Source organism: Physella acuta, unplaced genomic scaffold, assembly GCF_028476545.2.
Source record: "Physella acuta isolate Inbredline_101_S28 unplaced genomic scaffold, ASM2847654v3 ptg000335l, whole genome shotgun sequence".
In the NCBI taxonomy this organism is placed as follows: domain Eukaryota; kingdom Metazoa; phylum Mollusca; class Gastropoda; family Physidae; genus Physella; species Physella acuta.
Genome location: NW_026731854.1, coordinates 740,272 through 812,360, shown reverse-complemented (window position 1 = coordinate 812,360; position 72,089 = coordinate 740,272). Strand labels below are relative to the sequence as shown.

At 33.9% G+C, this 72,089-nt stretch overlaps 5 protein-coding genes across 6 annotated transcripts; 2 read left to right on the top strand and 3 right to left on the bottom strand.

Moving 5' to 3' along the window:
- Positions 1-13,136: 13,136 nt before the first annotated feature.
- LOC131940891 (uncharacterized) lies at positions 13,137-14,204 on the bottom strand. Its single transcript, XM_059299795.1, has one exon. It carries the CDS (start codon positions 14,202-14,204, stop codon positions 13,137-13,139), a length of 1,068 nt encoding a protein of 355 aa, XP_059155778.1.
- Positions 14,205-15,635: 1,431 nt separating this feature from the next.
- Positions 15,636-43,872, bottom strand: LOC131940954 (uncharacterized). Its single transcript, XM_059299891.1, has 5 exons — positions 43,856-43,872; positions 17,456-17,731; positions 17,069-17,140; positions 16,040-16,129; positions 15,636-15,713 (listed from the first exon to the last, which is right to left on the bottom strand). Exons 2-5 carry the CDS (start codon positions 17,633-17,635, stop codon positions 15,660-15,662), a joined length of 396 nt encoding a protein of 131 aa, XP_059155874.1. The 5' UTR covers positions 17,636-17,731; positions 43,856-43,872; the 3' UTR covers positions 15,636-15,659.
- Positions 39,392-53,610, bottom strand: LOC131940953 (uncharacterized). Its single transcript, XM_059299890.1, has 7 exons — positions 53,090-53,610; positions 45,040-45,217; positions 44,505-44,684; positions 43,319-43,594; positions 41,790-41,861; positions 39,814-39,903; positions 39,392-39,524 (listed from the first exon to the last, which is right to left on the bottom strand). Exons 1-7 carry the CDS (start codon positions 53,584-53,586, stop codon positions 39,471-39,473), a joined length of 1,347 nt encoding a protein of 448 aa, XP_059155873.1. The 5' UTR covers positions 53,587-53,610; the 3' UTR covers positions 39,392-39,470.
- Positions 53,611-58,016: 4,406 nt separating this feature from the next.
- Positions 58,017-62,154, top strand: LOC131940948 (uncharacterized). 2 transcript variants are annotated; one of them, XM_059299882.1, is made up of 9 exons: positions 58,017-58,063; positions 58,244-58,515; positions 58,943-58,996; positions 59,424-59,498; positions 59,737-59,805; positions 60,260-60,319; positions 60,830-60,904; positions 61,269-61,376; positions 61,934-62,154. In XM_059299882.1, the coding sequence occupies exons 2-9, from the start codon at positions 58,423-58,425 to the stop codon at positions 62,027-62,029; spliced, it is 630 nt and encodes a 209-aa protein (XP_059155865.1). In that variant the 5' UTR covers positions 58,017-58,063; positions 58,244-58,422; the 3' UTR covers positions 62,030-62,154. The 2 variants fall into 2 exon arrangements, with proteins under 2 accessions (XP_059155865.1, XP_059155863.1); XM_059299880.1 differs by having other exon boundaries at positions 58,018-58,084.
- Positions 62,155-62,856: 702 nt separating this feature from the next.
- Positions 62,857-65,294, top strand: LOC131940955 (uncharacterized). Its single transcript, XM_059299892.1, has 4 exons — positions 62,857-62,917; positions 63,747-63,841; positions 64,281-64,413; positions 64,769-65,294. Exons 2-4 carry the CDS (start codon positions 63,802-63,804, stop codon positions 64,857-64,859), a joined length of 264 nt encoding a protein of 87 aa, XP_059155875.1. The 5' UTR covers positions 62,857-62,917; positions 63,747-63,801; the 3' UTR covers positions 64,860-65,294.
- Positions 65,295-72,089: the final 6,795 nt, after the last annotated feature.

Genomic DNA, 72,089 nt, shown 5'->3' with positions numbered 1-72,089 from the left:
GTGTTTGTGTTGACGTGATGATATGTTCATGTTTTAATATATACATTAAGAAACTAGTATTAAGATCTTTGTATATTAAATTGAACCGAACTTTCTATCCCCCTCCCCAGGCAGTTCTATAAACAATGGAGGGATGTGTTTAATGACCCGGAGACCCAAGAGCTGGGTCTGAAACCCGAGACGTGTCGTGTGCTGATGACGTTGATGTCTGCACTGTGCACGATCCTTCTGCTGGTCAACGTCTGCGGAGTGACGTCAGCTCTGTTGCTACACGATAGCGCGATTAAGGTATCATACAAGGCTATACACAGATTAATCTTAAACAAACGATACAACACTAGTTTACTCAAACCTGTTTGTAATTTGTAATGTAATTGAAACAAATACAGCACTGGGTTGAACGTGTACTTTCACGGGGTAGAGAAAACTATCTTCGTTTTGTTGTCTGTAGGCCCTACATATTACCAGCGAAATGGAAATGTAACACAACCGATGTGGATTAAAATAAATATCTCCCCATTCCAGCAGGCGGTAACCTCCCCCTTCCCATCGGAGCCAGTGTATATCGTGTTGGCCGTGGTGTTGCATGCCTGGAACCTTGCGGTGCAAATCGCGTCACTCATCTTTGTCGTCTACATCAACAGTTACATCTCAAGCACGTTTGGTGGCGTGTCATCTTCGCTGGATCTTCAGGTGAGATTATCACGTGATTGTGCTATCAGGTGACATGTTGTTGTTGGTCAGGTGATAGTATTGTCAGTAACTGAACGTGATATCAATTTAACAATCAACATTTTACTACCTTACAACAAACGATCATTTGAGATGTAATAATAAATGCATCGTGGATGATTAATAATCATTAAACACAAGGTATTAACATTCAAATGTCCTTGAATTTCTGTAATAATATATCAGAGAAGCCAACGTTAAAATAACTCTCTTTTTCAATGTATGTATCCAAAGATCAAACATAAAAATCCCTGGTTTTTTGCTAAAAGGTCAAACAAGCCAACGGTAAAATTCCTCTGTTTTTTTAAATGTCTGTATCAAAAGATCAAACAAGCCACTTGTAAAATCCCACTCGTGTATTTTTCTATATTAAAGATCAAACAAGCCAGCGGTAAAATCCCTCTGTTTTTTTAAATGTCTGTATCAAAAGATCAAACAAGCCACTTGTAAAATCCCACTCGTGTATTTTTCTATATTAAAGATCAAACAAGCCAACGGTAAAATCCCTCTGTTTTTTTAAATGTCTGTATGAAAAGATCAAACAATCCAACGGTAAAATCCCCACCAACCTGAAGATGATCCGTGTCTGCCACATGAAGCTGTGTGACGTCTTCTCCAGCTACAACAAGTTCCTCAACATTTACCTGGCCCTGGCCTACGTGGTGACCATAGGCGAGAGTTGCCTGACGCTGTTCTACCTCACCAAGTACACCGTGCCCCTGATCACGCTGGTGCTCAATGTACTGTGGCTGGTCTTTAACCTGAGTGTTGGCTGCATCATGTCCATCAGCTGTTCCAGGCTTCACGATAAGGTAACTTATAATAAGGTAATTTGTGATAAGGTAATTTATGAGAAGGTAACATGTTAAAGTAACTTGATAATGTAACTTATGATAATTTAACTTATGATAAGGTAACTTTAACGTAACGTATGATCAGGTAACATTATAAGGTAACTTATAATATGGTAATTTATGATAATGTAACTGATGATTAGGTGACTTATCAACTGTTCTATTCTTCACTGTAACGTAATTCTTGATAAAGTAACTCATGATAAGTTTAAACTCCGATAATTTTAGTTATGTTTTTTTTATGATTCCATTAGCTGCTAAATACTTCGAGATAAGATAACTCATGATGGATAAAACAATTAGCTTTTTTGTTTTTAATTTATTTTAAGTTGCTACACACATGAGCATATTTTGTTTCTATTCTAGGCACATTCTCCTTTAACTAAACTCCATCTAATCAGGGAAACAGAAGAGATTGGTACACCCCAAGCTGTACAGGTTGGTACAAAAATTATACCGTAACTAACAATGGTTTTTTTAAAAAATGTTAGACTAGTACGATACTGATCCAGTTTTTTTTTCTCCTGCAAGTCATACACATATTTTAAATAATAAAGTTTAAATGTGATATTCTAGCTGCAGCTTTTTATTTTATGTCGTATTCTAGCTGCAGCTGTTTATCTCAAAGTTGACCGACACGACGATTGGCGCCTCAGTCCTGGGAATATTTGTCATAACCAAACAAGCTCTTGTCACGGTCAGTTCTTCTTCTCCAGAAGAAAGAAGGCTTTCATCATGTTATCTGAAGGACACTGTTGGGGTTATGTCTTATATTTGCTGTATGATAAAACATTCGAGTATATCTGTATCTAAAAAAATACTTTGACTTAGGTTTTTGTTTAATTTCGTGCGTGTTACGCACAGTAACATTTATGTTAATTCGGCCTGAAAACGTAAACTTTGGGTTATATTAGTCTTAAAGTCACACGCATTAAGATTTATTTGTCTTTAAGATTTAAATTTTATATAAGCATTGATAACTAACGTATAAAATCCAACTGAATTTCGACTACTAGCGTTTTTCTACAGTTGAAAGATGTCTCTTCCACAGATAGTTGGAGCTTATCTGACGTACTTTCTCTTGCTGATACAGTTTGCAGTCTGACAGTCATCTGTCTATACAGCACAATTTCTGAAACAGTCGATATGTTAAGACTTCTGATGCAGTCGCCGTTCTGATATATTATAATTTCTGATGAACAGTGATGCAGTATCACTTAAATGTATCTTTTAGCCCAGATGTCGTTTCTAGATGAACATGAAATACGCTTTTTTTCCTACATGGTTTTTAGTTAACTGACCCAGTTGGCTATTTAATGTTAAAATAAAGTATGCTTTAAATATATACATTTCGTTATCACTTTTCTTTTTTAAAATATGCAATGCATGTTGTTTAATTTAATGCAATACATGTTTAAATGTGAAAAATATTTCCACATACAATCTGGTGATATCCACATATAGATCTACTTGCTTAAAACAAAACTTATTGCAAAGTTAACATGTATTTCTGAACAAAATAACTCGCCTTTAATTAAGTAGTATTAACTAACCGATCGTCAAACAATAGGCTTAGCTACATCGCTAATAATTAGTTAACGGTCAATCACAGAACGCCATAATATGGAAAATAACATCCACCGTTAAAAATGTCGCCAATGAAAAAAGACTAGATATTTCGTTTTAAATGGCGTATACTGATAATAGAGTCTTTGAAAACATTGAATATAACATGTCTCAACACTAAGACAAAAATGTCAAATTAAATTTTTTAGTTCAAAATGTTAGCAAAAATGTATTTAAAATATGTACGGCTTAAAAACACTCAATTATAGATTGTTTGTATTTTGTACAAATTAATTTTGATTTAGCCTATAATATAATCTTTCTCCGACGGCTCAAATTCTTTATGCTCTCGAATTAGAAAATATGTCAAGCTTATCTTAATGAAATTGATGGAACCTAAAATAAAAATAAATAAATTTATCATTCAAGCTATAGCTGTAAGATAATTATGTATTTTAACGCTTTTAACTTTTCAACCTTTTTAACCTTATGACTACACAAATGAGGGACAAAAGTGTACTCATAGTTCTTCGTTTGAATAATGAAACGTGTGTTTTTACAAATGAATATGTCATTAATGCTATTATTATTAATATGTGCATTGCATTGTCTCTTCTTAAGTTGGCCTTCCCATTTTTAGTGCAAATGTACTGATCACGCGATAAACAAACAAAATCGTTTTAAAAACTTATAAGCATTAGAAACTTTTAGTAGTATACTAAACTACATGTCATCCGTTGGATGACTGTGGTTTTCGGGGGTCATCCATAAAAAACATCACGTCTGTCACTCAGAGGCGTAGCGAACCTTCCCGTCGCCCGGGGACAAACTTTTCGATTTGCACCTCCCCTCACAAGATTTTGATTTGCACACCCCCCCCCCCCCCACCTCAAACTTTCGATGTGCACCCCCCTCAACCTTTCAATTTATTTTTCCAACCCATTTTGGCGCCCCCTAAGGTCGGTGCCCGGGGACATATGCCCCCGCCCCCCCCCCTCCTCGCTACGCTACTACAGTATTACTTATCGTAACAAAAAACCAGACCCCACATTCAAAAAGATGATTTTATCCTAATATATAAATCCCCACGTTCGCACATCTCTCTCTCTCTCTCTTTCTCTGTCCGCAAAAAATTTTCGCCGGACATCACGTCAGAATCGGCAGCGATATATGGAGAACTTTTTACGGACTTTTGTTGAAAATAATATGTTAGATGTTTTAAATGTATAACCACAATTTTACTTAAAGAAGAAAAATAAAAATTAAAGGCGTATTCGAATGTAGAGAAACAGTATTATTTATGCAACCGGAAAAGCATTAATACATGTGAAAAAGAACGCATAAAACCGTGACGTCGCTATTGCTTATACATTAACTAATGACGTCATCTGCTGTGTTTTGAATTAAAAGAAATGAACTATTTCATTCAAATTTGATTTAGATCTACGTACACTATGAAATGTATACAATACAATTTTTCCGGCCTAAACTCATAAAATTTATTTTATTTATTTGGATTCTAGATCTAGAGATTCTAGATCTAGACTAAATCTAAATCTAAATCTACGCAATAACTAGATCTAGACGTAGACGCTAAGATCTAGATTTAGACTCTAACTTCTCTAAAATCAATTCCAAAAATAAATTTCTATATTAGGACTAAACTATTTCAAGACTTATTTATTTTATACAAAATCTTTGTTATGAACTGGCTAATTTGGGATAAAAAATTAATTTGAAAGAATAGGCATATTCGCGTAAGTTAAGATTTTAAAATACGTGTTTCATTCTCCGTATTTTATAAGGTGCCTAAATAGCGGAGATGTTAGTGTACATTAAACCACGCAGGTGGTGCGGGTTCGAGACACAGCAAGTCAGCTTGGTTAATGTATTCTTTTTTATTATGCTCGGGCTAAACTTTAAAAAAAAATTCTTTTAGGAATCTAGCTCTAGATCTAGATTGTCGGGTGTCCGATAGGGCACTTCCCGGCGCCGCAGGCGCTTCAAATTTGGCATGATCTTGCCTTGGTGCGACAGAACACGGGGGCCGGTTGGCCGAAAAGTCTACGATGTGGGGGGTCAAAACTGACCTCGACTGACCGGTACCTTATATGAGCTATAAATCGAAAAAAAATGTCCACGGAGGAACCTCTTCATAACTCTTGAGGTCGTAGACCGACCTTCGGGCGAATTAATTAAGCATTCAAATTCTCAATGTTTTCGAAAGCCTAAGCGAAGCTGGGCAGCATGCCTAGTCTTTTAATAACACCGAAAACACCGATTTCGGACTATCCCTTCATATACTGACGTCACAGGCGACCTACTCAACTTTACTTCACCTGCCCAGTGTCCCGCCAAGTCTCAGACTACATGTTTTTATCGTTTAAAAAAAAAAACGATTCCAGCCGAGCATGTCTCTGACCACACTATCCCTTCATATGCTTAGGACAAAGAAACAGATTAACTCTACTTCACCTGCCCTGTTATTCACATAAAAAAAAATAAATAAAAAATTGAAAAAAAAAAATATCATTGATGTATTGGTCTAGAACCTGTGCCACCCGCATGCAAGCCAATTACACCAACAACTTAGCTATTTAACTCGCGACGTCACAGATATATTTTTATACTATACTTTAATACTTTGAGTCTCCTTATGCAACTTGATTTACGCGCATAGATCTAGATCTAAGTCTAGAAGTAGTAACTTTCATATTAAATTTTATCTTAAATTAGCCAAACAAAGATTTATATAAAATAATGAAGGTCTGAAATTATCTAGATCCAGATAGAATTATCTAGATTCTACGACTCGTTTCTTAAGTCTAGTATTTGCGTAACTCTTGCTAGATCTAGAAATTCTAGATCTAGAATCTAGATCTAATCATTAGACCTATTCTAGCTAGATAGATCTAGATCTAGATAGATAAATCACAAAGATTTATATCAAGTATTTAAGGACTAAAAAATGTATTATGATTATAAAATGGATTGTATTTTCATCTAATTAATCTTTGGTATGTATCTAATTAGTCTTTGGTTTGACCTAGATTCTAGATCTAGATCCACATGATATTTTTAGATCTATAAATAACTTTCCTGGACAGATTGTAAAACTAGAGAAATTTATTGTAAAACTAAATGAAAAAGACAGTTGAAAATTGCTTTTAAGTGTTGGAACGTAATGAATACAGCAAACGGACGTATTATTAAAGTTATAGCCGACAGAAAATTAGCTTTAGAACGCGTTAATCTTTGGAATGGGAACACAATCTTCTTCGATAGAAGCCGCCATGTTATTGTACTAAAAAGTAAACAAAATTTGTGACGTCACTATTCAGTCAAAGAAAACCATTGTTCTAAAACTTTAAAATTAATGTGGTTAATCTACCTATGAATAATACAATAAATTAATTAACGTCTTTAAATAAATTTGTGATTAACAGTCTGTCTGAAAACAAAAATTGTTCTATACCTACATACTATTTTACAGTTCTGCATATAGCGTAGATCTATTTACAATAGTCAATCAGACAATAAAAAAAACAACAAACAAATAAATATTTAAACATGTAAACAAACTTGAGTTTTAGTAGTATATAGATAGACATGTCATAAAATACATATTGTCAAAATGTTTTAATTGTCACGCATTTATTTTGGATATCGTAGTTCGTTAGCACTAGAATGAATATTAAGAAAGGAATAAACTCCTGATCTAGATAAAAAAAACAACAAAAAAAAATAAAGTTATTGATTTAAAAAGTGAATCCATTACTACCAGAGTCAATTTATGACGCATTTGGATAATATTTAATTGCGGACATAAATGAATGGGTGCGGTATATGTGAGAGCTACCCAAATGGGAGATAAATACACACCAAAGTGATGTCATAGTCGGCTAATGGATGCCAGTTCAAACCAAAAAAACGAGCAGACATTGTAGGATTATTTGGCATAGTTTTAAGGATAATGATGTTAGTTAAATAATGAAAAAAGTCCATTAGCTTCGTTTGACACCCACCGGTTTAAAAAAGTGTATACATTTAAAAACAAATTTAGAATTGACGAAGCCTCTCTACGGCGACTGAGTGCTACAGTCCTGTGCCAGTTAGATCTGGTTTTGAATTTCACCTGCTATTAATGGATCTACATTTAACGTCTTTAAATGTGAAGTTTGATATAGAAATAACAATTTATTGGATAAAGAAACAATATTTTCATACCAGATTGTGTGTGTGTTAAAGCAATTGACAAGTTTGTATAGAGGTAAAAAATTTATTTGCTTGGAATCAACACGGTGTAAACTGCGGAATCTTTTTTAGCTATCTATTATGTATGATACGTAACAATATATATTAATTAACATGTAATTATTTTGTGTTACTTAAAACATTACAGCACTGATTATCGGCGATGTCAGAAAAGGTGTCATTTAAGATGTCAACTGATAAAGATGTTTCTGACATAAGAAAGTCACTGTCTGCGCTGATCATCATTATGAAATGTCTGGGCTTGTATTTTGATGCTGAGGAAGATAAAACAGTCTCAGACAGGGACTCTGAGGTAGACACATGTATTAAATCAGGTAAGAGAGTTCTAACAAGCTGGAGAGTCAAGTACCAAAGCCCCAGTAAGAAGCGTTGTCTGTTCTTGGTCAATGGTGTCTACGTTGTAGTGGTGTTTCTGCTACTGCTGGCCAACGTTGCCAGACTGATTTATTCCATCGTCAAAAACAGAGAATTCCTGGCACTGCAGATCGCGTTTCTCGTCTGGTACCTTCATAACGTGGCCTGTGTCACGTGTCTGTTCTACGCTTGTGGCAGCAAGGGTCAGTTAAGGTAAGCCTGTTGTAATCATGCATCGGAAGATTCAAAACTCGGCATTTCTTGTTTAACTGTTGATTCGTTTGTAAAGAAATATTAATTCATCTGTTGTAAGTTCATTCATACATTCATTCATACATACAACACAATAAATATATTTTAATTTAAATGTTCACGTATTTAGAATTTTTGACTTTAGCAAATATCGAGCATCATAAAAAATAACTCATTATTGCTATTTTAGTTTATTTACCATAACCATATTAAAGTATAAAAGTGCAGATCTAAAAACTACTTTATTAGGAGTTTTCAAATTGTTGGTCCGTTAAAAACACTAAAATTAATGCCCCAACTATCCCTAAAATGTTATGTTTTCAGCTTCCCATTCTATTTTTTATGTTAGTTTGTTTAATGTCTAGGTAGATTTTTAATTGCATAGTAAAATCACTATATATATATGGCGCTCCTCCTAACCCCAAACCCTAGATATGTCTCTGGTTGATGCGTTGAGCTTTGCATTACAAATATATACATTCGAACATCCCTCTGCACAGGAAGTTCTATAAAAAATGGAGAGATTTCTTTAATGACCCGGAGACCCAAGAACTGGGTTTGAAACCCGGGACGTGTCGAGTCCTGATGACGTTGATGTCAGTACTATGCACCATCCTCCTGCTGTTTATGGTCTGTGGAGTGACGTCAGCTTTGTTTTTGAACGATATGGCCATAAAGGTATCGAACAATGGTTATAAACAGATTCTGGTTAAATAAAGGATAAAATCTAAATGTATACAATTATCAAGTTTCTTTTCAGTACTGGTATGTGATGAATCAAAATCACCCAGTTTTTGAGTCAAAAATGCAGTACAAAATAAAATGAGCTGTCTAGATTTTTAAAGTGTACTTCTCACATGAACTTCACAATAAAATACAGTTGAAGTAGATTATTTTCAAACAGTGTATTTTCTCCAGGGGGGCGCTGGATATTTTCGGGTGGGGGGCGGTCAACATTATTCGGGGGGGGGGGGGGGTATACTTTCATGGGGGGGGGGCGACGGTAAAGTCTCCCCCCACTAATAGATGCGGGAAAAAGCTCTGTTTTCAAATTATCTTTGTATCCCAATGTTGATTACAACAAAAATGAATGTCTGCCCATTGCAGCAGACGGTCATCTCCCCATTCCCTGTACGATCTGTATATATCATGATGGCCGTGGTACTGCATGCCTGGAATCTCGCGGTTCAAATTGTCTCCCTTATCTTCGTCGTCTACGTCAACAGTTACATCTCAAACACGTTTGGTGGTCTGTCACGTCTGCTTCATCTGCAGGTGAGATTTTTTTTAACGCGCTAGTGTTGATCATGTGATATTTGTCACGTGATTGTCTTAGCCTTGTGACATGTTTCACATGTTTGTGGTTGTTTGTTTCGTGATGGTGTTGGTCATATAATTTTCCCGTGCTTGAGTTAGTCATATAGTTTGTTCCGTTCTTATGATGGTCGTATCATTTGTCACGTGATTGTATTAGAGATAAATGTCTAAAGATTAAATAGAACTGTACATTTTTTACAAACAGGCAACAGGAAAAGAACAGCGTGGGTCGCTATAATATGTATTAAATACCTTAAATATAATTAAATAAGCGACACAAACGTTAGTTTTTTTTTACTTAAATATTAAATAATTATTACATATTTGAAGGACCTCATTTATTTTCTTCCTTTTAGTACATAATTATATAAAGCTTGTTACCAAAAGGTTTTTTTGTTATTAATTTTGTTGCATAAATTAAAATCACTCAAGCCAATAATAAAATCCCTGTTTTTTTTTGTATATATTTGAATTTCCTCAAAATAACAGTAAAATCGCTTTGTTTATTTCTGTCTATTTTAACATATGACTCAAGCCATTTGTTAAAACCAACTGGTGTATTTTTCTACATTAAAGATCAAACAAGCCAACGGTAAAATCCCCCTATATTTTCAATGTCTGTATTGAAAGATCAAACAAGCCAACGGTAAAATCCCCCTATATTTTCAATGTCTGTATGAAAAGATCAAACAAGCCAACGGTAAAATCCCCCTATATTTTAAATGTCTGTATGAAAAGATCAAACAAGCCAACGGTAAAATCCCCCTATATTTTCAATGTCTGTATTGAAAGATCAAACAAGCCAACGGTAAAATCCCTCTATATTTTAAATGTCTGTATGAAAAGATCAAACAAGCCAACGGTAAAATCCCTCTGTTTTTTAAATGTCTGTATGAAAAGATTAAACAAGCCAACGGTAAAATCCCCACCAACCTGAAGATGATCCGTGTCTGCCACATGAAGCTGTGTGACGTCTTCTCCAGCTACAACAAGTTCCTCAACATTTACCTGGCCCTGGCCTACGTGGTGACCATAGGCGAGAGTTGCCTGACCCTGTACTACCTGGTTATGTACACCGTGCCCCTCATTACTCTGGTGCTCAACATACTGTGGCTAATTTTTAGCCTTAGTGTTGGCTGCATCATGTCCATCAGCTGTTCCAGGCTTCATGATAAGGTAACTCATTATAAGGTTATCTAAATTAAGGTATTCCATCATAAGGTTACTTATCATAAGTTAACTTATCATAAGGTTACTTATCATATTGGCAACCCATCATAGGGTAATCTAAAATAAGGTATTCTATCGCAAAACTAATTATCATAAGGTAATCTAAAATAAGTTATTCCATCTTAAAGTAACATATCATAAGGTAACTCATGATAATGTAACTAGTGATAAGGTGAGACACTCTGGTAAACTGACTATTGGCTTCATCAAGTCCATTAGCTGTTCGTAGCTTCATTAGGAGATAACTAACCAATCGGTAACACTGGTAATTTTAGTGCTGATTTTATAATGCACATCAGGAGTTTGGGGATTCTAAGACATGCTAGCCTATTCTATATAACACTTTAGCTCAACAATTAGCACGATTGACTGTTTATATTCAAAAGTTTCAAAATTTGAATATTATTTACCATAAACTTTTTTCTATGAAAACCATCAAAATTTCCTCGTGACAAAAGTTTTATTGTTGCATGAGGAACAATTAAGGAAAATATGGTGGGCATTGTTTAATAAATAAAATGTTATTGGTTCTTTATAGTTAAAAAGTGCGAACTGAGAAAAAAAGCAAAAGTAACGGAAAGTAGGAAACGAAAATACAATATTTGTGTTATTTGTAAAGCCGATTGTAAGCTTTGGGTGTTTTCGAGATAATTGAAAATACGATTATCACATACATGAGAAATCCAGCTTTCCAGTGATGCCAAATACTATATTATGCTGGATATAAAACTTATCGTAGAGAGCTTGTAAGTTTGGAGAAACAACGTTAATTTTTTTAATCTATTGGGTCATAAAAAAAGTATTTTAAACACAAACCTTTTTTTCTCATTAAGTTGTTATTTTCTTAATACAAAAACGGACAAAATATAAAAAAAGTGCAAGAAAACCATTTTTGTGATTTTTGTTCATGCGCATATGGCCTGAAGATAATACAAGCGTCTTTACTGTAGGATAATAAACACAATATTTGTCGTGTTCTAGGCACACTCACCGTTGACGAAACTTCATCTAATTAGAGAAACAGAAAACCTTGGTTCATCACAGGCGATACAGGTCAGTACATGACAGTACATGTATGTGTAAAGGCAAGGGTAAACGTTTTAAATGATGATGGATATTACACAAGGGAATACTGTAATTTGAAACATAGTACGAATATTTGCCAGATTTAAATTTTGATGTGCGATTCTAGCACCGTTTTATTTAATGTCGTATTCTAACTGAGCTGTTTATTTTATGTTGTATTCTAGCTGCAGTTGTTTATTTTATGTTGTATTCTAGCTGCAGCTGTTTATCTCCAAGTTGACCGACACGACGATTGGCGCCTCAGTTCTGGGAATATTTGTCATAACCAAACAAGCTCTTGTCACGGTCAGTTCTCGTTTTGGATTTTTGTTTGACAGGTTGGTTAAACTTGAAGTTCGCCTTTAAATGTTTTACTTTATATGCGTTTCCGTCCACAGATTGTTGGAGCGTACGTGACATACTTTCTCTTGCTGATACAGTTTGAAGTCTGATGCAGTTCGATTCCTGATATAGTGTATTGTTTTGTATTGATGAAATAGTTGCCAATAAAGCTTCTGATATCGCAACACAATTGGTGCAGTACTACTTAAATGTGTTCAGATTGCAAATCAAGATCCTTTTAAAAACATTCCTTGACTTATACCAACCTAATATGCTATACCCATGTTTAATGTCAATAAGATACATTTAAATTGCAATGTTGGTCTTTGCTAGGTTCTTCATTTAATTATCGTTTTTTTTATCTTTGTTCGGTTAGGAAGAGGTTGTTTAAGTGTATTTTCCTCAACATTGTCCATGCGGCCCACAATTTCTTCAATTAAAACCTCCTTTAGCTCGGTCTCGGCAACCAACCACTAAACGTAATCACAAAAATACTGAGGAGTTTATTTGCTTTAAGACTTTTGGGTAAGGAAATTCTAGGCGGTAACAATAAGAGTAATAAATTGTTTATTTTAATTAAATAGGTGTTGTAGTTAATACTCTCATATTCTACCAAGGAGTTTTACGCGTAGTTGATTGGTAATCCCACTCGCACCTACCCTAGCTTCTCTTTGGATTGACAGAAACCAAAAATCAATAATACGTGATCTAAGGTTTACTCTACTGGAAGGCTTACGTCCTGATCCAGGGCTCGAGTCTATAAGACACCACAAAGAAAACTCAACTCTGGTATTTAGCTCTCTCCGGTTAGGGAATCTAAGGCAGCTGGACATAGTTCTGACCTAATTATTCTCCGTATGCCAAAGAGATGAACTCATGCGTCTGTACAAACCGGTAAAATTTAATGAAGCATATATTTAAAAATTGGATATGTTTATTTTCAAATACTGCGCAATATGTTGATGGCTAAGTCCATGTTGCAAAAATGTCAGTTAAAAAACTTTACATATTTTTGTGTATATAGAGTTGAGCTTAACGCCTGACCAAACACTAACAGGTTAATAAAACTTTTCTGTAGCGGATTTTGAGTTTCAGTTAAACACCTGGTTGAAACAGATTAATGAACACCTTTCTATAGCTGTTGTTGAGTTAAACACCTGGTTGAAACAGATTAATGAACACCTTTCTGTAGCTGGTGTTAAGCTTGAGGTAGATGAAGATGGTGCTGGAGCAGTAGATGGTACCGGCTATGTAGGAGATGTCCCAGAGGATGGTGTTGAGGTTCTGGTAGGCGCCGATATTCATACCTGGGAACAGGTGGTGGATGGCGATCACCATGAACCGCGGGACGTTGCATGACGTCAGAACAAGGGCCAGAAGCAGCACCACCTTGACCAGCCTTCTCTCCCTTTGCGATAAGTTGTCTCCGCTTGTGTCTGCGTCATTGCCGAGACTTGAAGATTTCTCTCCCTTGCGGATCTGGGAAGATTTCTTCAAGCTGTAGATCATGTAGAGCGTGCAGAAGATGAGGATAACCTGGGACAGGACAGACAGAGTTACTCCAGCGACCATGTCGGCGATTATCTCCCATGTTGCGGAGAGTTCTGTGAACGTGACTGTGAAGACGACTCTACTTGTGTTCATTAAATCCCCATAAGGAGATATCTCTGGCACATCTACCCAAGCCATTTGAGCATACGCATAGATGGGTAAATGGATACCAATATGGACGACGTAGATTAATAACGTCGCCAAAATACACCGCGGTATGGTGAAGACTTGTTTCACCTTGAACGGAAACACCACACAAAAACACCTTTCAGTGGTGATTAAGGTGGTGATCCAGCAGGATATGAGAAACGAAATGTACCTGGCCCAGCTGAAGGCGAAGTGGCCGAGCGACCAGGGGTCAATAGGGCTTGTGGGATAGACGACCTCGACCAGGTAGGAGAAACAGCTGGCTACCTGCATGGCCGTCACGGCTAGGTCGGTGAAGGACAGCACGAACAGCCCGACACTCATGCTGTCCCTCAGGCCAAGCTGGGCAAAGATCTTCATGTTGACGGCGTTGGACGCGACCCCCAGGACGGATATCAGCCCGTGGACGGTGACCGTCAGGATGAGGTCAAGGTATTTGAGCGTGACGTCAGAGATGTACCAGGTCTTGGTCTCCAGGACCCAGTCCTGCTCACTTTTGACGTCATCAGACTGACCCATTCTACAAAAGTCACGTGATTAATTTTTTTATTTTACTAACAGTTTACCATATTTCAGTGCTTGTAGATTGTATCGCTCGCGTACATAGTTATATAAACAATGACAACCATACAGTGTGGTACTCTACACTCAATAACACATGCAACTATAATTTGAATCGAAAGTGTCAAGATGAACGCCATTTGAAGAAAACCGATTGGGTGAAATAAAAACAACTACGGTAATTAGTAGTTTTATAACTTGTCTTATTATACCAGAATTTATAATTATAGAGTCCCAGTGATAATGTAAATATAAATTTACCAAGAAAGATTCAATAACAAATTATTTAAAAAATTGTTATTGTAAAGGGGAGTAAATCAAACTGGAGAAAATCTTGGTTTTTGTAAACAGAATCTCGGCAATAATTGGAATGAACCCGACGACCCATTAAACTTTAGTTGTACACTAATCAATAAAATTGATAAATAGACGGTCTGTATTTAGGTAAACGAATTTGAAATTAGCAGAGTAAATTATTTGTGTATACAGTGTCGGTATGTAAACATTAAAGTAAAAGCTATAAGGCATTAAATCCACATAAATGACTGAAAAAAAAATTAGATACTAGGTATTTTCGTCGATATATTATAGATTTAGTTGTAATTATAAGAAATTGGAACATAATAGGTGATTCTAATTATTCGTAATTAGAAAATCTGTTTGTGCGTTTAGTCCTGCCAATAGGTTGATTTATTTGCACTTAGATAAAACAAACATTGCTAATGAAATAAAAATTTAAACATAATATATTTTTTTTAAAAAAGACTGTGCAGTATACTCCACTGAATATATTACTCACATTTGTCTACCTTTGACAGTGAAATCATACGCAATGTCTACATTGCTATAAAACTGTATAAGATTATTAACTTACGTAGCTGTCGTGTTATTTTTGAATTACTCTACTGTTGCTTGTAGTTGATTGGGTAAGTTACATGGTTTAAACATGTCGTATGTTAAACGATTGGCTGTTTTCGTTTATTGTTAACAGCACCTGTATGTATGCTTTTATTTTAAGGTCACGTAAATGTATCTCGCGATCGTAAAAGAAAAGGTGTATGGATGCTAGTGAAATCATTTGGCTTGGTATAGGGATAAAATATTGAAGGGAATGAGAAATATACTAAACTAATATTAATTATTATAATATATTCCCTCTAAATTACAGTAAAACTACACTTATTTTCAAACACCGAGAATATCGAAAAATGAATTTAAATTTTTAATTTGATTCACTGTAACTGAATAAATAAACAAAATTAAAGTTTTGCCTGCATGATGGTTGGAAATTTATTTGGCAAATAATTCGAGTCAAAATAAAAAAAAAACAGTATTATTAAAAGATGTGATCATAACAGAATCAAATGGTATGTAGAGTCTAGTGGTTATAAATCGTAGTCTGTGCTACGATGCTCACGGGTTGAATTGTATCAAAAGTAGAAAATACGTGATGTAGGCCCCTGCGATCTGAAAAGACAAAAAAAAACTTAGAATACAAAAAACAGGATATGAAAAGGTGATTTAATTTAGGCAGAAACAGTGCTAACTTTTAATTTAATGAGATTAACCGGAAATTAATCTCCAAAGTAGTAGTAAAAAATTCCTATGATGTAGATTTAGGCCGAGTAGTAAATGAGAAACAAAAACATGTTTTTAATTAATTACAATATAAATCATATCCACGTTTATTATTTTTAGTGATTTCAATCAACTAAACAAACTTCAAATATCAAGAGAATTCCTAAAAATATAAAATAAAATAACAAATTGTTCGGAAAAGAGACATCACTTACTGTAAGCAGCGCCTCCTTGGTGATTGTAAACAAATCAAGAACTGTAGCCCCTATAGACGTGCCAGTCAGCTTTGATAGGAACAGCTGCAGCTAGAGTATAGGGGTAGATTGATTTGTTTAGGCCTATATAGGCATATATATATATATATATATATATATATATATATATATATATATATATATATATATATACAACATATACACAATGTACAAGCCTACAGTACAATGAATAGTGTTTAAATTATTAATTGACTCATTATAAATTAATTATTCCTAGAATTAAATAAGCACAATGTAATTTCAATTTTTTTTAAAAACAAACATTCTAAGTCATTGTGGAATTATGTTTAATTAAACGTTCGTTGTATAAAACAGTGATATAATGTGCTGTGTAATATCTCTCAGCTTTCATTCACTTGTTTTTTATTGGTTGTGGTGAGCTTTTCAACATTCACGTGTATGATTGTGTTAGGATATCTACATGTGTGGCTTTAGCTTGGACAATATGCTGTCGGGTGTATTCATGTATAGTTTTAGCTGTATTTATATTATATAAATGTGTCTTTGCGCATATGGGAGGCCGTTGCTCTATATTAGCGCTGTGGCTATATATATATATATATATATATATATATATATAAATATATATATATATATATATATATATATATATATATATATATATATATATATATATATATATATATATATATATATAGGTATAGATATAGATATACATATATATATATATATATATATATATATATATATATATATATATATATATATATATATATATATATATATATATATATATATAACTGTATACCTATGGCTGTAACTATACACATAACTGTATACATGCAGCTGTACTATAAATATATACATGTGCCAGTATGCATATTTATAACTATATTCCTGTGGCTGTAGCTATACCTTTAAGCCTGTGTTTCTACCTGTTAGTATACCTCTACTTATATGTAAGGCTATGTTTGTACCTGTATGACTGTGCTAGAGATCTCTACTAACCTGTATCGCCTGCGATGTGTCGGCCTTATCCGATGTCTCAATGGTGAACAATGCTTCTAATGGCTGGTGGGCCTTAAACATGTTTAAGAAAATAAATACGTCTGAGTTAGTAACATTAATCACGTTTAAATACAAATTAAAAATAACAGTTGTAAAAACCACACTCCTTAAAATAATTGTTAACTTTTTATTTTGCAGCTAAAACTGATAATTAAAGAGTCCAAAAATTTCAAGTGTTGATCTTATTATTTTGTGTCTGTAGTAAGCATTATAACATAACAATCTTGGTAATATAAAAGAATAACACCAGTAGATAGGTAATAAAATAATGATATTTATAATGATAATAATAGTAATGATACTGGTAGGAAATATCAAGACACTCACAGCCTCGTGAACCTGCGACAGACCAATAGACAGCGTTAACGCTATGAGAGCATTAAAGGTCAGCCAGAAGACGACCATCGCTATAAACAAGACCTCCAGCTTGGAGTAGATCAGCATGTACAGGAGGAAGCAGCAGCCGATGATGGTGGCCAGGTAAGTGATGGTCACAAAATATTGCATAAATCTGTTTAAAGTTTCTAAAAGTTGGCACAATCTTAAGTGGCATGTTCGTATTTCTTTCAGTTTTAGCGGGATAGTAGTAGCAGCTGCTTTTATCTGCATAAGTATGTGTTATAATTTATTGATAAAGTTTAATACAAAAATATGTTATACTAGGCTGAGGCAATGCATAAATTATAGTAAATAACTAGTGCTCTAAATTTCAAACATGTGCTAACTACATGATTGCTATTTTTAATAAAACGATTATGTAGTGTTTTTTTTTTGTAAAGTGTTTAATGACTACTACTCAAATAAGAATTAAAAAACATATAATTTTATTTTCTAATTTTTTTGAAATTTTGATAATGTACAGTAACTAAAATGACCACCAACTTCCACGTATTTATAGCTCATTTGTAAGAAGTTAAAAATGCGGTACCTAAATTGTCCAAACTTACCTGAGATTGTAGAGCTTTTGTGTGAAGTTTAAAATGTGCAATAATGAAATGGTCCATTAACTTACGTGAGTTTCTAGAAGTTTTGTAATAAGTTTAAAGTGTGCGGTAATTAAATGGACCGCACACAACACAAAAGTTGTGGCCAGCGACCAACATCCAGAGTTGAAGATGTGTAGAATCACGGCCAGGAACTTGCTCCAGCCGGACACCGGAAGTGGGGCGATCAGAATGTTCTCAATAACTGGCTGGTTGCATTAATTAAATACAAATTATATTGATTAAGCAAATTTACAGAAAACTTAGTTTCGTATAGCGAGCTATTGGTTTAGTCATTAGAAACAAATATGTACAACAAATAAGCCTTGACCGATGATAGACATAGAGCTAAGACACTAGATATGCAATACGGCCAAGTAACTTTCAGGTAGGAGTCAAGGTAATGTTTTGCTAAAGGTAGACCTGAACAGTTAGTTTGTAGAGTATATATTTCTAACATTAACCCTACCGTACGATACCCTTTTATACTCCACCTCACCTTAATCTACCCTACTCTACTCCACCCGATTATGCAGTTTTTTTTATTCTACTACATACTACCTTTCTCTTCCGTTACTTCAACTATCCCGTTAAGCTTTATCCAACAAACATTGTTATGTTTCCTAGTCTACCTATTTACCCTACTTTGCCCAACTTTACCTTACTCTTCGCTACACAACCCTACTCTATATAATTATCTTTGTTACTTTAACCTTATCAATACTGTACAGCAGTAATTTATATTTGCATAGTTTATTGCTTTGGGTGTGGTGTGAGGTAGGGTAGGACGGAATAAGACGGGAGGAGGTGGTGGCGTATGGGGACTGTTGTGGTGCTTGGGATGTAGAGTTTGATTGGGTGATGATTGGTGATGTTTTTGGTTGTGCTTTGAGGTTCGTTTTGTGTGGGTTGTGGTGTGTGTGGTATTACAATGTCGGTCAGTTTGTTATTGTTTTTGGGTAAGGTCTGGTGTTGGGTGCGTAGAAGTGTGTTTTACTACATAGCATAATATCTACCTGAATAGACAAGTCTGTGTTAAAAAATGTGATGAAGACGCCACAGTTGTTGACCACCATGAAGAGCAGACCTATAGTTGTCATGACAACGATGGCAGTCCGGCAGTTGGTGACCTCTAACCCCAGGTCTCGTGTGATTGGGTCGTTAAACAAATCCTTCCATTGTTTGTAGAACGCCCTGTTAGATAAAACAGTTGCCGGTTGTTTATTAAGAAAAAATCATTTTATTTCTTTAACATTACAAAAACAAGATATCTTTAACTTAATTAAAATAAAACGATATGCACACTATTGGTCCGTGTATGTCAGAATATCTTAGTATTACATTTGTTGTGTCTTTAAACTTTTTTTATAAGGTAAACTAGACGTCATAAATTATATACGTAGACAAATATAAAAGCTATACACATTGATTGTCTATTTCCAGCAACATTATTTGTTGAATGCATTTATCAACAGATTTTAAGTCAAGCTAATCTCGATAATGAAACCAGCATTAATGTTGTTTGTCCTTACAGCCACCCTGTTTCACCACTCTTTCATTTGCAGCTAATGCTGTACCCTTGAGTCAAGCACACAGAACAGTCTTATTAAGAAGCGAGAATTTACCTCACCCATGTTTCCAGCTGTTAAACGTGTGGGTTCCCTCCAGACTTGTATCCTCTACGCCCTGTACATTGTAAACCTGAAGTTGTTGTGGGGGAGGGGGGACGGGGACATTTGCCTGCGAGGATTCTACGTGTTTTAGGACTAAATTTTGGACCTTGCAATGGACTACCCAAATACCCAGCTGTCCCCAACAGTTTTCACATTCATATATATCATCAACTGCCTCCCGCCACGCCCACTAACATAGAAGATCACATTCTAAATATTTTCAATGCACTGAACTTAAACTATGACCTACTTTTTAACTGCAACTTTTAAATACCTATCTTTTGTATTCAGTTATTTTTTGGTAGGGGGGTAATATTTGTATTTATACAAAGGTATAAGATTACATTATCTTGAATTTGTCAAATGTAAAATGATTTCCAGTATCTCAAACAAATAAATAAATAAATAGCATAATAATTTGATATTTGTACATCATTTTTGATATTCAATTCTTTTCTTTTCTACGCGATTCCCTTCCATTTAAAGTGTTCATAATAGTGCGTAAAATTAGTGTTTTACAATGTGTATTCTGACCTACGTCTAATTTCTCATAGACCATTTGCTAATTTTATATCATATATTATCATAAAGCATATTCTAAGAAATTTTCACCGCAATGTGCCTTACGAAAAAAAATATAGTAAACTAACCTGAGAAGACTTTTCTTCCAACAAGCCATAAGAAGGCAGAGAGCACAGGCGAGGTTTTGGATGTACCAGTTGATCATTACCACATTGAAGATTAGACCTTCTGTCTTAGATTTTATGAAAAAACATAAAAATCTGCCTGCGTTTAGTGTCAGTAAAATGATGACAAAAATACAATAATATTTGGATAATATTCGCGTCCAGTGCCTTTGTACTTCCCGTTTTGATGTTGATGAAAACTTGGAGGCTGTGTGGTTGAGTGGATCGATGGTGGTGTTGTGGTGTGGGGTTTGAACATTTTCCTCGTCAGACTGAGGCACCACGGTGTTTGGGCAGTAGCCCTCCCAGTCGTGGTACAGGCCCAGCAGTTTCATGAAGAATATCACCGGTGCCAGAGACTTCCTGACGTTACAGCACACCGGAAGTCGCGTCACGCTGTAGTCGTTAGAAATGGTTACGTCAGGTTTCGGTTGAGATTTAACCTTTGCTCTCTTCATCATGTTCTTTTGTTTTTTGCCAAGCTGATTATCACCAACACTAAGATGAAACTAAGTAGATATAAATACAATATGTTACTGGTAAGAGGCTTAAAGATTCTGGTAAGCAAGTAAATAATTAATGCACATACATCCGATTTGAAGCCTTGTCCATTTTCTTGTTATAATGAAACACTTATTATACTACACTTGTTCCTTGGTAAAAGTTATAATCATAAAATAACAAAATGAAATCGCTATCACTGAAATCCTTCCAATAAATCGAATCGAATGATTGGATTAATCAATTCACCTTGATTAGGGAGCGTGATACGGTCTGTTCTGCTTCGTCATGTTGACATTCTAGGTTATTTTGTTGACGCTGTGCCCACCAGCACTGTAAGACCTTACGGGTACTTTAGTACAACCACTAGAGTTTGTCGGTTAGTCTATCAACACTAGAGCTTGGTACAGCCGTGTGAAACAGTTCCACCCAGACAGACTGCCGCATTATAAACAGTCTAACGCCAGTCTTAGATCACCTTTTGAATGAGGTGATCGTAGATTAGCAAACGCAGGTGTTACTTAACCGATGTGGGTACGTAAGGTGTGTCGAGTTTATTAGAGCAGAACAGATAGACCAGGAATTCTACAAGTTTGATTGACGATCAGTGGCGGTTATAAGATTTATAGGGTGTAGCGGGGTGTAGGGGGTGTAGCGGTGTGTAGCTGGGTGGGCTTGGGTGTGATGTGTATCAAGTCGTGTTGGTGATTATTTACCTAAATGATGTGTGGCACGGCCGCTTTTAAATATATCAGTTTAGATATAGGTAGTAAAGTAACAAGAAACACTAGACGGTTCTTAGGGAAGATACAATTTATCAGTTCTTGTCGTCTCTCTATATAGGCTAAAGGAATTACTTTTTGCCTACTGGTTTAAATGTTGCTATACTAAGGTCACGTACGCATCACAGATATGTGTAATTTAAAATCGAGTTTTAAACCTAACTTAATTTTAAAACCTGAGTATTCTAAAAAGCTAACGAGTACTCTATCACTCAACCTGTCCGTTTAATTACTTTTGACGATTATCGAAGTAAACCACTACCTTGTATTGAGTCAAGATTCGACTTCAGTGAAACATTTGAATAACAGTTACATACGAATTCGTTCCTTTGTTGAATCATATCCAATCAATAAAACCTCTCGATATAATTAAAATGTGTATTCTCGCTTTGCGTGAGCTTTGTCTGCTATTTTGTCTTTAAAAAAATTATTCCTTCATTTTACTTTTTTTTTATTTGACTCATATCTCCGTTATAAATCCAAAAGTGAAAGTGTTCATCAAAATTTTCAACCAGGGCTACTGACCTTCCATTGACAGTATTGAAAAGTATTGTAATATTTGCTTGTTGATGGATGCTATCAAATCAGCCTAACATACACGCTATGTGTATGTTTGTTTTATGGGGCTGGAATTTATTGATCTGATGCTGGGCTGGAATAGTGTTCAGTCTACAAACTACAATATTTCAGTGAAACTTTTAGTCTTATATAAGAATACATATATATATATATATATATATATATATATATATATATATATATATTTATATATATATGTATATATATATATATATATATATATATATATATATATATATATATATATATATATATATATATATATATATATATATATATATATATATATATATATATATATATATATTTATATATATATATATATACATATATATACTAGGTAAAAAGTTATACTTAAAATGTTACCTTATACATAACCCTTATACTAATACTTATCACTTCTAAACTTAACACAATTTCTAATTAAACGCGAACAGTTTCAATTAAAAATAGTAATTCATTCGTTTTATTCGCTTTTTTATGTGATGTTGATCACCTAGCTCAGGGGTCTCCAAACTTTTCAGCCCGAGGGCCGCATTAACTATCAAATATCAGTTCGGGGGCCAGAGTTTCTTCCATGCATCTCTTTAAGGTGTCGCAGTTCCCCGCACGCCCCCCCCCCACACCCCCAACGAAATATAATTTATATAGAAATATATATACATTTTAAATGCCCCCCTCCAGGAGAAAAAGTCTGAAAGAAACTCTGTCGGGGGCCAACAACACACTCGAGGTCGAAGTATGTTCTGCTTGGGCAAACACAAAAACCCACCCGCCATTTTTGTAACTTGTCTCTAAGGAAGTCATTCGCTTACAATTCAATGACCTCCAGCTGCAGTTCGTCTGGGCAACTGGCCACATTTGCTTCAATTGGGGTTTGAAACAGTCTCACTTCGTCTGCCTTGGAATCCTAGTCAAAAAACCGCTACTGAAACTGCAGCTGGAGGTACTTGACGATCTCGCATGCAAATGATGTGGGGAACTCAGCTGTTGCTTCAGTCATAAAGACCTTGCACTGCTGAAAGTGCGTCAAGTTGTTGCCCTGTACTTGTTCCAAAAACATGGAACAGCTGTCCAGCGACCCATTCATTGCAATTGAAAAATTGCGACACTTCTTAGCAGTTTTGACTATTTGAGTCACAATGTGTTTATCAATGTCTGCAATACGGAGGGCAATGGTATTAGCACCCAAAGCTACATATTCAAATTGGTATAAATTTTTTGGGCAAAGTTACTCAGCCACCTCTAATAAACATTTTTTTCCGTGAACAAAAAGATCTCCGCGGGCCGGGTGAGAGGACCTCGCGGGCAGCATCCGGCCCGCGGGCCATAGTTTGGAGACCCCTGACCTAGCGGATTAAATACACTTTGGTGGGACAAGGTGGATGTGGGTTTTTTTAAAAAATGAGGGGGGGGGGGGGGGGAAGCTGCCTTTCTTAGCGTAAGACTACTATGCAAATTCCCAGAATAAAGTATTATGAGGTGACTCTTAACCTTTTGTTTTTCCCCAAATAAACGCCATAATTGTTTAGTTGTCAGCGGTGTCGTTCTACGACCTCATGAATTAGCCGGGAGTATTGACGTGAGGAATTTTTCAATATATTGCTGAATTAGGAGGATTTCACTCGCGGTCAGTTTTTAGTCATCAATCCACGGTCGTATAAAGCGCCTAAAACGTTTTACCGTAGGGAACGAGAAATGTATTAAACATAAACTGCAATAAAAAAACTCATTTAAATAACTGTAAAAATGGCAATCATATTCAAACACTGTAAGTAAGGAAATCCATTTTAAAATTTTAACTTATTTTATTATGTAGCTAGATTATTCTAGCAAAATTATTGCTGAACATATATTTTGTATTGGCTAAACTATATTATGCATTAAAATTACTTGTGTATTTTTTGTTTTAAATCATAAATTTGTCTAAGTACTCATGGCTTAAATTGTATCAGTAGGAGAAAGTACGTGATGTAAGCTCCTGCGATCTGAAAATAAAATTAACGAAAAAAATATCAGGATATGTAATGGTATTTGAATTTTTGGTTACAAAGGTCTAAGCGTTAGTTCAATAGGCTTGAAAAGTCTATGCAATCATACAAAATTTTAATAAATCTTCAAAAAAATATGGCAAGCAATAAAAATACATTATTAACGTATTGATAAAATGTTCTTTAAGTATTGCGTGAGCTGCAGCAACGCGAGGGACGGGTACGCTAGTTGTTGATAAAAGAGTGTTGTGGTAATGGCAAAGGAGACATCACTTACTGTAAGCAGCGCTTCTTTGGTGACTGTAAACAGGTCAAGAACTGTAGCCCCTATAGACGTGCCAGTCAACTTTGTTAGGAACAGCTGCAGCTAGAATTCCAGAAAAAAATGTTTTCTTTATTGTGTACCATAGAATAATTTCTTCACTTTGTCATTAAAATACAAATCTGACCATGTAAAGTATAAGAGTAAACAGGTTATGCTTAGTGTGTAAAAAAAAATACAAAGATAGGAATTGCCGTTATCAACTTTTTGTTTGATCAAATTCCCCTTTATTTAATAAAAAGTACAATTACAAATTACATGTTCAGTACTAAACTGCAAGAAAAAGGAAACCTTTCATTTGCATTTGTGTAAGGTGATCATTAGAAGCAAAGGTTGTGGTGGAATTAGCAGTCGTGATCTTAGGTTGAGGCTATTTATTGTATCGTCTTTTTATTACAAGCTTTTATTTAACTCACTTCCTCTGTCTGTCTGTCTGTCTAGACGGAAACGCAGGAGTGAAAATTCGGACAGTTCTACTTGACCGATACGATTCAAAGTTAGCACGTGGGTCAAGACATGAAGACAATGCAATCTGAAACTAAATGTGACTTAATTGGATGCCTAATTAATTTTTTTATGAATTAATAAAAATTTGGACCGAATTAGTAGGCATGTCTAGCCAACCACACCACACGCGTCATCACCTTCAATAGCTGCGCCATCACGTAATGGCTGCGTTCAAAAACCATTGCGCGCCTACTGAACGTGATGTTCAGTAGGCGCGCAATGGTTTTTAGTCATGTAACTCTATTGTAAATAAAAAATGTAAAGTACTGAGAAAAAAATTCATAAGAAACGTTTTAATAACAAGCTTTAATGTAATGATGCACTAAAAAGTAGAAAATAAATTATAGACTACTATTTAAATAACTATAAAGAAAAGCGTGGGTGTCTTCCTTAACATTAGTAAAGGTATCCAATAGATACTAAAGTGACCCACGCTTTTCTTTATAGTTATTTAAATAGTAGTCTATAATTTATTTTCTACTTTTTAGTGCATCATTACATAAAAGCTTGTTATTAAAACGTTTTTTATGAATTTTTTTTTTGCATTGTTTGAATTGATTGTCTCTGTATCTTTATCTTCATGTACGTCTGTTGCTCGACGTGTAATGATGTGTTTGTACTTGTAAGTCTGAGACTCTATCTGTAAGTCTGTATCTCTACCTTTAAGTCGGTATCTCTACCTACGTGTAAGCCTTTGTATGTTTCTTTATGGATGTGCGAGAGTTCTCTACTAACCTGTATCGCCTGAGACGTATCAGCATAATCAGATGTCTGGATAGTGAATAAGGCTTCTAGTGGCTGATGAGCCTTAAATAAAATAAATGATTTTGAGCATGCATAATTATTTTTATATTGATTTAAATTATTTTGATTGGATGTGTTGCTAAGAGTAAAAATAAACTGAAGTGGTGATCTAATTATAAGTAGCAAAAGTACGAATATTATTATACTAAAAAACCAATATAAATAATAATAATAACACAAATTACAAGAAAAATAACAATACTACTAATACTACTAATACTACTACTACTACTAATAATAATAATGATAATGATAATAATAATCATTACCTTATTTTTATTATGATTAATATTATTACAATTACTATTACTATTATCATTATTATATTTATTATTTTTATTGTTTTTATTGTTTTTATTATTATTTTTGTCTTTTCTATCATTTTATTATTATTATTATTATTATTATTATTATTATTATTATTATTATTATTATTATTATTATTATTATTAGGCCTATTATTATTATTATTTTAATATTATTTTTCTGATTATTATAATTCTGATAAAAAATTTAATTATAATAATAATAATTATTATTATACTGATAAAGAAAAAATATAAAATGTAAATCACTCACAGCCTCGTGTACCCGTGACAGACCAATAGACAGCGTCAATGCTATGAGACAAGTAAACGACAGCCAAAAAAAGACAATTCCTATAAACAAGTCTTCCATCTTGGAGAAAATCAGCATGTACAGGAGGAAGCAGCAGCCGATGATTGTAGCCAGATAATTGATGGCCACTAAATACCTCACAAATCTGTCTAAAGTCGCTAGCAGTTGGCACAATCTTAAGTGGCACGTTCGTATTTCTTTCAGCTTTGTCGGGATATTAGAGGCAGCTTTTTCTATCTGTGTAACAAGGGGTGGTAATGTATTCATGATATTGAATGATTTATTTTAAAATCACTGGTAGGAGCTATTTATAAAGTATCATTAATAGCTAATGTTCAAATGTGAGATAATTATGTGATTTTCCTTTTAAATAGCGCAATTATGAAGTTGTTTTTTTTTCTAATTTTTTTTTTTTTGAAACATGTCGATAACTCCCATTTCTGCTTGGTCTTGCACCTAATAATTTGAAGTGCTGTTGGTTGTGGAAAAGGAAAAAATGGTTAGCAGCTTACAAGTTTTTAAAAATAATTCATTGAATATTAAAATATTAAAATATGTGATAATATATGGATTGGTAAAGCGATTGTCGTACTTTTGTGATAAGTTTAAAATGTGTACTAATTAAATGAACTACTTACGTACATGTGTTTGTAGAACTTTTGTGAGAAGTTTAAAATGTGCGGTAATTAAATGGACCATCAACTTACGTGAGTTTCTAGAACTTTAGTGATACGTTTAAAATGTGCGGTAATTAAATGGACCGCACACAACACAAAAGTTGTGGCCAGCGACCAACATCCAGAGTTGAAGATGTGTAGAATCACGGCCAGGGACTTGCTCCAGCCGGACACCGGAAGTGGGGCGATTAGTATTTTTTCCATAAAAGGCTGATGATAGTGAGGCAAAATATTTATTTAAAATTAATAAAATCATTATTTAAAAAGTAGTTTATTACAATATAATTAAAGAAAATCTTGTATCCGTTTTAATAATTACATATAAAAGTTTGTTCTGAAAACGTTTTTTATGCATTTCTTTTTTAATACAAAAGAGTCGCATGACTATTTTGTACCAAATGAAAATGAAAATGGTCCCCCAACTTTTTTAGTACATATTAATTAATTCATAAAAATTTACTCAGGCATCAAACTATGTAAACTTTAATGTCAGATTACATTGTTATTGGGTCTTGACCCAAGTGCCGAGTTTGAAAATAATTGGTCAGTAAGAAGTGCTAAAAGTTTGTTCGGCAGGTTCTTTCCATAACGACAGACGTTCAGAAAGGGAGACACTGAATTTTTAAAAGTATACTTTAAATTGTGTTTAGGGTATTCAAAATATCTACCTGAATAGACAAGTCTGTGTTAAACAATGTGAGGTAGACGCAACCGTTGTTGACCAGCATGAAGAGAATACCCACAGTTGTAATGATAACGATGGCGGTCCGGCAGTTGGTGACCTCTAACCCTAGGTCTCGTGTGATTGGGTCGTTAAACAAATCCTTCCATTGTTTGTAGAATGCCCTGTTAGATCAAACAGTTACCGGTTGTTGGCTGATTTTTTTTTCAAATATAGTTTAAAAGAAATCTTTTGTTTACAAACCAAAATAAAATAAACATTGAAACCATCAACTATTGCTAAGTGTGTGCCTGTCAAGACTTATCAAGAATAATCCAAACGTGTAACGAACCAATTATTTTACATTGCATTTAAACATTAAATTTTTCGATTAGAATAGAGTGTTCATTACAAATTTAAAACAAAATTGTTTTATTGACATTCCTTTTATGTATATTAAAAAGGCGAGCTTTTTAATATTTAAACTTAACACCAAAAACCAGTGCCAGCATGTCTATAGATTGCATATTTGTAAAAAAGATTTTTAAAAACAAAAATACCAAAGCAGTCTAGATTGATATATGATTGTTTTTTGTTCACATTCTAACAATACAAGTAAGCTCCTTAACGTTATTAACAATACAATGATATTTATGCTATATTAGTTAAAAAGCATAAACAGATACGCCAAAAGTTCTTTCAACAAATTTGTTAATCTTAAGGTTTATTTATTGATCCCAGACAAAGTATACCAGAAGAATTATCACACGGACAAATGTCCATGATATCATTCGCCCTGATATATTTTGTCCTGAAATCGTTGGTCCTTAAAACCATTTGTCATTCAGATCTTTTGTCTTTGAGATATTTCGTCTGAGATGTTTTATCTGAGATCATTTGTCATGGAACCTTCAATACAATGAACATAAATTGTGATATTTATTTCAATTGCTAGTTTAAATATTAGTTTATTTTTTAGGATTGGGTAATATATTCTATTAAATTGGCAATAAATATTATTTGGTTACTGAAAATAAAGCAATTGAATGTCGTTTTTTTTAAAGTCAAGTAAATTTTTTCACTAACCTGAGAAGAGTTTTCTTCCAACAAGCCACAAGGAGGCAGATAGCGCAGGCGAGGTTTTGGATGTACCAGTTGATCATTACCACATTGAAGATTAGACCTTCTGTCTTAGATTTTATGAAAAGACACAAAAATCTTCCAGCGTTTAGGGCCAATAAAATGATGACAAAAATACAATAGCATTTGGAAGCAAAGCGCATCCAGTTTCTGTGTACTTTTTGCTTTGAGGATGAAAATTTGGTGGCTGTGTGGCTGAAGGTGTTATTGGTGTCTTTGTGGTCAAGTGTTTGAACATTTTCCTCGTCAGACTGAGGCACCACGTTGTTTGGGCAGTATCCCTCCCAGTCGTGGTACAGGCCCAGCAGTTTCATGAAGAATATCACCGGTGCCAGAGACTTTCTGACGTTACAGTAGACCGGAAGTTGCGTCACGCTGTAGTCAGGTTTCGTTTGAGGTAAGTTGATTGTAGCCCTCTTCATATTCCTCGTTTGTTTGGTTGACAAGCAAAATAGTGCTCACACCAAGTTCGGAAAACGTAGAGATAAATATTATGTAATTCTCTAAAGAGGATGAAAATTATGTTAAATAAGTATCTAATTAATGCAATTAAAATCTATTGGAATCCATTTCCTTTTTCATTGTAATTATAACTACATAATACATTAAATTTGGTCTGTAGCAATCATTGAAATCACAAAATAACCACATCACATCATAGTCTCTGAAATTTGTCAAATAGAACGAATATTATTGAACTGATTGATGACGTTGTTTTAAAATGTAACCCGCCGGTAGAATTTTCGCTGTGTCATGTTGACGTATAATTTGTGTTGTTGACACTGACCATTAGCACATTAAGAGCTAATGGAACACTTGCTAAACTAATGCACCACAGTTTGGTACAGTTGTTGGAAATCATTTCAGTTTATATGTATTATATTATACTGGCGCTATAGAAAACGTTTTGAATGGAACTGATCAAAGTTTTTGACGTAACCGATGTTGTTAAGTAAGGTGTGATAAGTTTATTAGAGCAGAACAGAAACCAGGAATTTTTAAGTTTAATTGACAACAGGTGGCGGATACACATCACCCAGAAAAGAAGAGGGTTATGTATATAAAAATTAATAATTATCTGCATATATGGTGTGTTGTAGTCCAGCTTTTTATCTCTTGTAAATAAGGGGACAGTGTGGTCGAATGTTAGAGCATATGACTGTGAAACCCGAGTTCGAATCTAGATTCAAGTACTTACAACTGAGTCCACTCAGCTCTAATGGGTACCTGACTTTGGGAAAGTATTGGCGGCTGGGCATATTGCTGACCACACTATCCTTTCATACGCCGAGTTTCAAACAAACAGGATAACTCTATTTTATTTGCCTCAAAGACAGTCATGTTCGAATAATACTAAATAAGGGGATTATTTGTAACAATTGTTGCTCAGACCGTTTAAACGTTACTAAACGTTGTTCAAATACGCATTAGATCTTGGTCTACTTAAAGGTCGATCTAGGACTGAATTAAATAACAATCGAGTTATTTATCATGACACTAGGTCGTTCCAGTTTTTCTGAAAATGTGCAGGTCACTCTTATTAAGTAGTTGTAATTTAACTTCAAGGGAGGTGTGGTCATATTAGAACGGTTTTGGAGAACCTAAAAGTGTGTTCCTTTTATTTATATTTAATCAACACAAGCTGTCGATTTATTCTAAATTTGTTTTCTGGCATGCATTTTCATCTATTAAGTACTAGTAAACGTAATTTAACAATCTAGCAATCACGCTGAAAAAGTACGAGTGTTCATCAAGTCATTGCCCTGATAGATAATGTTTCATTGATCACATTTGCCTGTTAAAAGTATCCTAATATTTGCATGTTGACAGTGAGCGTGAAAGCAAAGCTATGTGTACATTTATTCTATGGAGCTTTAAGATCATTGATCCGATAATGGTCCGCATTCGTTTTTTACGTTACCTGCAAACGAATGTTGGGGCTTTAGATGCCCTGGGAGATGAAGAAGTCCGAAGTATAAAGGTGCCAAAAATGGGAAAAAAATTATTTGAAGATTTATTAACTATTCGATTTCGGATTGAATTATTGTTGAAAATATGTATCGACAGTTAGGCTATTGGCCCTTTCAAAACAGTAATCAATGTGACGTAGGAATATGCCAATAGTTTAAAAAATGCTGATTGTAAAGGTACATAATAATTGTTATGTTTGATACGAACAAAGACTACCTAGGCAAGTGAAAACAAGGGCGGCCAAAAGAAACATGTCGAAGCTCAATGGAGAAAGAGTTGAAAGAAAGAGGCCTAAAATAACATTCCAGGAGTCAGAGGGTATAGTTAGAGACAGGACAAAATGGCACTCCACTGTGTGTTATTTGGCGTTCCCAAAAAATGATAATGGTAACATTAATGCTTTAATACTTTTTAGTTTATTTTGAATCTGGTGATTAGCTTAAATTGGACATCGGGTAGGTGATGAGGTTTGTATATTTTATACGTATTTAAAGCTAAGAAAAATGTAGATGAACATTTCTTATTGAATGAAGTAACGTATTAACATGTAACCATCATGGTTGAGGGGTAAAGCAGCGACATGAAGATTTTCCATCATAGGTTAAATTTCATGGGTTGAACTGTGACATCACGCGTAAAATTTTGACATGATGGATTAAACTATATCATAATGGGTTGAACTCAGACATCATGGGTTAAAATGTGACATCATGGTTGACAAACGTTGAACTATGACATCATGGGTTGAACTATAACATCATGGGTTGAACTGTGACATCATGGGTTGAACTGTGACATCATGGGTTGAACTGTATCAACAGGAGGAAATACGTCAAGTAAGCTCCAGCGATCTGAAAACAAAATACATAATTATGTACAAGATTTGATACATGCTACCACGTTTACAACTTTATACTTTGTACTCGTTGTTTAGAGTACAATTTGTGACATATGTACCAGAGGTGATTTTAAGTGAAAATGGTTTTTTTTTTTTTTTTTATTTTTATACTGTGCGTGGTACCATGATATTTACATGTGATCTGTTGTTCTTGATACAATTACAACATTATAGAATCTGAAAACCTTAATGAAACAAAAGCAGCTCGTTTCTGTTTAATTAGTTTTCTGTTTGATTAGTTTTCTGTTTAATTAGTTTTCTGTTTAATTAGTTTTCTTTTTAATTAGTTTTCTGTTTATTTAGTTTTCCGTTTAATTAGTTTTCTGTTAAATTAGTTTTCTCTTTAATTAGTTTTCTGTTTATTTAGTTTTCCGTTTAATTAGTTTTCTGTTTAATTAGTTTTCTCTTTAATTAGTTTTGTCTTTAACTTGTTTTCTGTTTCATTCGAGATGGTTTGAAAAAAAACGGTCTTTGCTATTTAAACAAAAATGAAGCTACGCAATTTTAGAAGCATCATTATCCTCATGTATGTTGTTGAGACATCACTTACTGTAAGCAGCGCCTCCTTGGTGATTGTAAACAAGTCAAGAACTGTAGCCCCTATAGACGTGCCGGTCAACTTTGATAGGAACAGCTGCAGCTAGAGTATAGGAGTAGATTGTTTTGTTCAGTAGCTATCCTATTTTAATGCTTAATTACCTTAAGAAAAATAATATTTCCTTGTACCGACTTATTAAACCGCTCACGTTAGGCTAAAAGAAACGAAACGTAGAAAAATTAAAAGTAAATTCTACAATTTTTGTGATAAAAAGTTTAATTAACTTTCATTGTCTCAAATTTACATACTGTTTTCTAAAGTTATTATGCCAACTGCTAGTTCACTAATTTGGTATGGCTGGCATACGGTGCTACCAAAATCTACTTCGATATCCTTGTCAGCATAATTACATTATTGCCTTTAGCTTTGGTTACCTATATTTTAATTGGCTGATGGTTATTCAGTATTTAACGCTATTCATTTTGCTATACCAGGAATCTATTTGTATGTGAATAACTACGTACAACACTGTCAACCTACATGTTTGGGTATGTTATACACTCACCTGTAATGCCTGTGATGTATCAGCATTATCAAACGTTTGAATGGTAAATAAAGCTTGTATTGGCTGGTGAGCCTTGAAAATATGTAAGGTTTAGAATAATAATAACGATAATGGTAATGATAACTAAAACACTGACACTAACAAAAATAATGATAATGTTAATTGTATTAGTAGTAGTAAAAGTAGTTGTAATAATAATAATAATAATAATAAGAATAATAATAATAATAAATAATAATATTAATAATAATTGAAGTAATAGTAATATAAATAACAATAATAATAATAATAATAATAATAATAATAATAATAATAATAATAATAATAATAATAATGATGATAGTAATAATAATAATAATAATAATAATAATAATAGCAAAAGGACTAAATATAAAATGAAACACAAATGTAAATTCACTCACAGCCTCGTGAACCTTTGATAAACCAACTGACAGTGACAAAGCTATCAGAACATTAGATATTAGCCAAAAATAGACCATTCCTATCAACAAGTTTTCCATCTTGAAGAAGATCAGCATGTACAGGAGGAAGCAGCAGCCTATGATTGTAGCCAGGTAAAGGACAGCTACTAAATATTTCACAAATCTGTTTAAAGTCTCTAAAAGTTGGCACAATCTTAAGTGGCAGATTCGTATTTCTTTCAGCTTTGGCGGGATATTACAGGCAGCTTTTTCTATCTGTGTACGTATATGTGGAAATATGTTAAAATATTCTTTATAATATTTTTTATTATTTCTACCGACATAAAAGCTTATTATAAATTAAAGAAAAATGTAGCTGTTTGGCTTTAAATTTATAAAAAAAGCTGTGTGGAGTTTCTTACATGTTGTTTTTAAAAAAGTAAAAACGTGTAGGTTGTAGACCTTTGGTTTTTATTTTTAAAATGTGAGGCAAGTAAATGGATTACTAACTTACGTGTGTTTGTAGAATTTCCGAGAGAAGTTTAAAATGTGCGGTAATTAAATGGACCGCACACAGCACAAAAGTTGTGGCCAACGACCAACATCCAGAGTTGAAGATGTGTAGAATCACGGCCAGGGACTTGCTCCAACCAGAAACCGGAAGTGGGTAGATTAGGATGTTCTCCATTGCTGGCTGAAATTTAGCATCATAAAGAACAGAAGCGAAGCGGCACATTCCGGCGCCCGGGGTGATCCATCAATTTTTAGACCCCCCCCCCCCTTACCTTTGTTTATATATTGTCATTCAAGTTGCAGAAAAAAAAACCTACCCACTTGTATAGAAAGTTTGTGGCGCTTTTTACCAATCACATTCCTGAATTTTTACTTTCTCTTATATACGAAGTATAGAGAAAGTTTTGTAAACGTGCAAAAAAAAAATCGAGATTTTTACAAATCTCGGCGTTTTACAGCTGCTCTCTGAGTCGGAAAAACATAGTTTTGCAATCTTGTCCGTATGTCTGTGTGTGTTTATATGTGTCTGTGTGTGTGTGTGTGTGTTTGTGTGTGTGTGTGTGTCTGTAAGCACGATAACTTGAGTACCGTTACAGCTAGGTTGATGAATTTTCATATATAAGTATTTTATCAAAATTTTAGATCCGTATCAACTTTTGAGCAAATTCTAATTACCGGAATAGGAACATTTTCTACTTTGAAATTTTCAAAAGCCTATAACTTGAGAACTATTTGAGATAGAAAAATGAAATATCACATGTAAGTAAAAGATCTTATTTTCTGCCTTCTGTCAAATTTTGAGTAATTTTCGTTGACCGGAAGTAGTAATTTACGCTATTTCCGATTTCTCAAAAAACGCATGTGAATCTATAAAGTACTAATAATATTCCGCACATTCATGCACATTTTATTTGGCGTTCACTTGGTGTGCAATTTTTTTCTACGAGATTTTATTCTATTTTAAAAAGTTTAAGTATTTAAAAAGGATTAAAAATCATGTCTATATCCCGAGTTGCCATCCCCTGTTGTTTCATAAAAGAATATTCGAGAAAGTTTAGGGGAGACCACTCCCGGTTTATTTTTTATTTTTATTTTAGTGTCACATAAGTGATGTTGAAAACACATATGTATTTAAAGACACATATGTTTCTTTTTTTCTTCTAAAATTTGACCGTTTGTATTTCCGTAAGGCAGATGAGTATAAACTTTATGCAGCCCGATTGTCGCATCTCTACGGTCAGCTCCAAGGGCAGCCGCCACACACTCCCTCCCCTTACTGTTTCTCTGATATATATATATATATATATATATATATATATATATATATATATATATATATATATATATATATATATATATATATATATATATATATATATATATATATATATATATATATATGCATAATATATATATATATGTATATATATATATATATATATATATATATATATATATATATATATATATATATATATATATATATATATATACTCTCAGTTATTTATATATTTATAATCTTAATACTATTAATGTTAACTTAACGCATAATGTAGTATAGGTTATTTTTGCAGGACGTAAAACATGTTTAAAATTTACCAAAATTGTTTTCTTGTTTTTCATTAGTAAATGTTTACTATATAGGCCTATCTACCTGAATGGACATGTCTGTGTCGAAAAAAGTGATGAAGACGCCACAACTGTTGAACATCATGAAGAGAAGACCTATAGTTGTCATGACAACGACGGCAGTCCGGCAGTTGGTGACCTCTAACCCCAGGTCTCGTGTGATTGGGTCGTTAAACAAATCCTTCCATTGTTTGTAGAACGCCCTGTTAGATCAAACAGCTTTCGGTTGTTGACAGAGATAAAAATATTATGCTTATTCAACTTTAACATAAACAAAAACGCCTATATAAGAAGTAATTAAAATAATGTAAACCAACAATACGTGATTAATTGCAATGTGTAAGCACGACTTTAAAAAATAATTTGTTAGAACGTTTCCTATCATACGGTAGCGTTAGTAAAAAAATCATAAAAGATAAACAAGTTTTTTTTTTCAAAACAATATTTGTATAGCTTATATAAATTGTAGACATGTGTGTACTGTATGCTGCAAGTTTGATAGTCTTACTGTACTCATATACAACCGTCCATCGACCATAACGTTGTCAACTCTCTCATTAACGTTTATTTACAAGCAAGCTGTGCTGATTATCCAGACAGAGTTTGAACAAATACAAATCATACATTCCTCCCACCTTCGTCATCAGCCATTTACCTGAACAGATACAAATCATACATTCCTCCCACCTAAGCCCCCATCCAGTAACCTTGTGGTTTGTCAGAAGGTTTTTTTATTTCCTGACCACAATGCATTGCAGCACTTGTTATTGAAGGTAAAGAGCATACGGTCGTAAGACGACCTACGGTCTCGGTATAACGTTTGTGTAGCAAGCTTATGATCTACCACTAGACCACGCCGTCCTCAACATAACTAATCTACAGCGTGTTACCTCTAAAAGCACACTTTCACTAGCAGACTCACAGAATCACATCCTACATATTTTTAAGGTGTACATATATTTTTTTAATTAATTTTGCCACAAGCAAGTCTTATTTACAGTATGATACAGTAATGATTTGCCAATAACTTAGGTTGTGTTAATACTTTTCACTAACCTGAGAAAACTTTTCTTCCAACAAGCCACCAGAAGGCAGAAAGCACAGGCGAAGTTTTGGATGTACCAGTTCATGATTACCACATTGAAGATTAGACCTTCTGTCTTAGATTTTATGAAAAAATACAAAAATCTTCCAGCATTTAAAGCTAGTAAGATAATGACAAAAATACAATAACATTTGGACATTAGTCGCGTACACCGTATTTGTACATCCCGTTTTGATGATGGTGAAAACTTGGAGGCTGTATGGTTGAGTGGATCAATGTTTGTGTTGTCGTATGGGGTTTGAACATTTTCCTCGTCAGACTGAGGCACCACGTTGTTTGGGAAGTAGCCCTCCCAGTCGTGGTACAGGCCCAGCAGTTTCATGAAGAATATCACCGGTGCCAGAGACTTCCTGACGTTACAGCACACCGGAAGTTGCGTCACACTGTAGTCGTTTGGGATGGCCATTGTTGGTTTCTTGTGAAATAATGTCAACTGTGACCTTTTCATGTTTTTTCAGCGTTTTGTTTTCAAGTTAAACTAAAAGGCCGCAAGGCTGGACTGTAAGAAATTAGACAGACATACATCATTATAAGTCGGTACATTTGAGAGACTCAAATAGTGTGGTAATCACGTTTCTAATTAAATAATTAAATAATCTAAATTAAACTAATAATTATTCCTGCTCCTTTTTATAGCCGTTTTGAAATGTATTACAATTTACATATAATCGGTCTAACTCACAAAATCACCAAATCAAATCTCTGTCACAGAACTCAGTCCAAGCAGCTCAATACTAATGTGTTTAGTGAACGTAACGTTATCATTTCTGCTTCGTCATGTTGACATTCAACTGATAGGGTTCAGGTAACATTAGTAAAATCAATGCTGAGTTTGACACGGTAGTGTAAAACCACTTTCAATAAAATTATTGACAACCGCCGTCACACACCTTTGAAACATATTCAACAACGCAAAGCGGTCTCTCTCAACCTGTTTCCTTTATTGTCTCGGAAAAAGTTAGACAGTTTTTAAATTACACTAAATCCTTATTTTTTTTTTAAAATACACATTTAACTTTAATTAATCGAGAGGTTAAAAATACGAGTATTCATTAAGTCTTCGGCCCTGATGAGAATCGATCGGTTAATTGTTTCAAATTCGCAGTTACCTTAAAGTGAGTTTTTTTGTGTGCAGTCGAAATTGTTTGCAGTTTTAATTTAACTAACCTAGGAAGAAGACTGGATAATCTTTAAATGATTGAATGGGAAATAGATATTCCTTCCACTCACACCCACCCCCAACTTGACCTCTGGTTTTATCCAGTCATGATAAATTGTGTTATAACAAGTTTAGTGGTCTAGCGGTAGAGAGCTGGACTGCTTACCCGTCAGTCTCGAGTTCGAATCCGGGTTCAAGTCAGTAGACCGTCCCTGAGTCCACCCAACTCTGATGGGTACCTAACTCACGTTAGGGAAAGTAAAGGCGGCTGGGCATAGTACGACCACACTATCTCTTCATATGCCGAGGTCACAGAAACAAGTGAACTCTACTTCACTTGCCCCATAGACCGTCAGGTTTGAATGTTAAACTTTACTTTTACAGTTTAGCGTCACATAGTCAGGTGTACGAGTAGGGCTGGGCAAGACGATGAGGAAATAACAGATAATAAGAGCTTAGCGTCGTTCAGTTCATTAAATGTGGACATAAAAATGACCATTGATGCGACTATTCACGAAATCATTTTTGTGAACGTTTCTAGTTGTAATTTTAATTGCATGTTGACTTTTTTTTTTCTTGGGAAGATAAGGCTCGTTAGCTGAGGACAGCCACTCTTCTAGGAGAGACAACTCCAAAATCAAGCAACAGCTGCCCTGTAGTTTGTTCTTGGTTGGAAGCAAATCCAAAAACAAAAGCAGGCTGAAATCGGAGTCAATGGCCTCAATGGCACATAACCAGTTGACACGTAATCCTTGAGTGTGATGGAGGCGTGGGCGAGTCTGCAAAAGCTCATGGTTGATAAATTCGAAAAAAAAGTCTCGAGTTCAAACCCTCTGGCAGATAAGGCTCGATCCCTTCCAACACTAATATTAAGAACGAAGAAGAAGAAGACTATTTTTTTATACCAAAGAATTTTAGATTTTGTCTAGACTTTGTATAATTTTCGTTTGAGAGTTTTTAACTAAATTTAAAGCCAACCTAAAAAAAACAGTTGGAAAATTTTATTATAGCTGTTTTTTTTTAAATTTCAACTAAGACAAAATAATCAAACAATGTCCAACCGTTCTAAGATCTCGAGAAATTTGTGTTAGAATATTATTAGTATATTTGATTTTAACAAAAAAATATTTACACTTGAATGGTGGTGTCATAGGCAACTAATTTTGATCCATTTTGAGATCGATAATATGAGTCCAGATCTCGTTCCAAGCTTGTGACTGTAGGATGTTCTCAACTGCACTCAGCTCTATAGGGTACCTGACCTTCGTTAGGGAAGAACATTATCCCCTTTGTATGCCGAGGTCATGAAAACATATGAACCCTTGAGTCAATTTCATGTAAGATAAAGGATAATGACGATATTATTTGCTTTTGAAACGGCTGATCCGTTTAAATGGGATGTTTGGTATTGATGATAGTGTTGTGTAGTTATATGATAAATAATACGTTAAGAAAAAAGGTAAATGAACATTTATTGTAAAGAATTGTAACATTTTAATATTTCATTATCGCAGTGTAGATGCGAAATAAACTGTGACACATTGGATAAAGTATGCAAATTAAGGGTTAGTTATTCCAGAAAATGTAGCTCGGTATCCTCATGGGTTGAACTATAACATCATGGATTGAACTGTATCAATAGAAGGAAATACGTCAAGTAAGCCCCTGCGATCTGAAAACAAACATATTTATAATAAAAAAAAACAATCGTGTCATTTATATTATATAGTTTAATATATGTACGGATTATGATTTGAAAAGAAAATTAAGATACTTTATCAGGTTTAAGAAAATTTAAATCACTACCAGTAAGATTAAATAAACACGCTGATAGAAGTTTTAGACAGTGCTTGAAAAAGGAGGAAAGGATGAGCTACTTTCAAATAATAATTGATGAAGAAACACGAATTATAAAAATTGTTTGAACACTGTTGTGTTAATGACATACACACATTACTTACTGTAAGCAGCGCCTCCTTGGTGATTGTAAACAAATCAAGAACTGTAGCCCCTATAGACGTGCCAGTCAACTTAGATAGAAACAGCTGCAACTAGAGTATAGAAGTAAATTGTTTTTAGGGCTTAAAATAATACGTTTATAGAAAACATTATTAGTTATCTCTAAAAAGTTTAACAAATGCAAGTACTTATCACACATAGTGAATTTTAAATAAACCGGGAGTGATCTCCCCTAAACTTTCTCGAATATTCTTATATAAAACAACAGGGGATGGGAACTCGGGATATAGTTATGATTTTTAATCCATTTTAAATACTTAAACTTTAAAAAATAGAATAGAATATCATAGACAAAAGAATTGCGCACCAAGCGAACGCCAAAACAAAGTGTTCATAATAGTGCGGAATATTATTAGTACTTTATAAATTTACAAGCGTTTTTTGAGAAATCGGAAATAGCGTAAATTACTATTTTCGGTCAATGGAAATTACTCAAAATTTGATAGAAGGTAGAGGATTAGATCTTTTACTTACTTGTGAAATTTCATTTATCTATCTGAAATAGTACTCAAGTTATAGGCTTTTGACTAATTCAAAGTGAACAAAGTACCACTTCCGGTTATCAGAAATCGCTCAAAAGTTGAAACGTATCTACGATTTTGATAAAATACTTATATATGAAATTACATCAACCTAGCTGTAACGGTACTCAAGTTATCTTGTTTACACACATACAGACACACAGACAGACATACGGATAAGATTGCAAAATTATGTTTTTCCGTATAACTGAGGTGTAATACGTCGAGATTTGTAAAAGAATCGATTTTTTTTGCTCGATTACAAGACTTTCTCTATACTTCGTATATACGAGAAAGTAAAAAGTTGAAGATTCCACTTTAGACCTAGCGATCTATTTGACAGATAGTAGCGCTCATATGTATCTTAACCTCGACTTGCTATGAAGGGAAGATGTGATTAGTACTATACCCAGCCACCTTTAATTTCCGTAACAACTGATTAGACTTGATTAATTGTAATGTTTTTGTTTAGTTACAGGAAATCAAACGAAAATGGATGAAATTTATTATAGGCTGTGATGAATTAACGGATGAGAGCAATATAACAATAACCATAAATTAACTTAACAATAAAGTCCTAATTTAATCCAATTTTTAAAAATTCGTATAGTTTAGTAAAAGATAATTGTGTTTTACCTAACTTTAAACATTTTTGTAGCTATATAACTACCTGTATGGCTGTAGTTATAGACCTACATATATAACGTGTGGCTGTAGCTATAGCCCTACTTGTATGGCTGTAGATATCGACCTACCTGTATAGCTGTGGCTGTAGATATAGAACTACTTATATGGCTGCAACTATTGACCTACCTGTATTTCTGTAACTATTGACCTACCTGTATTTCTGTAACTATTGACCTACCTGTATTGCTGTAACTATACCTACCTGTATTGCTGTAACTATACCTACCTGAATGGCTGTAGCTATAGACTTATAATTATGGCGGTGGCTGCACCTATAGACCTAGCTGTATGGCTGTGGCTGTAGCTAGAGACCTACTTGTATGGCTGCAGCTCTAGACCTACCTGTATTGCTGCAACTATTGACCTACCTGTATTGCTGTAACTATTGACCTACCTGTATTGCTGTAACTATAGACCTACCTGAGCGGCTGTAGCTATAGACCTACCAGTATGGCTGTGGCTGCAGCTACAGACCTACCTGTATGGCTGCATCTATAGACCTACCTGTATGTCTGTAGCTGTAGCTACAGACCTACCTGTATGTCTGTAACTGTAGCTATAGACCTACCTGTATAGCTGTGACTTTAGCTATAGACCTACCTGTATGGCTGTAGCTATAGATCTACCTGTATATCTGTAGCTATAGACCTACCTGTATGGCTGTGGCTGTAGCTATAAACCTACCTGTATGGCTGTAGCTATAGACCTACCTGTATGGCCTGTGTAGTATCAGCTTCATCAGCCGCTTGTATGTTAAATAGTTCCTCCAATGGTTCGTGGGCCTTGACAACAGGATAATATATAAAACACATCAACTTAAAACTAATTTCACAGTGTAATTACAGGATGTATAAAACAAATCAGGTTAAAATTAATTATAGACTGTAATTATTATACACATCATCGTGTTGAAAGTTACAACGACAAGTGTAGCGTTCATCGAGTTGTTTTAGATTTTAGATAATAAATAGTAGAAGCTGAATAACAGAAGAATGTTGAAAACAAAAACAGTCGTGGTTGTAACAATCAACGTCCTTTTTGACATCACAACATGGGACGCTACTCTAGCAAAGTAACAGTAAATACATGTATTGGTTAACTCTCCTGTATCTTTTTTACTTAAAATAAACCGGGAGTGATCTCCCCTAAACTTTCTCGAATATTTTTATATAAAATAACAGGGGATGGGAACTCGGGCTATAGACATGATTTTTAATCCATTTTAAATACTTAAAGTTTTAAAAATAGAATAAAAGCTCGTAGACAAAAGAATTGCACACCAAGTGAACGCTAAATAAAAAAGTGCATAATAGTGTGCAATATTATTAGTACTTTAAAAATTTACATTAGTTTTTTGAGAAATCGGAAGTAGCGTAAATTACTACTTCCGGTCAACGGAAATGACGCAAAATTTAACAGATGGTAGAGAATTAGATCTTTTAATTTCATGTGAAATTTCGTTTATCTATCTGAAATAGTACTCAAGTTATAGGCTTTTGAAAATATCAAAGTAGGAAAAGTACCACTTCCGGTTATCGGAAATAGCTCAAAAGTTGATACGGATCTACGATTTTGATTAAATACTTATATATAAAATTTCAGTAACCTAGCTGTAACGGTACTCAAGTTATCGTGTTTACACACACACACACAGACAGACAGACAGACACACAGACAGACACACAGACATACGGACAAGATTGAAAAATTATGTTTTTCCGTATCAGTGAGATGTAAAACGTCGAGATTTGTAAAAATCTCGATTTTTTTTTTTTTGCACGATTGCAAGACTTTCTCTATACTGCGTATAGGCCCTATACGAGAAAGTAAAAAAGATGCATGAAGGATAAAGGTTTCATTATAATATATATATATAGTATTAGGATAAAGGAGAAAATAGGAATTGATTTAGAGTGAATGATGATGTTTAGATCGAAGAAGCAGCAAACATGATGAAAGAAGTCAGATGAAGGATGAAGGTTGATGGATGAAAGAAAGAACACAGGAAAATGAATGAAGAAAGATTAAGAAGGGCGAAGGCCGGAAGATGAAATATAAATGATAAAGAATGATGATCGAAGGACGAAGGACGAAAGAATTAGAACGTGGAATATTAAATAAATGATTTAAGATTGGTAGGTTTATTGAAGGATACATGATAAACTGTAAACATAAAAGTTAGGAAAATGGTAACTAATGATGTTTAATATATTGCGGTATAAAATAGAGAGCGACTCACAGCCTCGTGAACCTGCGACAGACCAACAGACAGTGCCAGAGCTATGAGAACATTCGAGGTCAGCCAGAAGACGACCATGGCTATAAACAAGACCTCCAGCTTGGAGTAGATCAGCATGTACAGGAGGAAGCAGCAGCCGATGATGGTGGCCAGGTAAGTGATGGTCACAAAATATTTAAGGAATCCGTTCAGTGTTTCTAGCAGACGACATAGTCTTAAGTGGCATGTCCGTAATTCTTTTAGCTGTGGCGGTATGCTTGTGGCGGACTTTTCTATCTGTATTCAAATACATAGTTACAAATATATATATATATATATATATATATAGATATATATATATATATATATATATATATATATATATATATATATATATATATATATATATATATATATATTTACACATTTATATTGTGTCGTGATAAAAGCGTACAAATGTGAATTTTTTTTTTATAGCTAATTGAAAAACGACGTACGTGAGTTTGAAGAACTTTTGTATTTTAAAATGTGCGGCAATTAAATGGACCATCAACTTACGTGAGTTTGTAGAACTTTTGTGAGTATTTAAAATGTGCGGCAATTAAATGGACCATCAACTTACGTGAGTTTGTAGAACTTTTGTGAGAATTTTAACATGTGCGGCAATTAAATGGAAAATCAACTAACGTGAGTTTGTAGAACTTTTGTGAGAATTTTAACATGTGCGGCAATTAAATGGAAAACCAGCTTACGTGAGTTTGTAGAACTTTTGTGAGTATTTTAAAATGTGCGGCAATTAAATGGAAAATCAACTTACGTGAGTTTGTAGAACTTTTGTGAGAATTTTAAAATGTGCGGCAATTAAATGGACCATCAACTTACGTGAGTTTGTAGAACTTTTGTGAGAATTTTAAAATGTGCGGCAATTAAATAGAAAATCAACTTACGTGAGTTTGTAGAACTTTTGTGAGTATTTTAAAATGTGCGGCAATTAAATGGAAAATCAACTTACGTGAGTTTGTAGAACTTTTGTGAGAATTTTAAAATGTGCGGCAATTCAATGGACCATCAACTTACGTGAGTTTGTAGAACTTTTGTGAGAATTTTAAAATGTGCGGCAATTAAATGGAAAATCAACTTACGTGAGTTTGTAGAACTTTTGTGAGAATTTTAAAATGTGCGGCAATTAAATGGACCATCAACTTACGTGAGTTTGTAGAACTTTTGTGAGAATTTTAAAATGTGCGGCAATTAAATGGACCGCACACAAAACAAATGTTGTGGTCAAAGACCAGCAGCCCGAGTTGAAGATGTGTAACAAAACTACCAGCAGCTGGCTCCAGATGGTCACAGGAAGTGGGTCAGTTAACAGTTTTTCCAGAACTGGCTGGTGGAAGTGTAACAAAAATATGACATTAGTTGTGAACATATTACATGTTAATTCACACATAAACATAAACCGTCTTTACTCATGTTAAGCGTTATTATAGACGTGTAATGTGCTTGGTTGAAATCAGAGTTTCTTTAAGGCATCGGAGCCCCCCCCCCCCCTCCCGAAGAAAGTCTACTGCCTTCCCCCGAACGAAATGGAATTCATATAGAAAACGTATACTTTTACCAGTGTGTCGTCCCCCCTGAAAATGTTGACTGCCCCTCCCCGAAAATATTAAGTGTCCCCCCCCCCCTCTCCCCCGGAGAAAAAAGTCTGGAAGAAACATTGGTTGAAATCAGGGACAACATACCTGGACGGACAGCTCTGTGTAAAAAAAGGTGAAGAGGACGCCACAGTTGTTGACCACCATGAAGAGCAGACCTATGGTTGTCATGACAACGATGGCAGTCCGGCAGTTGGTGACCTCTAACCCCAGGTCTCGTGTGATTGGATCGTTAAACAAATCCTTCCATTGTTTGTAGAACGCCCTGTAGATCAAACAGTCGCCGTTTGTTGACAGTGATAAAAACATTACGCTAAATTAAACTAGGAATTGAACAAGAGACTTCTCATTGATAAAGTTAGCTAATAAAAAACCAAGATAAAAAATGAGTATATTGACATTGAAATGTGTTAGCTGATATTCTTTATTAATTTATTTTTACATGTGATGAATATTAAATGACGCAAGTAAATATTGATCAATAAACACACTAGACGTTTGAATTGTTGGCCTACTAGGGTATTACATACAATGAATGTACTAATTACTAGATCCAGTTTTGAAATCAAAAGAAAATGTGTTTGCCATACAAATACTTTAAGGAAATCAAAATGTATCGTTAACGAGGTCGAAATACTATAACAGTAGATCCAGTGTATCTGGGGTGTGGTAAAGAAGTTAAACTAATTACATGTTTATGTTTCTTTATTATCTACTTACCTGAGTTGAGTTTTCTTCCAACAAGCAACCAAAAGACAGATGGCACCTGCCAGGTTTTGTAAGTACCAGTTGATCAACACAATGTTGAAGAGAATGCCCTCTGTCTTAGACTTAATGAAAAAATACAAAAATCTGCCACTGTTTATAGCTAGTAAGATGATGACGAAAATACAATAAAATTTCGAAATTACTCGCGTCCAATGTCTTTGTACTTCCCGTTTTGATGTTGATGAAAACTTGGAGGCTGTGTGGTTGAGTGGATCGATGCTGGTGTCATGGTGTGGGGTTTGAACATTTTCCTCGTCAGACTGAGGCACCACGGTGTTTGGGCAGTAGCCCTCCCAGTCGTGGTACAGGCCCAGCAGTTTCATGAAGAATATCACCGGTGCCAGAGACTTCCTGACGTTACAGCAGACCGGAAGTTGCGTCACGCTGTAGTCGTTGGGGATGGTTACGTCAGGTCTGGGTTGGACTAATTTGACATTTGACCTTTTTGTTGTCTTCATTTTTGTTTTCGTTAGCTCGGTTTAGTATTACTTAAACTGAAGTTAAATACATGAAGAAAAATGCAGTTAGCGGATCGTTAACACTCGCAATAGGTTCAATTTTACTGCAGTCTACAGTCACACATGTTTTGATGTTCTGTATGAATCGTAACTAAGAGGAATTTTTACGTATCTCCTATCTAAATTATAATTGTATACTCACAATCGTATATGATAATCGCAATCACCATAGATAATCCACAATTTGGAATATTAATGAAATAACTAATCGAATCACATTGATTACTTAACTTGCCGTGGAGTCGGCGCAAACATTACCGCTCCGTCATGTTGACATACTAGTTTGTCGTACACACGAGGCTAACCTGCACTTTAATAGCTCAGTAAACTTCGCTAAACACACGGGACACTCAAACCACGGTAAACTACCTAAACACTATCACAGTCAATGACAATTTGAAACACTAAACTGTTAGTTATAAACGTCCACGGTACTAGTCGACTAAAACGATACAAGTTTAATTCGAGCCATAGAATTCCTCTAGACCAGTCGTTGGTTGGCAAACGTATTTGTAACGTAACGTTGTGGGTAGGAGGCGAATGGTGAGTTTATCAGAGCAGAACATAGGGACCAGGTAGACTATGTTGTTTGATTGGTGATCAGGCGCGGTTACTGTGTTGTATAGACGTAAGGGGAGTGGTGCTAAGGGCTATATTTAAACCCGTGTTCGTCTTTGTTTACATATTTGTTGTGTTAAATCTAAACTTGTAGCTTTGACACAGCTGATGTTACGCATTTGTTTTTCTGCTGTAAATTAGTAAAGTAAAATTTCGGAGTATATGATGCTTATAGAGATGAAATAGATTGCATCTGTTTCATTGAGCTAAGCTAAGCAGAGGCAGTACTCACCGACCCCTACTTTTCTTGAACTGACTAAAATAAATACCTATCGAATGCTGTCGGAACTCGGAGAAACAAGCAAAAAAAGATCAACTTTAGCCTATCCGGAGAATCAAGCAAAACACATTAACTTTAGCCTCTCCGGAGAATCAAGCAAAACAGATTAACTTTAGCCTCAAAGGAAATCAATAACCTACGCTACATTTAGACCCCGACTGCCCATCAAACAATGTTAATACATGACTAACTTGCAGCTATTTGAAATCAACAAAGCAAATTGACGGGACTACCAAGTGTGTAGAGCCTATTCAAAAGTATGTTTCATTCATTGAGTCACTTGTATTAATCATCTTTGTTTTATACAAAGTAACGTTTATATTTTATACGTGGCAATTTTAAAATTGTATCTGTTAGTTAACACAAAGAGGTATTTTATTTTTGTTAAAATACGTTTTATTATATGGCCATACTTTTAAGCGGAAGCATCATGTTTTAAACGTGTTGAGCGGATTGCCGCCCCTGATCAACGACCTTCAATCAATCAAGTAATCTCGATAAACGTTTTCCGATATTTGTGTGCTGATTGTTGTGGCCGAATCAGCGTGGAACTGACGGTATGTGTGTACACGTGTATTCCCTGTGTATTGATCCTGTCCAGACGTGAATTACTATAAAAAAATACAAATTTCAATGCGACCTTTCAATTATTCGTTTCAATTGACATGAATAGATAACTTTTTTTTACGTGATTACATTTACACTTACATGTGGTTGCAAGAATCGTATATGTTAACGTATTGAAACCGCAAGTTATTTCTTTTCCAAACGTTATTTCTCATAGTTTTAAATTAATGAAATTATTACTTCTACGTACGTGCGCTTCTTGTTTAATTGATTGTAGTCAATCTAGAGGTTGTATAGGCTAACAAAAGTTAGTAAAATGGCATAGAGTAATATCCAATTAGAAGAGGTTTTAGAAAATTTTGGGTGAAGGGTGGAGTTGATAAGGCTGGTAATTATCAATCTACTTTTGGCTTATTTTTTATGTATTAAATTTATATATATATATATATATATATATATATATATATATGTGTGTGTGTGTGTGTATGTGTGTGTGTGTAATATTCTTACCTGAATATGAAATTGAAAGAGTGGAGGGGGATAGATTGCAATCAATAAATTTATAATAAAGACTATTCCAAAATTGGCTTAATGGAATTCCAGCTTGCTGAACTAAATACCTCACCATTTAAAAACATTATATAGACTGCTTATAATTGTATGTTAGACATTTTACAGTTGCATTGAAGAAAAAAGTTGTATAGCAATGTGTAATGACTTCAATCAATGATCAAATATTGTTTGCCGCACATTTAAGCTGATGCTATTTCTTAGCCATCTGGTTATTTTAACGTCGATTTATTAATATTATAATCTCTTACCTTATAAACAGTGTTTCTTCCAGACTTTTTTCTCCGGGGGGGGGGGCGGTAGACTTTCTTCGGGGGGTGGGGGGTGGGACTCTGCCCCCCCCCTTCCCCCGAAGAGATGCCTAGAAGACACTAACTCTGCTTATAATGTTCTAACTTTGTGATTACTTCAACTCACTAGTTAATTTCAACCTCTTATGAACCCCAATAGATATTACTGAACCTGAGATCAATGGGAAAATCAGAGCTTTATTTTAAAAACAAATATTATACGTGCATCCCGATTCAATGAGTTACAATTATCTCAATACAAGTGTTACAAACATAACATGACGACCTTTACTCCCCCCCTATATTGTGTTAGGACTGCGATCGACATACACATGCAATATATTCTATACTAAACACACAACCTATGTGTGTTCAATATGTAGTGTAGATTGTTAAATCTGTTTAATTTATATGGGATGATGGTAGACCATATGTCACACTGTCGGGGTAGTGGGATTAAGCTGAATAAGAATAAAAATGGTTATAATATATAAACTGTTCACCTTCTAAGTGAGTTGTTTGAGTTGGTATAGCCATTCGTGCACTAACGTTGAGAAGTTTCCTTTAAAGATAATTCTTTGTTTTCTGATTGTGTAACTGTTCTTTGTTTACGCGTCATGTGTTACATATGTTTCTGTTTGCTTACGTTTGTTAAGTAAAATATATTAACTTGATCTAACTGCCTTGATACGCATGACATGATCTGATATGACATAATATGTCATTAACTAATTTAAAGTAAAGGATGCAATACATACAAAGATTTAGTTTTTCTGGTAGTATTATTAGTATAGTTGAATAAAATAGTATGTCAACTTTGTTATTGAAGTTGATACAGCTTAAAAAGTTAAGACAATTTAATAAAACACATTGTAAAAAAAGGGCTTGCAAGTATTTACAGTCATTTAACAAAAAAAAACAACTTAAAGACAGAACAACTATATACATTGGTTTAATTAAATGACGTGAATACTTTGGCAACATTTATTTTCCATCAAAACCTGTGAAATATCAAGTTGAAACGGTCAAGTGCTAAGGTGTATCTTCATGGGCTGAGCTTTGGTCCAAGTTGTACATCACTGGCTTTTCCTAAGAATCGTGGGCGAAGCTATACCATAATGAACACAATTGTACCATCATGAACTGTGCCGAACCATCATGAACTGTGACTTGATATCATGGACGAAAGTGTACCTTAATGGGCTCAGCTATACTTTCATGAGCTGAGTTGAACCATCATTGACTGTGCCGGACCATCATTGATTTAGCTGTACAATCATGTGTTGAATAAAACAATCATGGATTGTAGTCTGTCACTAGCAGAAAATAAGTCAGATAGGCTCCAGCGATCTGAAAAAAATAAATCAGAACGTCTGTTTGTAAATTTGATTAAGAATTTGTATTATTCGAGTTGGCTAACATATATACAGTCTTTTATAGTATTTCCGTTGTAGAAACGATTGTGGCCTAAATTAATGGAGAAAAAGAGTACATAACTATCTGCTCTGTATTCATCGATAAATAAAAATATATTCAATATATCAGGCTAGCTTGCAGTATTGAAACTAGCACTTACTGTAAGGAGCGTCTCCTTGGTGATGGTGAAAAAGTCTAGAATCGATGCGCCTATATCACTTCCAGTCAAGGTTGAGAGAAACAGCTGCATCTAAAGGACCATAGAAAGATGTTCAGATACATTGGGTATTCAAATTTTATTTAAACAAAAAGTTTTTTTCTATGAATAAATGTCAAGTTATTTCTTAACGACACTTCATTTTTTCCCCAATGAGTTAGTAGCTAATAAAATATTATTTAGCATTGATGTTTGTATCAGGTAGTTCTGCTGAAAAGGCTAGATAAGGAGCAATATGTTTTAAATATAGACTTAAATTAATGACAATATATATTATTATCTTTTTAAAAGTTCGCAAAATAAAACTATACACATTAATATTAAATACCTACCCCTATGGTCCTAGATTAGCTATTATATTACTCTATATAGTTGTGATAATTTTAATTAAATACCTACCCATGTGGTTCTAGATTATGTACTATCTTACTACATATTACAATGACTATAATTAAATATCTACATATATGTTTCTCTATCAGGGTTTATATAACTATACATTGCTGTGGCTGTTATCAAACATCTACCTGGATTGCCTGAGCCGAATCAGCATTATCTGACGCCTGGATTTTGAATAATTCTTTCAGTGGCTGGTGGGCCTGTGTCATCATAAAATTAAATAAATTAAATTATAACATATTACTATCATTCCATGTATAATTATTTTACAATATTTATCATGTTTTTTTCCAAAGTAATCACCAGTAAAATCATGATGAGTATAATAATAGTTCCAAGGTTAGTAGTATACATGTGATAAAAAAATGACTTTGATTACATGTATAAACAATAATTTGTATCAACTTACAGCCGAGTGGAGCTGCAACATGCCTATGGAGAGACCCAGAGCTATGATGACATAACAGGCCAACCAGACGACCGCCATGGCTATAAAGGCGGTTTTAAGCTTAGAGAAGATCAGCATGTAGAGGATGAAGCAGGATCCGATGATAGCAGCAAAGTACGAGATGGCTAGAAAATACTTCAGGAATCGGTTCAACGTTTCTAGGAGCTTGCAGAGTTTTAGATGGCAGGTTCGAATGTCTTTTAGACGGGGTGGTACGTTATAATCAGCGTTTGAAATCTGTAACGAGTTTTGGTTGAGGATAAATGTATGCGTAAAAGAATATTGGGTTGTAGTCAGTCAATCGTAGGCTTACGTGTTTTTATACTTTATTTGTGTCATTTAAAAAAAATGTTAATTTACTTATTAAAAGTGAAAATGCTTAATGAACATGTAAGAAGTTTAAAATGTCGGGTACTTAAATGCACCACCAAATTACGCGTCTTTGTAGCTTATTTGTAAGAAGTTTAAAAATGCGACACTTATAGTCTTCAGACTTACGTGTATATGCAGAACTTTAGTGATACGTTTAAAATGTGCGGTAATTAAATGGACCGCACACAGCACAAAAGTTGTGGCCAACGACCAACATCCAGAGTTGAAGATGTGTAGAATCACGGCCAAGAACTTGCTCCAGCCGGACACCGGAAGTGGGGCGATCAGGATGTTCTCCATGACTGGCTAGTGAAAGCAAATCACAAAGTAAATTCAAAAAGTCCTATCTCCAAAACTAGAGACGATTCAAATAAAAGCTTTAGTAAATGTCAGGATTTTATTTAGATTAAACGCCACTAGAGTTGACAAGGTAAAGAAAATGATAAGAATATTTTAAATTATGGAGGCGGAGTCTTCTCGAAGAACTGAAGCCAACAGGGATGTCTAGGGAGATTGCAACATTAGTAGCCGGAGATCGGAAGAAATGGAAGGAAATGGTGGAGGCCCTAAATTCCATAAGAGCAAAGAGGACTAAGTAAGTAGATAATGCCCCACTGTTTTATTTGTAATTAATTTAAAACTGCGACTGTCGAAGTGGTGAAGATGCTGTTGACAGTGATTTGGTTATAGTGCTACCTGGACAGTCAAAGTTTTGTCAAATGTTGTGACTAATTACCTGGACAGTCAACGTTTTGTCAAAAATGTGACTAATTACCTGGACAGTCAAAGTTATGTCAAATGTTGTGACTAATTACCTGGACAGTCAAAGTTTTGTAAAAAATGTGACTAATTACCTTGTCAGTCAAAGTTTTGTCAAAAAATGTGACTAATTACCTGGACAGTCAAAGTTATGTCAAATGTTGTGACTAATTACCTGGACAGTCAAAGTTTTGTAAAAAATGTGACTAATTACCTGGTCAGTCAAAGTTTTGTCAAAAAATGTGACTAATTACCTGGACAGTCAAAGTTATGTCAAATGTTGTGACTAATTACCTGGTCAGTCAAAGTTTTGTCAAAAAATGTGACTAATACCTGGACAGTCAAAGTTCTGTCAAAAATGTGACGAATTACCTGGACAGTCAAAGATTTGTCAAAAAATGTGACTAATTACCTGGACAGTCAAAGATTTGTCAAAAAATGTGACTAAGACGAAGCAAGTGTTGACCACCATCAGTATAAGCCCAATGGTTGTCATGACAACGACGGCAGTCCGGCAGTTGGTGACCTCTAACCCCAGGTCTCGTGTGATTGGGTCGTTAAACAAATCCTTCCATTGTTTGTAGAACGCCCTGTTGGATCAAACATTCGACTGTTGTTTTGAAAATTCTTTAAAAATAGATCACAAACGTTGTTTATTGAGAAAAAAAGCAACGGTAAAATAACAATAAAAATGTAAAAAGCAAACTGGCTTATTTGGATTATTTTAATGATTTTTATTAATATGTAATTTTTTTTTTATATTTAAAGCCAAGTAGTCACACAAACCATCCCTGTCCAACGAATGTGACTTAAATCTTTTTGTTTTGTTTTATTCATTGTGACGTGTACATGCTTTGTTTGTTATTGTAAGTTTTAATTATTAGATTTGAAGTCAAGATGTGGTGTTTTACTGACCTGAAAAAACTTTTGCTCCAACACGCCATGAGATAGAGGAGGACACTAACCAGGTTTTGGACATACCAGTTGAGGACCACTACATTAAACAGCAGACCCACTGTCTTTGATTGGATGAAAAAATACAGGAACCGGATGGTGTTGTAGGTCAGCAGGGCGATGACAAATATACAGTAACATTTGGAGGCCAGACGCATCCGGTTCTGGGATTCAGGTTTTAATGATGGGGATGAAAACTTGGAGGTTGAGGGGTTGAGGGTGGCATTGGAGTCACTATGGCGTGGGGTTTGAACATTTTCTTCGTCTAATTGTGGCACGACGGTGTTAGGGTAGTAGCCCTCCCAGTCGTGGTAGAGGCCAAAAAGTTTCATGAAGAATATCACCGGTGCCAGAGACTCTCTGACGTCACAGTAGACCGGAAGTTGCGTCACGCTGTACTCACTGGGGATGGTCAGTTCTGGACCTGGTTTGTTTAACTCTACAGTTGACCTTTTCATTGTCTTGGGCTGTCGATGATTCGTCTAGTTGAAAGTTGTTGCGGTATGTTACATGAAAGTGTTTTCAAGTAGGTCACCAACTTTTTTTACCGCGTGCTACACGTAATAAAATAACAGCTGATAGTCAACACATAAATAAATAACATATTTATAACTGTATTCTAATACTATATTTATGACAGAGGGTATAAATTATACAATTTTACACTTGAAAAAAAAAATAGACATACGTTAAGTCGAATTGAATTGCTGTCACTGAATTAAATCGAATGTGTTGAATATTAATGAAGAGATTAATCAACATACCTTGATTACGGGACTTGTCCTGGGGTTTATGCCAGCATGTCGACCTTCGTTTATGTTGTACATACGAGGACAGGCTACATATTTATAGCTCAGTAAACCTTTGTTGAAGAAATGTTACACTAAAAACATGTTAAGCTTTGAGAACGTAATCCAATCGCACGTAAATAAAAACATGGCGTCACAAAAGACCAAAGGAACACTGATCGAAGGTTGACAGACGTTAACGCGGTCTAAGGTAGATCGGCTGTAAACGAATGATAGGTTTATCAGAGCAGAACGAAGGGGCCAGGTATTCTAAGATCACATACAAGCACCGGGTAATCTAAACAGAGAAGTCAAGGTGTTTCAAGGCATTGAACTAAGAGTCAGAAGCGGCGATAAAAATAGCTGTGTTGAAAATAACTGTTTTAATACCAGCTGTTGGTGGCGTTTTTAGTTATTTAAGACCAAGAGATAGCTGTACAAAAGGGTGGAACATAATGTATCGTAACGTTAGTTCAACTAATGCATTGAGTCATTTGTTGTTAGGTATTGACTATCACATAAGCTCCTGATAATCTAAATTGTGTCGTTTGCTTTACAGTTAATCTCTAATAACCAATCTTTTTAACTAAATTATTAATTAGCTTGTCATAATTTTATCTCGATTATGTATTACTTTCAAATTTAAAATAAAATACTTTAATTAACGATACTTGAGATTTCACTTCGCCCCTAGAAATGTTGAATTAGTGTGATCTAACTCTGTATTCACATGGAATCTAGTGTTTAAACATTCAAAATCAGGAATAACCACGCCCATGACGAATGCCCCTCTATTGATCAGGCTTAGACGTATCCCAATATAACCATGTTGCTACCTGTCCCCCACTCAATCTGGAAGCCAGACGTCATGAATGTACCTCCAGACATCAAGAGTGTACCTGTATTCACTGGGGTTAAAAGTCGGATTGATCAGCGCGAGGCGTGAATTACTTTTTAAAGTCGATACAAGCCTATACAATGTATCAATGACATACCATTTCAAAGTGTATACAATGTTTCAATGACATCACTTTTCAAGTTGTATACAATATTTCAATGACGCTTATTAATTTTATTTTTACTACGTCCTTATTATAATTTAAAAATGTAAATATGTAAATAAGTAAAGTCAGTAAACTTCTATCTGAAACTCTGAAGCCAGAGAAAGATCATTGGGTACCTTTATAGTTTTTTTATCATTAAAATGATTAGACTTTATTTTTGAAGAAAAATGCAATAAGTTAATAGCAGCATATATCTTTAATTGACTACGCATCTTCAATTGTACTTTCACTTTATTTTAAATGTAAGTGGATTGAGAGAGATAATTATTGAATATGAATATGGTAACAATGCTATTTTATTTGTATACGCTTTTATTTAGTTCAGTATCTGTTCGATTGGGGTTTTGTTTTATGTGTGTGTATTATAGCAAACCTTGTCACTCTACTTTAACCCATTGCTAATGCAGCGATTACATCTTAACTTTCCAGATAAAACTTATAAACTTAATTAGACATTAGATTAGTCATCATAATTTAAGTAAAATAGGAGATTAAATGCTAGCGATCTCTCGATCAGCTGACTGGCAACATTGAACATTGGGCTATTTAAGTGCAGATAATGGACCGGAATTTCGAGCCAATATTTTTACGCGTAGCCTGGGGTTTTGCTGTGGAAAATATAACATACGAGCCGGCCCGCGGCATAACATACGCCGCTATTTAGTTGTTGTTTTTTCTACTTTTCAGTAATTCATAATTTGTGAATTCGACAGTACCAACGCTGACACTGAAAATATTTCTTTAAAACACTATAAGTAGCTCGTTAAGGACCATAACCCCATCCCCTTCCCCCCCTCCCCCCCCCACCCAACGATTAATATCGTTTCAAACTAAATTATCTGCCCCTAATAGTCGTCACTAAACCCGGCTCTGTTTGTAAACATTTAGAGTGAACCACAGCTCACTAAGACCATGTAGGGGTGGGGATGGTAGGGCTCGCGTTTACAGCTTGTTTTCTAGCGTCTCCCAGAAGAGAATTATATATATAGATATAAAAAAATCTATAAAAATAAGACTTAAAATGCAGTATGAGTAAGAAACAATTATATTTGCTTTCTTTAGCATGTTTGATTTATTTCATTTTCAGTGCATTTAAAAGCTTGTTATTATAAAGCGTTTTTTAATATTTGTTTAATTCATTTCCTTTATTCCGAATTATAAAGGATAAAATTAATTTGAAATAAAAGGGTAGTCATTTGAATGCATTGTCTTCGGGAAGTTTGGTTTTGCTTTCTAATCATATTATCATGAATCAAATGTAGGTGATTTTGATTTCGGACTTTGTTGATTTATCGAATAACTGTACTAGGATATTCTATACATATTCTATATTTTGTCAGAAAGCATATTTTTCAAGCAAAATTGAATATTTTATATCATTTGTGTTTCATTGCGGCTAGAAATAGTCAAAGTAATAATTACTAGCTATATAAGTGTAATTAAGCATACACTTTATTTTTGTTCACGATTAGTAGTCATAGTGTTGTGCTGATTGTTGATATTATATTATTTAATATAAATACAATACTGCGCTATACACCATAGGTCACTTAAGTGTATTTTTAACAGGGAAAAAAATGTGTTCTAACTTATGTTTTACTCTTCCTGGCGATTCTAATTGAATTAAAGGAGAGGTTGAGGGCAGTTTTTTAAAAATATTTGAATTGATAAAAGAATTCTAAGCGGTTTTCACCGGCTTATATTCGAAAAAAAAATGTAAAAAATGAGTGTAATCGATGGTTCCCAAACGTTTTAATTTTTACTATTGTAACTATAACTTTATTGCTTGCCATACTTTTTTAAAGACTTTTTTTCAAAAATTATATATGATTACATAGACTTTTCATGCCTATTGGACATCTGTTCAGCGTGAAACGGATCGAAATCTTCCTATTGTTTTTCAAAATCCAAGTAGGGGTAATCGTTGAAATTACAAACTCATTTGGATTAACAGAGTTCTGTACCTTATGTGTGAGAGAAAATAGTTGAAGACTGTAAACGACAAATGGTTTACGCACATATGTTAAATATTCACTCTGGATGTTAAGCTTTTTGGTAAAAATTACATATTTTATTCTACAAAAGAAAGAGCTTTGCATTGTAACAACATGTTTAACAGAAAACAGTTGCTAAGAAAAACACTGAATATATCAGTCTTTATACGCGCGCGCTACAAATGCACAGAAATATGAACGAACAAGCTTTTAATTCATGAGACATGCGTCGTTTTACGATGTATAAAGCAAAATTTATATAAATATATATATATATATATATATATATATATATATATATATATATATATATATATATATAAGTAAAATTGGAGAAACATGATTCTTACAGTGGACCGATCAAAGTTCTATAGTTAGGACAGTGGTGCAAAGAGGCAGAATGTCCAACAAGACACACATTCAACAAGTGGACTCCTTAACAACCCTGGCATACATTTGTCTATTTCATCCATCACCACATTATTCCTTCACCTTCCATTGGTTGCTATGCTTTGTGCTTACACTCAACATTTTGTAAAATTAAAATAACAACAAGTGCTATCTTTTATTAAACCACAACAGCATACAGATCTAATCGTGTTTGGTTTTTTATCACATTCAGATTTTAAAAATCCAAACTGAGATTTCAGAAAATTTAAAAGCAGAAACGTCCTTTTTTTGATTACGTTGGGCCCTCAATAAAACATAACCCAACAATCGATCATAACGACAATTACACAAAAACCGTTGCTACACCTTCCCAAGGGAGACAGACGTGTTACATCCGCGTTGATCATATTGACATATGTTTAATGGTAACACAACAGGTTAATATACAATAATTATAGTTACAAGGTCGGGGAGCGAAGGTAGCCTACAAGAGGGAAGACACAGGGAAGTTGTAAATAGTTGGACGAATTATCTGGGTCAAAGTTTGTCATGTTGGCCCTGCAATCTAAAACTGGAACTAGATCAGTAATCGTTGTTGCGTAACCGTGTTTAGGTTATTATTATGTTGTGTGTATTTTCAATGTGTAATATACCTGAGTTAATGTTATTTATGTCAGAACTAATGTGGGATTAGAAGTAGTAGGCTGCGTTTTTATACACGTTTGTATCTCTTTATTTCTGCTAGTCTTCGCTTAGAGGCGTATGTTTTAGAATTTGCGTACACTGGAATTTTGGAATTGTCATCAGATGTGTTGTTTAAACCAGTTTTAAATACATTAGTTATTGAAATGATTATCTCATTGTGTTTTGCTATTTCAGCGATATACACAAGATAGCTTAAAATATAACAGATTTCCTACCACTTTTAAAGTATATTTAGTAATCTGAATGTACATCATTATAAAAATGGCAAAATATCAGACTTAGTTATATATCGTCAACTCAAGTCAGGATATTCTGCACATTAACAGCTAAGATATCCATGATAGTAGTTGGAAATGGCGGCAGAGGATGATTTCTTTGTCACATTCAAAAACGTATGCTTTTATACTGGGATAGGAATTGGCAGTTTGTTTGCACTAATTTTCCTGGTAAGTTATTAAGCATTTTTAACATCCATTCTTTGTGAAAATTCGGAAGATGATTTATCTTTCCAGGCTAACTATAATATTATATACGTGTGAGATAGGGACACACACAAATACATGTAATGTATTTTGCATATATTTTTAATTTATAATTAGTATTGCCTATGTACGTATTGTATGATACGCACACAAATCTTTCTATTTATCTCTCTCTCTCTCTCTCTCTCTCTCTATATATATATATATATATATATATATATATATATATATATATATATATATATATATATATATATATACATATATATACAGAGAGAGAGAGAGAGAGAGACTGAGACTAACAATTGATGACTTTCCAACTGTATAAAAGACTGGGTGAAAACGTACTCTTCTAATCAAATGTGACGCTACAATTTGTTCTACATTTCAGATCTGGCTGTGTAACAAATGTTTAGCAGCAGGAATACTTCGGTGGTGTGAGGGTGTACGATCATTTTCTTTTCTTTTAATTAGTTTGATAATCTCCGGTTTTTAAATACTTTAGAAACAAAAATGTAAATCTAAAAATCTAATAGTATGGGAGTTGAATAGGATGTTTTTTTTTTATTACCAACGCTTTTATTTGTGTTTGTTTTTTTACATTTTTTGGAGATTATTACACTTTTTTCCCATTAACAAGATAAAAAAAAATTAGTTTAACTTTTTGTGTTGTATGACATAGTTTTATCGCTTATTAAATTTTTTAAACTAGATTAGTGGATAAGTTATACAAAACATACACAGTTCAGATATACTAACTATACTAAAACATTTTAGATATACTAAATATACTTAAACAATTTAGATATACTAAATATACTAAAACAATTAAGATATACTAGATATACAAAAACAATACATTGCGTTGGCAGTTGTGTGAGTGTTATCGTGATTGCAACTGTGATAACTGCTGCTACGTCTGTTGCTGTTGCTGCTTGCTAGAACAGGTGAGACAAAACAATTTTTCAGTTACTTGTTTAAACAACACGCGAATTTTGAAATGATGTGTTGTAGACAAAACAACATATACTAAAGTTGATAGTTTTTGTTATATCTATTCGAAAACGATACTATCAGATAAAATATTATGAACACCATTTTAAATTTGTCTAGCTAAAATTTCTGTTCTTGTCTATCTGAAGAATGGTGCACATAATTTAACTAAATATTTTTTTCTCTCATTAGCTAGATAAGCTTTGTGAAGACGCGGACTGTAAATCAGACTGTGAGTCTTCTTACAATCTCTGTAAACAGGTAATTTTTACTTGGTCGAATCTACTTTGAAACATATTATGTGTAGGTTACGTTTAACGTATTAAACGATGTTCAACTGCGTTAAGCCTAAAGGGAATACAACGTTATATGAGTATGTGTATGTGTATGTCAATGTATTGGGTATGTGTATGTCTAGGTGTTGTGTAAGTGTATGTTAAGATGTCGTGTATGTGTTTATATCACGTGGTTTGTTTTTGTGCATATATCATGGGGTTAATGTGAAAGTTCGACACACATTTATTTTAAAAAAGAAAAAGGTCTAAGTTAAATGGGGTTTGTTCACGAACTTTGGGTTTCTGAATGTTGTGATGTTCTGTTTTACTTAATCTGTTGCGCGACTACAAATGTGCATGACATCACAATATAATTATTTAGTATTAAAACTATAAACGGACTATATAATCAATCTTGAGTTGATTGTTGATTATTCCAGGATTATGCCAAGTTAAACTGGAAGTTTTTCTTCAAGCCTAGTTGCTGTTTTTGTAGACAGGTAAATTTTAATTATTTTTTATATATTCTGCCCTGCCTGGTGTATCTTGAAAAGACAAGTAAAAAGGAAGTTAAATATATATATATATATATATATATATATATATATATATATATATATATATATATATATATATATATATATATATTCCAGTAGAAATATGTCATTCTAGCTCTACCTGGACTTAACAAAAAGAACTAAAGTAAAACGAGGCCATAATGAAGGGCTGTAATTATCTGTAAACGCAAAATTAGATTTTGTTGAGTCCCATCCTGTTTGACCTGTAGGTAACACGTAGCTGTAAATCATTGGATCATTTTTCTTTTATTTTCGTGCAATGTTTAGTGTTGATGGATTTTCCTTACACTCATTATAGCGATTATATAAGCTAGCAGATCAAACTAAATTTCTTTTCTTTAAGTATCAAATGAGTCTGATAAAAACGTCAAATTTTATAAAGTATGAGGCAGAATATATTTTTTAAAGTAGCATGTGTGTTGTGTCCTTCAGAAAAATGACTGGGATGGTGACGATTACAACGGCAGATCGTTCGATGGCTCAAGAAATATCGATCTTCATTCTGTGGTTGGTTCTAGTTTTTTGTTAAACCCACCTTTATAACTCGATTATAATGTAAATTAAGCACTTTTTTCAATATCGTTGAATCTTCATTGAAGCATTGGTTCAACGGGAAAGATGTTTATATACGTTAAGCTCTATACGTAGTTTATTGATCACACACTATAAGATCAAGTAACCTAAAGTAAAAATTAAATTATAAGTAAAATAACACAAATGAAATATCCGTGTAAATGTCAACAAAAGTGAAAAATACCCAACATATTTTAGTACATCAAATCACTCGCGTTTTATTTAAATATGCATCCGATAACACCATTTTATGTTATTGTGTTTGTTAAAACTAGAATCTATCTATCTCTTCCACCAGACAACACTGCCTTATGATTATAACAACAGTCGTGTTAGCAATCATCGGGTTGACAACTGCAACCATATTGTTACACGCCAGCCTACATTCGAGTTACAACACATACAGGTTGGTAAAACGTCAAAAAAAACAACTAAATCATACAGTAAGTCCGACTGTTTACAGCAATCATTACGTGAGTTTTTCTTTGCTAAAATATAAAATTAAATACATGAATTATTCTTGACAGGCTTTTTATAAGTCGCAATGTATATGTATCATGTTTTTCAATGTATTGTGTGTTTATTAGACCACAAGTCAAGGTACTAGACAAACATACGTTAGCCCGGCAAACAAAACTTTAAATAAGGTAAACAATCAACTTCTAAACGATCCTGCTTTATTTTACTTTACAAAAAGTGTTTATACTAATATTAACAAAATAGAATATTTATTTACTTGTATTATATATATATATATATATATATATATATATATATATATATATATATATATATATATATATGCTGAGCGAGGATGTGTGTATTGTTTTAAATATTTAATATGAATCTGTATCTGTTTACTAATACATATTCGAGCTATGCAACAATAGTAGTCTCCGAGACCTAAAAGTCTATTGAAAATACATCTCTTATATTATTAACACGTTTTATATATATTTATAGCCGACATCACCAGTAAGTCCGACTGTATACAGCAATAATTATGTAAGTTATCCTTTGCTAAATTCTAAAATTAAATCCATGCATTTATCTTGTTAGGTTCCTTGACTCATTATTTTATTCATTAATGGCAATGTATTTGTAACATTCTTTTAAATGTATTTCGTTTTTTAAAGACCACAAGTCAAGCTACTAGACAGACATACGTAAGCCCAACAAATACAAATTTAAACAAGGCAAGCAATCAACGTGTTAACAAATATTCTTATTTAACTCCGCAATACGTATTTATTCTCATATATATATATATATATATATATATATATATATATATATATATATATATATATATATATATATATATATATATATATATATATATATATATATATATATATATATATATATCAAAGATTAAGAATCACCCGGGCAACGAACTTTACATTGAAGCAAACAGTTACACCAAGAAGCAAGATGTAATTAGAAAACCAAGGTCGTCTTCAGGAACAAGGTCACGTTCAGTGGTCAGAAATGCAGGAATACAAGAAAACCAGAACGTTGATTCATACAAGGTACCTTTTTGTAATCCCGCTCCTGTGAGTCAGATAAATGGACTGAAAATGCTGGCGAAAGCAGTTTCTTATGTTATTTATAGGAAAAACAGGGACTTTTACAATTCAAATGTAATATATATATATATATATATATATATATATATATATATATATATATATATATATATATATATATATAATTATATATATATATATATATATATATATATATATATATATATATATATATATATATATATAAATGTATTTGTATATATTTATGTGTGTGTATAATTTATTATATAATGTTTGTAATACACACTGTCCCTTGAAACAAATTTGATGTGTCTCATTAAAAACAAATCTAGATTGGAAACACCAGAAGATCAAGGTCACTTTCTACCGGCAGGCGCAGGTCCCGATCGCGTAATAGGTAAGTGTCCTCTCTCATATAGACAATAGGTAAGTGTCATCTCTCATATAGACAATAGGTAAGTGTCATCTCTCATATAGACAATAGGTAAGTGTCATCTCTCATATAGACAATAGGTCAGTGTCATCTCTCATATAGACAATAGGTAAGTGTCATCTCTCATATAGACAATAGGTAAGTGTCATCTCTCATATAGACAATAGGTAAGTGTCATCTCTCATATAGACACTAGGTAAGTGTCATCTCTCATATAGACAATAGGTAAGTGTCATCTCTCATATAGACAATAGGTAAGTGTCATCTCTCATATAGACAATAGGTAAGTGTCATCTCTCATATAGACAATAGGTCAGTGTCATCTCTCATACAGACAATAGGTAAGTGTAATCTCTCATATAGACAATAGGTCAGTGTCATCTCTCATTTAGACAATAGGTAAGTGTCATCTCTCATATAGACAATAGGTAAGTGTCATCTCTCATATAGACAATAGGTAAGTGTCATCTCTCATATAGACAATAGGCAAGTGTCATCTCTCATATAGACAATAGGTAAGTGTCATCTCTCATATAGACAATAGGTAAGTGTCATCTCTCATATAGACAATAGGTAAGCGTTATCTTTCACTTATTTAAATGTAATATAGACAATAGGCAAACTTTATCTTTCATTTACAAAGATGTTTGTGTTATGAAGAGCATTAAAAACCTTATTTTTTAAAATTGTTTTGTAGGCCTATTATTAGTTTTTTTTAAAAATATAATGATAATATCATAATCCAATTTTAATATTTAATATGTATAGAGAAACATTATTTTTAATTTCTCAGAAACGAATCAGACGACAGAACCTTAGATTTGCACGAATTATCGGTAAAGGAAGCAATGACTGAAGTCAGAGTATTTTTAGGAGAAAAGCTAAAAGGTAGTTTGTGTTTTAAACATAGCTGGCATTAAACCATGGTAGCAGGCCATTTAGCGATGGACCAATGCTGATGTCAGAATATGGAATGTTATTTCACTACCAAAATCCTAGACCTATAAAGCTCAGCAAATAATTGGCTGAAACTGGTTAAAAGTTATAAAACGTCAAATTAAAAGTTTACATATCTTTGTAACATACAACATTATTAAATATAACAGAGGTAATTGTAATGCGACACGGAATTTTACAAAGCTAGGAGTTAATGGACACACTTGCTGGAAAATATGTGAAGCTGGTTAATTAAAAAAAGATTCAGGTGCTATCATTGTACATTCATAATCATTAATAAAACTGCTTGAAATTTTAATAAAACATTTTATTATTTGTGATTGTGCTCTTTTTAAAGTTGTATATTCTTAACTTCCTTTATTAATGTCAGAATACAAAGAAAATAATAGATCAGAAGAATACAGACACGTCGATGTTATCACAGGAAGAGGTTTACATAGTAAAGATAACATCCCAAAGATTAAGCCAGCAGTTGAGGAGTATTTGGATAAACACAAATACCAGTTAGTAAAATTTGTCGAATCAAATTGCGGATATAAATAACCTATATTATTCTACTAAAATAAAAATGAATTGCTATTTTAAAAGCGTATGTGTATCAGTTAATTATACGCACAAACACGCAATCTACCTAATATATATATATATATGTATATATATATATATATATATATATATATATATATATATATATATATATATATATATATACATACATATTTATATATATATAAACTTATGTATATATATATATATATATATATATATATATATATATATATATATATATATATATATATATATTATATATTTATATATATATATATATATATATATATGTTTATTTTGTTATTGTAGGTATACTTGGAAAGCAAAAGGTGGTAGAGTTGGCATCGATCTTGCCAGTTATGTAACAACACAAGAGGAGAATTATGACTACGATGATTGATAAAGTTTGTTTTCTCTAGGAAATGATCGATTGAATAACATGTAAACACTAAAGGTAGTCTATTATAATTGATCTCCATTTAATGCACCTTGTTTAGACAATGTGTTAAAGCGATTACTTAATAAAGAAAGTAAGATTCATTTTAAAATCTGAGTTTTAAGAAAATTGTTTTTTCTTATTATTTTCTAGACAGCAAAGAAAATATGAGTGTGTAGGCCTACACTTTTTATATAGCAAATACAAATTAATTAAAAATTTGTGCAGAGTAATATATAATATTAATTATTTTCTGTTTACTTTTGTTTAGATATGTATTGTTTATCATATATTTCAAATTTAAACTGATTATGAAGGACTATTTGGTAATATATAATGTTAACATGTTTTCGGGCATTTGTCGCATTCGGGCAAGTGTCTATTCGGGCATTTGTCGCATTCGGGCAAGTGTCTATTCGGGCATTTGTCGCATTCGGGCAAGTGTCTATTCGGGCATTTGTCGCATTCGGGCAAGTGTCTATTCGGGCATTTGTCGCATTCGGGCAAGTGTCTATTCGGGCATTTGTCGCATTCGGGCAAGTGTCTATTCGGGCATTTGTCGCATTCGGGGAAGTTTCTATTCCGGCATTTGTCGCATTCGGGCAAGTGTCCATTCGGGCATGTGTCGCATTCAAGCATATGGCTTTCGGGCATTTGTCGCATTCGGGCAAGTGTCCATTCGGGAAATTGGCCTTCGGACAAACGGCATTCGAGCAAGTGTCTTTCGGGAAAACGTCCGATGTAAGCGAATGATTGAGTTCCAGCATTACAGAGATATAAGATGATAATGCATTATGAATACCATTGACAGATTTTAAACATGTTTAAATGTAAACAATAAAAACATTTTTTCCCGTTTTAATGTCAAATATTCAAAACATTTTTTATTCGTTTAATATTTTAAATTGTGCTCAGAGTTTTCTGTAAAATATGTTATCTTTGGATTTTTTAAATAAGCGTGATTGATTTGTATATGCAAGTATAATGAGAAACAGATAAAATCAACAATGTCTATCCTATTGACTGTATGATCTGAAGTAATAACTTAATTTTATATTTATTTCTATTCGTGTTCTATAAATGTTAAGTTGTTTATTTGAAAGATTAAAGTATATTGCTAGTGTAGTAAGTAATATATAGAGAAATCAATAATGTGATGTTATTATTCACCCATAATAACTCACAACATATCTTTGCAAGTGTATGTTTTTATACATTTATATTTAACTGTAAATAAAACAATAAATTTGCTTTTTTTTTTAATTTCTTAATTTTTAATTAATTTTCTGTTTGCCTTATTTTAACTAAGGTGGTGGGGCTTTTGTTAAGTGTGGTTTATTCCTGGGTTCATTCCTAGGGTGTTTTGTCAGGGAGACTGTAAGATGTGTTGCTGTAATAGGAGTAATCGCGCTCCAAATATAACCAGGACCCTGAGTCACCTCAGCTTATATGGGTACCTGACCAGTGATAGCCAAATAAAAGAACGCTGGGTTTGGTGCACACTACACTTCCTCTTTGTATGCCGAGGACATTTGAAGAGGTATGAGCGTTAGGTTTGTAAAGGTTACGTTACTTTTTATTTTCTCGATTAAGGGATTCCGAGAACGTATTGTAACCGCGCAGATAAATTAAACTCGAGATTTGCCAAAACTCGCCAATTTACATCAGCAAGATGGGATAAAATCCTCGTTCTGTTATATTGTCTGTGTGTGTATGTGTGTGTGCGTGCGTGGTAGTACGTGTGTGTGTGTGAGAGAGAGTTTTGTAAACACGATAACTTGAGTACTGTTTTATATCTAAAGCAGCACTAATAATATTCCGCACTATTATACACATATTGTTTGCCGTTCACTTGATGCACAATACTTTTTTCTACGAGATTATATTTTCAAAAGCTTAAGCAATTAAAAATGGATTCTTTTTTCTATGAGATTCTATTGTATTTTTAAAAGTTTAAGTAATTAAAAATGAATTTAAAACCATGTCTATATCCCGAGTTGGCATCCCCCGTAGTGTTATATAAGAATATTCGAGAAAATTTGGGGAGATCACTCCCGGTTTATTGATATTATTAAGCATAATTAAGTCCATGGGGGATATGTAGATTGGTAAAGTGGCGTCGATTTAAGGGCGGCCGACTCATGACCTAGAAAGTAGACCTCATTAAGAATTAGATGTACGAGCTGACCCGCCGTCTAGTTGTTTTATTTTCTGCTTATCAGCAATTCATAATTTGTTAATTCAACACTACCCCCTTCCCCCCTCCCGCCCTCCCTTCCCCCCCCCCTCGCCCAGTGAAAGCAGCCGTTCACAAACAATGAAAAGATCAATCAGAAATTGTTACCTCCCATTCGTTCAAATTGTTTAATACTAAATTATCTGCCCCTAATAACAGTCACTAACCCGGCTTTACGATCGTAAACATTCGGGGTGAACCACAGTTCACCTGACAGGTGGGGATGAGGTTGGTGGCTAAGCTGCGTGGTGTTTTCTATGGTCTCCATAAAAAGAGTCTGTCGGTCCCACCAGACACACCCAAAGAGTGGATTCTTAACAAGTCTGTCCTACGTTTTTTTTTACCCACGATATCATAATTTCTTCACCTTTCATTTGATGAGCCGTTGTTTTGTGTTTCATTTTATACACAGCATTTTGACAAGGGCATACAACTCTAATTATGTTTTATTGATTACCAAATACAAGTTAGAAAACCGAGTGACATAATTTAAATACAAGGACACACAATTCTTATTATCGATTGTGTCGGGCTTTAAATAAAAGATAACCCAATAATCGATCATAAAGAAAGTTACACAGTATCGTTGCTGCACCATTCCAAGTGAGACAGGTGTATAGAATTAGCAATGATCATATGGACCAGAGGCGTAGCGGGGGGGGGGGGGGGCAGGGGGTGCGGACAGCACCGGGTGACACCATTTAGAGGGTGACACCAAGGCAAAAAAAATAGTAAAATTATAGAGAAAAAATTGAGGGGGGGTGCAAATCGAAAGTTTGACGAGGGGGGGGGGGATGCAAATCGAAAATTGAAAGTTTGTCCCCGGGAAGAGTCGTTACGCCTCAGGGGGTGTTGGTGACACCATTAAGTGCTGCACCGGGTTACACCCGACCTCACTACGCCACTGATATGGACGTCTAATTAATGGTATCGCAAACAGTACTTACACTCTAGCAGCAGGGTCGTGAGGCAGAAGTAAAATGGGGAGGACACAGGGAAGTTGTTAATGTTTTATTAGTCACTGTTGTGGGCCTAAGTTCGGCATATCGACCTTGTGATCTAAAACTGGGGCTCGACCTAAATCATTGTTGCTTGACAGTGTTAAGGTTGTTGTATTATTCTAGGGTAGTGTGTATTTTACAGTGCTATCGTTAACTATGTGTACTGTAACAGAGTGAATCCACCCTGTTATGCACATACGAAATGATGTACATTTGCAGGCGATAAATTAAATATTTTACGTAGATTTATTTCGCCGTGTGATACAGTACGTTCAGACACATGGATTTATTGCTTTAAAGCCGGAAACATTTCAGATTCAGCGACAAAACATTAATATAAGCCCGGTGTTTCACACACATCAATTGAAAAAAAAACCGACAATAAAAGTTGGGCATGGAGGAAGAGGAAGATGATTTCTTTGTGGGTTTAGATAATGCCAGTATTTTTATTGGTTTAGGAATTACCAGTTCGTGTGTATTCATTATTTTGGTAAGCTTATATTTTCAAAATGTTAGATTATCTGTGTGAAATGGTTGCTTCTGGTTTCGTTTACAAAAAGCAGTATGAAGATGAGGATGTGGATGAGGATGTGGATGTGGATGAGGATGTGGATGTGGATGAACATGAACATGAACATGAACGTGAACGTGAACGTGAACGTGAACGTGAACGTGAACGTGAACGTGAACGTGAACGTGAACGTGAACGTGAACGTGAACGTGAACGTGAACATGAACATGAACATGAACATGAACATGAACATGAACATGAACATGAACATGAACATGAACATAGAAAGAGGGAGTGAGAGTGAGAGTGAGAGAGAGAGAGAGCAAATCAATACCATTTTTAAACGAAAGCATGCTTTGGCATAATTGTAAACATGGTACTGTTACGTTATTGTAAAGTTAATGTAAAATGAAAAACTAGATGCTACATCTTGTTCTACATTTCAGATCTGGCTGTATAAAAACAAGTCAGCTTCATTATTGTTGCGGTGCTATAAGAAAGTACGTTTTTAAACCCAATACGTTTCACCCTTTAACTGATTTGGTTTTGATAACCTCAAATGCTTAATAGTTCATTACTTAAACGTTTACTACAGTAAAGCAAAACTTACATTCAAATATCAGAATCCTAAGGCAGTACTGTATGATCTAAATACCTTAAATTTAAACAATACAGAAAGCTTTAAAACCATTATAGGAGTAAGCTTCTAAAAGTTATGGAAATATATGATTAACTAGACTACCTGTTACCCTTGGATAACTGGGAGTTTCGGGAGTCATTAATACATGACGTCACGATTAATTTTTATCTTTTCTCTCCCCGTCCCTACTGTCACACATCGTCACAAAAAGCCAGACCCCAAATTTAAAAAGACGTCATACCTCAGACAACATGTTTTTTTCTTTTAAAAACACCGGCTGAGCATGTCGGACCATTCATATGCAGAGGTCACAGAAACAGTTGTACTCTACTTCACCTGCCGCGTGTCCCGCCAAGTCTTGAAAGCTAACTTTATCATTCACATCCAAAAAAAAAAGCGAAAAACAGAGAGACAGTTATCTCATGACTATATTTCAAAATGAAGATTATACGTGACATTACAGTCATCACCAGCTACATACAAGCCTTACATCACCGCTATCAACAACTATATAAATCATGCGTCACGATTAACTTGTTGAAACAAACTCTAATTTAATGTATACCTCTCATGTTTAGCTCTCTGATGATTGTTTTAAATTTGTTGGGAAATCAAGAGGAAAGCGTTCTTATTCTCTTTGTAATGAGGTGAGATTTAAATTACATTTTCGTAAACTTGAGTTAATTTGAATTGTTTTTGCGTTGTTTTACTTATCTGTTCTAACACTAAGTTACTCTTTCGACTTAAAAAGACGTATCTTTATTGTTTGTTACCAAAAATAATTATTAAACACTTGTTATGTTTTTATAAATCAATTACCGCATGTGTTATCGCATAATAGTAGCTTAAATAAAATATACTAAATTATGTGTAGCGAAGATATGCCAATTGTCACACTAGAGACAAAGTTGTTTTTCTTGTGACAATAACATTGTCAATAAAAGTCAAACATTAACGGAACTACCTGGTACTACGTAAAGAAGTTGAGTTTATGCGGAACACGTATGTTCCTAATGTATGCTTCGAACCTAATGGTCCATTTAGCAGTATTGTAGACTTCACCTTTTTCTGTGACCACGGCATATCAGTAGATAGACTGGTCAGCACTATTCCCAATTGTATCTACTTTTTAACGTGAGTCATGTACTCAAAAGAGGTGGCCGGACTTATGGACGTTTTACTTAGTTGAAGCCGGATTAGAACCCGAGACTTTTGGTATTGCAGTCTTATGCACTGCATCCGATAACGCCTTCTTATGGTACTCTTATATAATTTCTCCTTGTTCATTGACAGGGTGCAATAACTAAGATCATGATAGGTAAATAAGAATGAAAAAAAAAACGCCGCCGTGGACAAGAGGCCAACATTGACAAAAGCAAACAAGACAAAATAAGGACCAAAATATATACGGTTATATATATATATATATATATATATATATATATATATATATATATATATATATATATATATATATATATATATATTATTTATTTTTTTTTGACAAATTCCCGAAAAACACTTGCCCGAATGCTGTTTTCCAGAGTGGACTCTTGTCCGAATGAGTTTATGCCTGACTGGACACTTGCCCGAATGGGACAAATGCCTATAAGCAACATGACTGAAAGCCGTTAGCCCGAAAAGTGTTTTAATTATGTTTTACCTATTAAACGATGTTAATACAACTGAATTTTGCATTATGATAGTCAACAAAGCTCTAAGCATACAATTTCTTTTTTTTAAATATATAATACCAAGTAAATATACTTTACAAATTTGTATTTGCATTATAACAAGTGTAAAAACTGTTGTTTTTTTTTCTATGATACAGCTTTATCTCAGAATTGTATGAATAAATCTAAATTTCTTTATTACGTAACATTTTAACACATTGTATAAACAAGGTGCGTTGAATGGAGATAAAAATGTCAGAGACTACATGTAGTATTTTAAATTTGCCGCCTAGACTGTTCCCCGTTCTTTTTCTAAGTGAACACCACATAACACAGGCTTAACACGACAAATCAGACAAAAGCAACTAGGTCAATTTTGCGCGACGCCGAGACTCCTACACCAGTCATAAATGTGGTGTAACCACAGCAACTCGAGCTTAGCAAAGTGCTCGAACATTGATCACAATAATATAAAAATACCGCCGCCAACATCATCTTTACATTTGTAATAATTTACAACAATTGCTCAATTTTCAAAAATGAAAACTAATTTTTTTAAAAGGCACAAACTTCTGTTTACAAGTTTTCTATCGCAATATATACATAATATATATATATATATATATATATATATATATATATATATATATATATATATATATATATATATATATATATATATATATCTGGTAAAATAGTGTGCTTTGCTTAATATATATTTAATATTAATTAACATAAAATTGAGATAAACATATTTTTTTATGAGACACATGATTTGATTTTTGATAACAGAAAATAATATAGATTTTTTTTTTACTTCCACAAGCAAAGGACATGGCTTGATGATGAGCAAACTACCTCGTGTATTGAAAACCAAACTACATCTGATATCAACGAGCAAAGTACCCGGGGTATTAACCAGCACAACGTGTATAGCATTGATGAGCAAAGTACATATACTTATGATAAACAAGCTGTCGGTTGGTCTAGTGACGAAACTACAGATCGTAATGATGAGGAAACTATGTATGACAATGATAATCAAAGCACCTATAACAGTGATGAAAACAATTCCGTTGATTTTATTGCAGTATTTGGCTTGAACGATGACGAACAAGCTGTCTTTGGGTATG

Coding starts and splice junctions, on each gene's coding strand:
- LOC131940891 (XM_059299795.1), bottom strand. CDS start 14,204: ATGGGTCAGTCTGATGACGTCAAAAGTGAGCAGGACTGGGTCCTGGAG.
- LOC131940954 (XM_059299891.1), bottom strand. CDS start 17,635: ATGCAATATTTTGTGACCATCACTTACCTGGCCACCATCATCGGCTGC. Junction 17,141..17,455: donor TGTCGCAGGTTCACGAGGCT/GTGAGTGTCTTG, acceptor AACATGTTTAAG/GCCCACCAGCCATTAGAAGC. Junction 15,714..16,039: donor CCAAGGAGGCGCTGCTTACA/GTAAGTGATGTC, acceptor TTGTCTTTTCAG/ATCGCAGGGGCCTACATCAC.
- LOC131940953 (XM_059299890.1), bottom strand. CDS start 53,586: ATGAAAAGGTCAACTGTAGAGTTAAACAAACCAGGTCCAGAACTGACC. Junction 39,904..41,789: donor ATACTACACAGGCCATACAG/GTAGGTCTATAG, acceptor TCTATACTCTAG/TTGCAGCTGTTTCTATCTAA. Junction 39,525..39,813: donor CCAAGGAGGCGCTGCTTACA/GTAAGTAATGTG, acceptor GTTTGTTTTCAG/ATCGCAGGGGCTTACTTGAC.
- LOC131940948 (XM_059299882.1), top strand. CDS start 58,423: ATGGCGGCAGAGGATGATTTCTTTGTCACATTCAAAAACGTATGCTTT. Junction 59,806..60,259: donor CTTACAATCTCTGTAAACAG/GTAATTTTTACT, acceptor TGATTATTCCAG/GATTATGCCAAGTTAAACTG. Junction 61,377..61,933: donor TCGAGTTACAACACATACAG/GTTGGTAAAACG, acceptor ATATATTTATAG/CCGACATCACCAGTAAGTCC.
- LOC131940955 (XM_059299892.1), top strand. CDS start 63,802: ATGACTGAAGTCAGAGTATTTTTAGGAGAAAAGCTAAAAG. Junction 63,842..64,280: donor TTTAGGAGAAAAGCTAAAAG/GTAGTTTGTGTT, acceptor TATTAATGTCAG/AATACAAAGAAAATAATAGA. Junction 64,414..64,768: donor TTGGATAAACACAAATACCA/GTTAGTAAAATT, acceptor TTGTTATTGTAG/GTATACTTGGAAAGCAAAAG.